At 43.2% G+C, this 72,089-nt stretch overlaps 2 protein-coding genes across 3 annotated transcripts; both read right to left on the bottom strand.

Annotated features, from left to right (window-relative positions):
- Positions 1-37,123: 37,123 nt before the first annotated feature.
- Positions 37,124-48,588, bottom strand: LOC142657760 (uncharacterized). The gene is made up of 9 exons (XM_075833163.1): positions 48,495-48,588; positions 48,230-48,329; positions 47,971-48,068; positions 47,705-47,804; positions 47,446-47,543; positions 47,180-47,279; positions 46,921-47,018; positions 46,641-46,755; positions 37,124-39,019 (listed from the first exon to the last, which is right to left on the bottom strand). Exons 2-9 carry the CDS (start codon positions 48,243-48,245, stop codon positions 37,203-37,205), a joined length of 2,442 nt encoding a protein of 813 aa, XP_075689278.1. The 5' UTR covers positions 48,246-48,329; positions 48,495-48,588; the 3' UTR covers positions 37,124-37,202.
- Positions 48,589-48,873: 285 nt separating this feature from the next.
- On the bottom strand, positions 48,874-59,472 carry LOC142674310 (gastrula zinc finger protein XlCGF66.1-like). 2 transcript variants are annotated; one of them, XM_075847194.1, is made up of 5 exons: positions 59,362-59,472; positions 52,442-52,605; positions 51,227-51,400; positions 51,028-51,151; positions 48,874-49,304 (listed from the first exon to the last, which is right to left on the bottom strand). In XM_075847194.1, exons 2-5 carry the CDS (start codon positions 52,517-52,519, stop codon positions 49,189-49,191), a joined length of 492 nt encoding a protein of 163 aa, XP_075703309.1. In that variant the 5' UTR covers positions 52,520-52,605; positions 59,362-59,472; the 3' UTR covers positions 48,874-49,188. The 2 variants fall into 2 exon arrangements, with proteins under 2 accessions (XP_075703309.1, XP_075703308.1); XM_075847193.1 differs by lacking the exon at positions 59,362-59,472 and adding an exon at positions 58,886-58,997.
- Positions 59,473-72,089: the final 12,617 nt, after the last annotated feature.

Raw genomic sequence — 72,089 nt, 5'->3', positions numbered from 1 at the left:
CCCAAGGAGTGAAAGGTTATAAAGGAGAACATGTGTTACAATAGAATGAATATTTTAGAAAGGTTAAGAGAGGAAATAGTTTGCAGCTGCTTTGCCGTCCCTTGAAATTGCAAACAGATGGTGGTCAATCACTTGACCAACCCCCCCCCCCCCCCCCCCCTAAGCATAAAGGAAACCTAAGGGAATACCTGGTGCTCCACCAATGAGTTTTATGGGAAAGAAGGATGTAAGGATTGAATATACAGATGACTCATATGTTATGGAATGTTCTTTGTTCTGATGCTATAAATACGAGCACTGTGGTTAAATAAAGTCAGAAGGATTTTTACTTTGAGAAACGTCTCAGTGTATCTGTTGCTTCTCCGAGCTCGCACCCCCCCACCTGATTTGAACCTGCATGGAGATCAAGGCGTAAAGTGACCTAATTGCGATCACACTTATAACTCCTCCCTGTAATGATATCCCATAATAACAGCCTGGACATGCTGGGAGTTTTAGTTCTCTCCTCATACTCCTCCCTGTAATGTCCTCGGATATCCCATAATAAGTGCCTGGACATGCTGGGAGTTGTAGTTCTCTCCTCATATACCTCCTCCTGTAATGTCCTCTGATATCCTATAATAACGGTCTGGACATGCTGGGAGTTGTAGTCCTCTCCTCTTATTCCTCCTTCCTGTAATGTCCTATGATATCCCATAATAACAGTCTGGACATGCTGGGAGTTGTAGTTCTCTCCTCTTATATCTCCTCCTGTAATGTCCTTTGAGATCCCATAATAGCCTGGACATGCTGGGAGTTGTAGTCCTCTCTTATATCTCCTCCCTGTAATGTCCTCTGATATCCCATAATAACAGTCTGGACATGCTGGGAGTTGTAGTTCTCTCCTCTTATATCTCTCCCTGTAATGTCCTCTGATATCCCATTATAACAGTCTGGACATGCTTGGAGTTGTAGTTCTCTCCTTTTATATCTCCTCCCTGTAATGTCCTCTGATATACCATAATAACAGTTTGGACAAGCTGGGAGTTGTAGTTCTCTCCTCGTATATCTCTACCTGTAATGTCCTCTGATATCCCATAATAACCGTCTGGACATGCTGGGAGTTGTAGTTCTCTCCTCTTATACCTCCTCCCTGTTATTTCCTCTGATATCACATAATAACAGACTGGACATGCTGGGAGTTGTAGTCCTCTCCTTTTATAACTCCTCCTGTAATGCCCTCTGATATCACATAATAACAGTCTGGACATGCTGGGAGTTGTAGTTCTCTCTTATACCTCCTTCCTGTAATGTCCTCTGATATAACATAATAACAGTCTGGACATGCTGGGAGTTGTAGTTCTCTCTTATGCCTCCTTCCTGTAATGTCCTCTGATATTGCATAATACCAGTCTGGACATGCTGGGAGTTGAAGTTCTCTCTTATTTCTCCTCCTGTAATGTCCTCTGATATCACATAATAACAGACTGGAAATGCTGGGAGTTGTTGTTCTGTCCTCTTATACCTCCTTCCTGTAATGTCCTCGGATATCCCATAATAACAGTCTGGACATGCTGGGAGTTTTAGTTCTCTCCTCATACTCCTCCCTGTAATGTCCTCGGATATCCCATAATAAGTGCCTGGACATGCTGGGAGTTGTAGTTCTCTCCTCATATACCTCCTCCTGTAATGTCCTCTGATATACTATAATAACGGTCTGGACATGCTGGGAGTTGTAGTCCTCTCCTCTTATACCTCCTTCCTGTAATGTCCTCTGATATCCCATAATAACAGCCTGGACATGCTGGGAGTTGTAGTCCTCTGCTCTTATACCTCCTCCCTGTAATATCCTCTGATATCTCATAATAACAGCCTGGAGATTCTTGGAGTTGTAGTCCTCTCTTATACTCCTCCCTGTAATGTCCTCTGATATCACATAATAACAGCCTGGACATGCTGGGAGTTGTAGTTCTCTCCTCTTATACTCCTCCCTGTAATGTCCTTTGATATCCCATAATAAGTGCCTGGACATCCTGGGAGTTGTAGTCCTCTTCTCTTATACCGCCTTCCTGTAATGTCCTCTGATATCCCATAATAACAGTCTGGACATGCTGGGAGTTGTAGTTCTCTCTTATATATCTCCCTGTAATGTTCTCTGATATCCCATAATAACAGTCTGGGCATGCTGGGAGTTGTAGTTCTCTATTATGATATCTACTCCTGTAATGTCCTTTGATATCCCATAATAACAGTCTGGACATGCTGGGAGTTGTAGTTCTTTCCTCTTATACCCCTCCCTGTAATGTCCTCTGATATCCCATAATAACAGCCTGGACATGCTGGGAGTTGTAGTTCTCGCTTCTTATATCTCCTCCCTGTAATGTCCTCTGATATCCAATAATAACCGTCTGGACATTCTGGGAGTTGTAGTTCTCTCCTCTTATACTCCTCCTGTAATGTCCTCTGATATCCCATAATAACAGCCTGGACATGCTGGGAGTTGTAGTTCTCTCCTCTTATACCTCCTCCCTGAAATGTCCTCTGATATCACATCATAACAGACTGGAAATGCTGGGAGTTGTTGTTCTGTCCTCTTATACCTCCTTCCTGTAATGTCCTCTGATATCCCATAATAACAGTTTGGACATGCTGGGAATTGTAGTTATCTCCGCTTATAACTCCTCCCTGTAATTATATCCCATAATAACAGTGTGGACATGCTGGGAGTTGTAGTTCTCTCCTCTTATACTCCTCCCTGTAATGTCCTCGGATATCCCATAATAAGTGCCTGGACATGCTGGGAGTTGTAGTTCTTTCCTCATATACCTCCTCCTGTAATGTCCTCTGATATCCTATAATAACGGTCTGGACATGCTGGGAGTTGTAGTCCTCTCCTCTTATACCTCCATGCTGTAATGTCCTCTAATATCCCATAATAACAGTCTGGACATGCTGGGAGTTGTCGTTCTCTCCTCTTATATCTCCTCCCTGTAATGTTCTCTGATAACCCATAATAACAGTCTGGACGTGCTGGGAGTTGTAGTTCTCTCCTCTTATATCTCCTCCTGTGATGTCCTTTGAGATCCCATAATAACAGCCTGGACATGCTGGGAGTTGTAGTCCTCTCTTATATCTCCTCCCTGTAACGTCCTCTGATATCACATAATAACAGTCTGGACATGCTGGGAGTTGTAGTCCTCTCCTCTTATACCTCCTCCCTGTAATGTCCTCTGATATCGCATAATAACAGTCTGGACATGCTGGGAGTTGTAGTTCTCTCCGCTTATACCTCCTCCCTTTAATGATATCCCATAATAACAGTCTGGACATGCTGGGAGTTGTAGTTCTCTCCTCTTATACCTCCTCCCTGTAATGATATCACATAATAACAACCTAAACATGCTGGGAGTTGTAGTTCTCTCCTATTATACCACCTCCCTGTAATGTCCTCTGATATCCCATAACAACTGCCAGGACATGCTGGGAGTTGTAGTCCTCTCCTCTTATACGTCCTCCCTGTAATGTCCTCTGATATCACATGATAACAGACTGAAAATGATGGGAGTTGTTGTTCTGTCCTCTTATACCTCCTCCCTGTATTGTTCTCTGATATCACACAATAACAGCCTGGACATGCTGGGCGTCGTTGTTCTCTCCTCTTATACTCCTCCTGTAATGTCCTCTGATATCCCATAATAACAGCTTGGAAATGCTGGGAGTTGTAGTTCTCTCCTCTTATACCTCCTCCCTGTAATGTCCTCTGATATCACATAATAACAGACTGGAAATGCTGGGAGTTGTTGTTCTGTCCTCTTATACCTCCTTCCTGTAATGTCCTCGGATATCCCATAATAACAGTCTGGACATGCTTGGAGTTGTAGTTCTCTCCTCTTATACTCCTCCCTGTAATGTCCTCGGATATCCCATAATAAGTGCCTGGACATGCTGGGAGTTGTAGTTCTCTCCTCATATACCTCCTCCTGTAATGTCCTCTGATATCCTATAATAACGGTCTGGACTTGCTGGGAGTTGTAGTCCTCTCCTCTTATACCTCCTTCCTGTAATGTCCTATGATATCCCATAATAACAGTCTGGACATGCTGGGAGTTGTAGTTCTCTCCTCTTATATCTCCTCCTGTAATGTCCTTTGAGATCCCATAATAGCCTGGACATGCTGGGAGTTGTAGTCCTCTCTTATATCTCCTCCCTGTAATGTCCTCTGATATCCCATAATAACAGTCTGGACATGCTGGGAGTTGTAGTTCTCTCCTCTTATACCCCTCCCTATAATGTCCTCTGATATCTAATAACAACAGTCTGGACATGCTGGGAGTTGTCGTTCTCTCCTCTTATATCTCTCCCTGTAATGTCCTCTGATATCCCATTATAACAGTTTGGACAAGCTGGGAGTTGTAGTTCTCTCCTCGTATATCTCTACCTGTAATGTCCTCTGATATCCCATAATAACCGTCTGGACATGCTGGGAGTTGTAGTTCTCTCCTCTTATACCTCCTCCCTGTTATTTCCTCTGATATCACATAATTACAGACTGGACATGCTGGGAGTTGTAGTCCTCTCCTTTTATAACTCCTCCTGTAATGCCCTCTGATATCACATAATAACAGTCTGGACATGCTGGGAGTTGTAGTTCTCTCTTATACCTCCTTCCTGTAATGTCCTCTGATATAACATAATAACAGTCTGGACATGCTGGGAGTTGTAGTTCTCTCTTATGCCTCATTCCTGTAATGTCCTCTGATATTGCATAATACCAGTCTGGACATGCTGGGAGTTGTAGTTCTCTCCTCTTATATCTCCTCCTGTAATATCCTCTGATATCACATAATAACATGACTGGACATGCTGGGAGTTGTAGTTCTCTCCTCTTATACATGCTCCCTGTAATATCCTCTGATATTCCATAATAACTGCCTGGACATGCTGGGAGTTGTAGTCCTCTCCTATTATACCTCCTCCCTGTAATGTCCTCTGATATCACATAATAACAGTCTCGACATGCTGGGAGTTTTAGTTCTCTCCGCTTATACCTCCTCCATTCAATGATATCCAATAATAACAGTGTGGACATGCTGGCACTTGTAGTTCTCTCCTCGTATACTCCTTCCTTTAATGTCCTCTGATGTCCCATAATAACAGTCTGGACATGTTGGGAGTTGTAGTCCTCTCCTCTTATACGTCCTCCCTGTAATGTCCGCTGATATCCCATAATAACAGCCTGGACATGCTGGGACTCGTATTCCTCTCCTCTTATACCTCCTTCCTGTAATGTCCTCTGATATCCCATAATAACAGTCTGGAAATGCTGGGAGTTGTTGTTCTGTCCTCTTATACCTCCTCCCTGTAATTTCCTCTGATATCACATAATAACAGACTGGACAGGCTGGGAGTTGTAGTCCTTTCCTCTTATACCTCCTGCCTGTAATGTCCTTTGATATCACCTAATAACAGACTGGACATGCTGGGTGTTGTAGTCCTCTCCTCTTATACCTCCTCCCTGCAATGATATCCCATAATAACAGTCCGGACATGCTGGAAGTTGTAGTTCTGTCCTCCTATACCTTCTCCCTGTAATGATATCACATAATAACAGCATGGACATGCTGGGAGTTGTTGTTCTCTCTTATACGCCTCCCTGTAATGATATCACATAATAACGGTGTGGACATGCTGGGAGTTGTAGTTCGACTTCCTCTGGAGCCACCGTGGGGGAGACGAGACCACAAACCTCATCCAGTTATAGCAAAATACCTCAACTGGACGATTAAAGAAGGCGATGTACGGGGGCGTATAGGCGACCGATACTCTGCAGTCAGAGGACAGAGGATCCTTATCTTTCAGGACGAAGGGCGTTTACGCCAATATGCCGCTATCTACATGATCAGTGGCGTAGCTATAGGGGTCGCAGCGGTCGTAATTGCGACCGGGCCCGCGGCCCCGCGCACCACATCAATGAAAAGTACTATAGTAACTGGGGCCTATGTAATAAACTACACGGGCCCCCGTTACTATAGTAACTGACCGTACTTACCCCCTACTTTCTGGAGCACGGGGGAGGTTTTGATGTCACAGCGCTGTGCGAAGCGCATGATGTCCCAACGCTATGCGCTGCGCACAACATCCCGACCCTGGATGAGTCAGGACCTCCACTGCGGCCGAAGAGGAGGGTAAGTTTAATAATACTGTCTGGATTTCCGGTTCTGGCGCTGACATGTGAGGAGGGTGCAGAGAGCTCTCTGCATCTACCTAACCAACGAACCGACTCACATATCACCCACGACCGATACGACACCTCATCTTTATCGGGGGTATTGGACAGAACACCGGGCTTACAACAAGCGTTTTATTAGAAGGCAGACTTTCAGTACGAGACCCGTTCTCCTTCGTGACCGCCATCGGCATCGTTGTTTGGCAGAGCCAGGGGTGACGGTGGACTAAGAACAGGCTGCGTCTCCAGGACGACATTCTATGGCAAGGGAAGTACATTTTCTCCTCAATATATAACTGCACGGCTCTGATCTTCTAGACGACGCAGTCAGGTGTCTTCTTGGCGGGGACAAACGCCATTTTGTATTTTTGGCCCGCCCTTCCTCGCAGTGGCCGTTGTTTGCGGTGGGCATCTGACACAGATTTGTTCACATTTGGGGGCTATTAATCGTCTTCCCACACCAGGTGAATTATGCCGCCCGTGACTCGTAAGGAGAAACACACAGCTAGTCGCTCATCCTCGAGCCACGAAGACCAGCTCTCTGACGATGACAGGAGGGAATCGACCTCGGGCACGGAAATTGCAAAGGTGATTGACTACAAAAAATTGGCTACGGAGGTGGCTAAACGTATAACGCCAGATATACAGGACACTCTGGCGACCACTATATCTGCTTCATTACAACTGCTTCAAAACGACATTGTACAGCATGGAATACGTCTAGATGAGGTGGAACAGCGCATATCTATGCTGGAAGATGATGCTGCTGATACACATGGGAGACTTCAGGAACTTTTAAATGAGAAGCAAAGGATGGCTCTTAAAATTGATGACTTGGAAAACAGGTCAAGAAGAAACAATCTGCGAATAGTGGGCCTTCCAGAAAACATACCGGCTTTGCATTTGAAACGCATATGTGAATATGATTTGCCAAAAGTATTAAATATGAGCGGCCCATGTAAAGTGCAAAGAGCGCACAGAGTGGGTCCTGATCGCCAGCACTTGCAGTCTGAATCAGGTTCCAGTAAATGAGCCAGACAAGTTATAGTTCGTTATTTGGACTACTCTGATAAAGAAGCCTTATTACGGTCCTACAAAACGCGACAGGGACCGACGAAGCTAAATGGAGTACCAGTCATGATGTTTGGAGATTACTCGGCTGAGGTTTCCAAAAAACGCAAGATGTTCAGCAGGATTTGCACTGCATTTCATAAGAGGGGACTGAAGTTCCAGTTGCAATATCCGGCGATACTAAAGGTCTCTACTCCGAGTGGAACTATTCAGATCTATACTGATCATCGGGAGGCAGAAGAGGTGTTTAAGGATCTGCTCCAAGAAAGTGCCCCACAGGTTGTCCCCTGCGAAACTTCAGACAAGGCAACACACATACAGCCCCATACCCCTTCGGTGAGGGGCCAGCTACCAAAGGAGAAGAGAATATCGCAAACACCGCGGGCTGTGAAGTAATGCATTTGGACAATACAATGGACTTGTTACTAGTGGACTTCTTGTTTCTGCGCTATGTGTGGGCAGTGGGTAAGCAAGGCTTGTCACTCATTTGATTATGTCCGCTTGATATGAACATAGTACTGTTATGCAGGAGTCTTATAAATATGGTGGTCAGCATAAATGGGCATCCATGGTAACTAGGGTATGCTTAATAGCTGCCGTGATGGCATTTGTTTTGATGCTTGGTCAGAGGTTTGAGACTTATCTCTTTAGGTAGTCTAGGGACAGTAACATGTCAGAAAAAAGTGAAGTGCTGAAGGTTACGGATAATGCGTTATTGAGGGCCCTTGAGGATAACAGGGCAAGTTGCACATTTACTAAAAGTTTTGGTTTTTTGTTAAAAGACAGACGTTCCTTGATATGTGGAATTGATTCGCTGGAGCAAAAGAGTCTTCTCATGGTCTCACTGGTTTTCATGACACATTTTTTTTAGGGTTTTTTATAAGATACACAACTTATCATCATAGCTTGATATCCTTTGACATTTTATGAGAGTAGTAACATGGAATGTTAAGGGTCTCTTGTCCCCCACAAGAGATCCATGGTACAGCGGCATTTAAATAAACTAAAGGCTGATATAGCCTTACTTCAGGAGACGCATTTGGAAGACAAAGATTTTTTTCGCATGTGGAAATTTTGGGTAAGGGAGGTATATGGGTCTTCGGCTGTTCATAAGAAAAATGGAGTAATGATTCTAATACATAAAAATTTAGCATCCACTGTGCCCTCGCAACATGCAGACTCTGAGGGACGACTCATACAAATATTATTAGATAATCAATTAGGGGAAGTGAGTATTTATAATGTATATGCACCCAACTCAAGTAATCGCACTTTCTTTCAGGTTCTTCAATCTACTCTTTTGTCTGACACAAATGTGATGAAAATAGTAGGGGGAGATTTTAATTCGGTCATGAACACTGCTGAGGACAGACAACGTAGTACCCACACACAACCCCTTGCCACAGATGGCATCTTGCCTGATTTTTCACATGTCACGCAGTTGGGGGATAGTTGGAGACACGTGCATCCAGATGGTAGGGAATACACTTACTTTTCGTCATGTCACAAATCTTGGTCCAGATTGGACTATATTTTTCTGAGATCACATTTAGGCTTTATTCAGACGAACAGGAATTACGTCCGTGCAAAACGCCACGCTTGTGTGAATCCAGCCTTATTGCAAAGGCTGGAGCAGGTTGATATCACCAACATGATCATATCTGATCATGCTCCTGTGAGCTTATTGCTGGCAGATGCTCACCCAAAAGGGGGAGATTTCATTTGGAGATTTCCGACTTTTCTAGCAAATGATGAGGGTTTTCAGGATATATTGAAAGGTTGGTGGCTAGAGTATGACTGTGATAACGCGGTGCACAAAACAGATCATGTGTTATACTGGGAAACGGCTAAGGCTGTTTTGCGAGGGAAGCTCATAGCTTATGTTTCCTTTAAAAAAAAGCAGATGTTTCAGAAGTATAGGGAATATAGAGATGGGCTTAGAGGGGCGTACTCTTCTTTTCAGGCTGATCCGTCTCTTGACAAACAAAACAAATGGGTAGCAGCCAAAAGACTGTTTGAGGAGTGGTTGGACAGGAAGGAGAAATTTGGTAGATCAATTTATGAAGCTGAACTTTTTCGTTTTGGGAACAAGGCGGGGAGGCTGTTGGCGGGGTTATCCAGGGGCTTTCGGCCACGCACACATATAACAAAATTGCAGGATCACACTGGCCAACTGCACTCTGATTCTAGGAAGATCAATGACATACTGAAACATTTTTACCAGAAACTGTATGAGAAAAGTCCGACTACAGACGACATACAGGGAAGCCAGTTTCTCTCTGGTCTGTCTATGCCCACCCTGAATTCAGATCAACTGGACAGTCTCAATGCACCAATAACCTTGGATGAGTTACAGTCGGCTAATGGGGGGTTGTCAAACGGTAAGACCTGACGGATACCCGGCTGATTTTTACAAAATACTAACGGAACAGATAACTCCGACATTATTAGCTTACTTTAACTCCATGCTGCAGGGTGCTAACATACCAATGACAGCAAATATGGCATATATAAAAGTCTTACCCAAGGCTGGGAAAGATCTCTCACAGCCAGGCTCCTATAGGCCTATCTCACTCATAAATCAAGATCTTAAATTGATCTTGAAGATAATGGCAGCTAGACTTGCCGTTTTGATGCCCCAGTTAGTGGGACCATCGCAGGTGGGTTTTATCAAAGGCAGAGCCGCAGTAACAAACATTAGGAAAGTTCTGGGGGTAATGGATGAGATTAAAGCTTGGCCATCGCCTTTCAACCAACCAGCTCTGGTGTTACTGGATGCTGAAAAAGCTTTTGATAATGTTGAGTGGCGATGGCTGAACATGTTTCTAGATAAGTTTAATGTACAGGGAAACTTTAGACAGTATTTACGAGTGTCGTATACTGATCCCACTGCAGCAGTGTGCACGCCGGGATTTAGATCCCAGACATTCACTTTACATAAGGGAACGTGGCAGGGATGTCCCTTATCGCCACTACTATTCGATTTAGCGTTGGAACCGTTGATCCATACATTGGAACGAGATGGTTTGTTCACTGGTATAAGCATAGGCAACAAAGAAGTGAAATCAGCAGTATTTGCAGACAACATTTTATTGTTTCTATCACACCCATCACAACATTTACGTAAGGTCTTTGACTTGTTCCAACATTATGGATCCTTTGCAGGATTTAGGATTAACCCAACTAAATGTGAGTTACTGAGTTTATCTTCACATAATCATCTGGGTGACATAGGAATCCAGCAGACGGGAATTAAAATTGCGACAAATCACATAACGTATCTAGGGATCCAGATAGGGAAAACGCCGGGATCATTGTATAAATTAAATTTTTACCCTCTTTTTCAGAAAATAAAAACTGAACTTGCTAGATGGGCGAACCTGCCGCTTTCGCTGTTTGGCAGATGTCATTTAGTTAAAATGATATTGTTCGCTAGGTTGCTATATCCACTCTAGACTCTGCCCATTCTCTTAAAACATAAAGATGTCCAAGATTTTAATACTAGTATCTCAAAGTTTATATGGTCAAATAAGCGTCCTCGTATTTCATTGGCCAAGCTGCAGGGCTATGATTGGCAGGGTGGAGTAAACATTCCACACTTGCGGGGGTATAATATTGCCAGCTTTTTTCGGCATGTCTTGGACTGGTTGCATCGCTCCAGTCATTACTCCAACTATGACTTGGATGACGCGCTTGCAGGAAAATATGATCTCATTGCTCTACTGCATACCAAGCTGGCATCACTTCCAAGACAGGTAAGGGGTTCTGTGTTATTGAGGGACACTATCATGTGTTGGAAGGTGAGGAAAAAGATGGGGTTATCATTTCAGTTGTCCAAGCACTTACCCTTATGGTCTCATATAGATTTTACAGCCGGGACTTCTAGTTCCCTTTTTTACTTTGTGGAAGCAACGGAAAATAATGACAGTGGGCCACATAATGCATGCCTCAGAGCCGAGACTGAAACCTTTACATGAATTGGTGGAGGAGTTTGGGATCTCTCCGAACCACTTCCTTCAATATCTACAAGTTAAATCTTTTTGCACAAAATTGGTAAGAAACGTGGAACCAGAAATTGTTGACAATGCCTTTGATGGTTTTGTTGGGGATGAGTCACATCGAAAGTCATTGTCTATGCTATATCAAACAACCCGGGATTTGTATATTAAGGTAGTTCCAAGATCTCATTTTGCGTACTGGAGGTGCACTTTGAATATACAAGACATTAACGCCTCCATCCTGGAGGGTTGGACGACAGTGCGGAAACATGTTGTAAATGAGGTGTGGAGGGAATTTCACTTTAAACTTATACATGCGGCTATTTATGCCTTTAACATACCTCCTACGGCTGATAACCCACATAGATTGCATGCATGTCCGAAATGTGCTCAACCGGGCACTGATTTGTATCATGGCATATGGCTGTGCCCTGAGACACAAAAATACTGGAAGGTGGTTTTGGATTACATACAGTTGCTCTGGGGTGGAACACTACCGGCGGTTCCTATGCTTCTTCTTTTTCATTCAATGACCGCACTTGATGTGGGGACAGTGGGGTCCTTGACATATGTCCCCTCCCTAGTGAATATAATATTTATCATAGCCAAAAGATGCCAGTTGAAATGTTGGCTAGAGCCAAACCCACCTTCCTTAGATCAATTAATACAACAACTGAAGGTCTGTATGTTTTCAGACAAAATAGAGGCGGCAAAACATAGGGGAAAAAACTGCTGGGTTTTTTAAAAGCTGGAAGCCATTTATTGTACTACTGTCTGACTCAGACATTGGGGAGGTGGTGAAGGGCTTCAAACACACACCTTGGTATCTCACTGAAGACATTAAGGGGACTTTGGGAAAATTAAAAGTCATTTAATTAGGATGTTGGTCTCAGGTGTAACTCTGCTAACTGAACAGTCTGATATGATAAGGTAAAGGGGATTAGAACAAGAGCATAGAGGTTTTATGAAGTCAATAGATGAGCTTGTTTACATCTACAGTGGTAATGTAGTTTTGACTTATTCACAATGCAATGAGTCATTTTTCATATGTGAAGGGGATTGTATTGCAATAAATGTCTAATTTGTGTTGCTGAATGTAATTACACTACTGCCCTGGAAAGATGGTGGATTAAATGTAATACTGTTCTGAAGATATATGATAACATTTTAAAAGTTACATTCTGCATGCTCCTGTGTGCTTTCAGAGATGCAACTGTCTTATTGTTTTTGCATTTTAATATGAGTATATAATAATAACCAATAAAAATAATTTTTCAAAAAATATAAAATAATACTGTCTGCTGGTGCAGATGGGTCGGAGTCCGACTCCCGGAACCCCCACCAATCAGCTGTTTTGAAGGGGGTGCTCCGCTCGTACGAGCGCTACTTCCCCTTCATTCCGGTCATTTTCTCACACTGAATCGCCGACAAGGACTGTCAGCGATTCACAGTGTGAGAAATTAAGGGAAATGAAAGGGACAACCCCTTTAAGACTATCATGGGGGGCGTGGCCGGATGTAGAAGGGAGCAGCAGCAAGTGTGAAGGATGATTTATTTGCTTATATTCTCTGTATGAAATTACATTGTGAATTATCAAGCAGGAGGCCGAATTACTAAGATATGTATTATGTGAAAGTGATGATAATGTTTAAATGATTTAGTTTCGTGCAGCAGCCATCTTGTCTGGAGTTCCCATCTTGGTTCTTTTGTAGTGAATAGAAAAGTCATTGTTCCTTTAATACAAGTAATGTTGATTTCGTATGTTTTATCTTTGACCTTGGTTCCCATGCGAAGATGGACAGGGAGTGAGATGGGAGTGAGATGGGGGGATGGCAAGTATGCGTGAGGGAAGGTCTCCCCCCATCTCCACGAGGACATTCTGTCCAAAAGAGAGATAAGAAACCTGTAAACATAATGTGTGAAGAATTATAATGATGTATTTTATTGTATGCTTTTTACTGAATAACAAATATTGTTACATTGTCTCTGATTGGTTTACCTCAAGCCGACACCCCTTCTGAATTTCAGTTTAACAGTTTGAGTTTGGTAATAAATCCTTCAGAGGAGCATTTTGAACATATAAGCGAGTCTGTGTGTTTTCTTCTCCTCTCTCGATATATATCGGTGAAATATCCTAATTAGGATACTGACTAATGGAGTCTGGCCTTGAGAGTCTGTTGGGACTCGTATAAATTTCAGTCTAATATATTTTGAGCGATGGATTTCCACGACACAAGGAAACCCAGCTCCGTACATGAGGTGATTAAAACGGCTAAAAGCAGGCACGTAACTGACGAAAAAATCCTCCTGTAGCACACCGCTACCTAGCTGACAACCGGGTACCTGCTGTCATGACTAGAATGAGAAGGAAGCCAGGAAGGCCTGCAAAACTCACCTCTTTCTTTGCCAGCACAGCACAGAGCCAAGATGGCGCCAGACCGCATGGTGTCTCAGCATCCTCGCGGCGGGTGCGCAGCCCACAGTTATCTCCTCGTTCTGACATGGTCGGAAAATCGAGGATCTCCAACCCGGCCCTACAGCAGACCAGCCAAGGTGAGACCCATAACCAGTCTCCCCTGCACAACAAGCCATGCTGCAGTGCCTCCATGGGGGAATATGCAGCAACATCTTCTCCATACAGGGACTCTCCCTCACATTCAATGCCCTCAGCAGAACACCCTATTACTATCTCTGACATGAAATGTCTGCTAAAAGAGCTGAAAGATACCATACATGCTGATATTCATAGTGCAATATCATCTCTCCACACTGAGTTGATCGCTATAGGAGAAAGAACAGCACATTTAGAGGACAAAATGGAGGATTTCACCACAGCCCATAACAGCTTAGTGGACGCTCATAATGCTACAGAGGATGATCTAACACTTATTAAGCTGAAACTAGCTGACCTAGAAGACCGCTCTAGGAGAAATAATATTAGATTCGGAAACATCCCTGAAAATATTTCAGACGACAAGCTAAAAGAATATTTAACCGACTTATTCACAGCACTGCTTCCAGACGCAGCAGAAAGAGATCTACTCATTAATAGGGCTCATAGAGTCCCCAAACCAAAGCACCTGGCTCCTACTATCCCCAGAGATGTTCTGGCTAGATTGCATTTTTTCCACTGTAAAGATAATCTGCTCAGGGCTGCAGCAAATACAAATACAAAAAATCTGCCTGAACGGTTCCAGGACATTTCACTGTACGCTGACTTATCCATAGCCGCACTGGCTAGAAGGAGAGAGTTTGCTTCAACAACTCAGGTTCTGAGACGACACAACATTCTCTACAAGTCGGGCTTCCCAGTCAAACTGATAATAAGGATCAACGGAACAACTCACTCTATTTCCTCTCCCAAAGAAGCAGCTAACTTACTAAAGAAATGGTCCCTGGACCCGTCACTAGAGGGCGACAACACAGCAGTAAAAATGAGGAAACCCAATACTATTCCACAGGAATGGTCCAAGACAGAACGCCAGGAATCTCCTCCTTGTCCAGATGTTTGATAAGTATCTTTCTGATCCGAACTTTTCAATTGATGCTATGCTTATCTTCTGAAAAGTTACGTGCTTTATTCACCTCACCACCTTAATGTATCCTGCTGATACATAGTTTATCTCCGGTCCTTTTTACCTTTCTAGTTTTATTGGTTCTACAATTTCCAGTCCACCCGAAGTCGAGAGACTATCCTAGGATGTCCAGACGGGTTCACTTAGAACCAAGACTTTCTTACCCAAAATTTTTGAATATTTGTGACGTTTTTAAAATGTTCAGTTTTTTGTCTTTGTTCTTTTTTGTATTAAACACATGGTATTTTTTAAGAAATGTATTATTATACTTGAACCTGATCTTCTTTTATGCTAGATGTATTGTCATTAAGCAATGCGATGCCATATGTCATTCCCACAGATGTGTCTTTATAACGTAGTACACTCTCCCCAATGGTTATTACGATATGCACCTTGAATGTTAAGGGTCTTAACAGCCCTTTTAAGAGGTCCTTGTTTTGGAGAGAATGTGTTAAGCAAAAATGTGATGTCATTTGTGCCCAAGAAACCCATCTAAATGAAAAAGATGCTCCCAGAATGTACAATAGGCATTTCCCACATACCTTTTATTCTCATGCAATAGACAAAAAGAAGGGAGTATTGATAGCTATCAGGGACACTGTTGCATTTCAGTTGACATCTATTATCTCTGATCCAGAGGGTAGATATCTAGTAATTATATGTCTCATTAACAATATGCCATTTACCATAGTCAATCTTTATGCGCCCAACACTCACCAACACAAATTTACAAAAAAACTGTTTGATTTAGTTCAATCAAAAAAAACTGGCAACTTAATTATTTGTGGAGATTTTAATAGAACTATAGATCCTGTTTTAGACAGGAACCCGCCTCAATCTAAAGATAGAAATTGTATTACATTCAGAGGAACTATACGACGCATGGAGAGTTAATCACGCGTCTGAAAAAGATTATAAATTTTTCTCTAATCCACACAATACATACTCTCGCATAGATCTAATACTAGTGGACAAATGGTTATTGCAAAGAGTATCTAACACAAAAATTGATATAATCACGTGGTCAGATCATGCACCTGTATCCATAAGGTTTCAGGAATCCTTTAATTCTCCCCCAACATCTCCTTGGAGGTTAAATAATTACCTTCTTAATAATGATGTATACATATCTGCCATTGAAAAAGTGCTCTCTGAATATTTTTCACTAAACAATGTTGACAACATCTCTACAACCACTCTGTGGTGTGCCCACAAGGCTGTTATAAGAGGCCACTTCCTTAAAATAGCAGCGCTAGAAAAACGTAACAGATTGGTTAACGTCAAGGAAATTTCAGATAAATTGGCAATCTTAGAAATCAAAAATAAATCCACCATTTCCTCTACTCAAACTGAAGAAATCAAATCCCTTCGGCATCAATTACACCTTATACTTCAGAACAATTACGAACTACATCTTAGAAAATCTAAACTGATAAATTACTGGCAAAACAATAAAGCTTCTAAACTCTTGTCAAATAAGTTAAAGAAAAAGGCCGCCAAGTCTAGAATCCCTTACCTATATGACAAAAACAAAAACAAACTCCTCAACCCCCTCGATATAGCCAACGAATTTGCCAATTACTATTTTTCTTTGTACAATTTACAGGACGACCTTAACACTCCCCAACCCTCCATAGAGGGTATAAAAGACTTCTTGAAAGGTATGAAATTGCCTTCACTTTCCAGCGACCAACTAAAAATCCTGAACAGAGACCTATCGTATAGGGAAATCACAGAGGTGATAAAATCCTTAAAACTCAACAAATCTCCTGGACCAGACGGTCTCCCAAATGAATATTACATAAAATTCTCACACATACTATCTCCTTATCTACTACAATGTTTAAAGGGAATGTTTTGCCAGCAAAACATGATTTATATTTTTTAGTTAAACAATTAGTGTATAGGTGATTAAACATTGTTCTAATTTTTTTTTTTTTTTTCACGAGTCAGGAAATATTCTAAATTGGATTCAATTGGATTCTAATTTATAATATTTCCCATTGCAAGTCACTAGATGGAGCAATTCCCAAAATTGCAGCATTGCATGTGGTAAAGCAACCACATTGCTTTATGCTGCAAAATTGGGTAAAAAGCCCTCGCTCTAGTGAACTCTCAGCATCCCCCCTCCTTTATCCTGGCTAGTGCCGGGAGAAACGCGGGGTTTGAACGGTCTAACCTCCTACACTGTGTGTCGCCATTTTTTGAGCTAACACACAGTGTAGAAGGTTTACATACAGTAGTAAACACACACTGAATACAAACATACATAGAAATCCCTTACCTGCTCCAGTCGCCGCCGCTCCCTCCGGTCCATCCGCTCCGTCTGCTGCCGCTGCTCCATGTGCACAAGTCCGGAAGCCGCGACCGGAAGTAGTAATCTTACTGTCCGGCCGCGACTTCCGGTCCACAGGAAAATGGCGCCGGACGGCGCGCATTTCAAATTGAACTGTGTGGGAGCTGGCGCATGCGCCGTTCCCACACAGCGGCGTACATGTTAGTGGATGGAACGGGCCCCGTTCGCAGTCCCCATGGGACTGGAGCTGCCGTATTCCATGTCTGTATGTGTCGTTAATCGACAAATACAGAAATGGAAAAAAAAATGGCAGCCCCCATAGGGAAGAAAAAGTGTAAAAATAAGAAAAAGTAACACACAAACACACAAATTAATACAAACGTTTTTAATAAAGCACTAACATCTTTAACATACTAAAAAAAAATTTGTGGTAACACTGTTCCTTTAAGGACTATAGTATCTACCGGCTCCACTCCTACTGAGATGCTACATGCAATAATTGTCACTCTCCCCAAGCCAGGGAAATCTCCAGATACACCGGCAAATTTCAGACCAATTTCTCTACTAAACTCTGATCTTAAAATAATGGCTAAACTGATGTCGAACATACTCATAACCATTCTCCCCTCCATTGTGCACCCCGAACAAGTAGGTTTTATAAAAGGTCGCCAAACCGTTGATGGAACGAGGAGATTTGTTGACTTAATTGACATTGTGCATTCTCGTGGGACGCCTTCTCTGCTCCTATCTCTGGATGCGGAGAAGGCCTTCGACAGAGTCCACTGGGGATATTTGAAAATGGTCCTTCAGAAATTTGGCTTCAAGGGCTCCTTCTAATCAGCAATACACTCCCTATACTCATCACCGACTGCAACTGTATACTCTTCTGGGTTTATGTCCGCTCCTTTCAAAATCACAATTGGCACCAGACAGGGATGTCCCATGTCCCCTCTTCTTTTTGCGCTATTAATGGAACCATTTGCTCAAGCCATTAGATCCTCACCTCATCTCTCTGGGATTTCAGTAGGCCAAGAAGACCACAGAATAGGGTTATTCGCAGACGATGTGATACTTGCTCTCTCAAATCCTGATTCCTCACTGCAGACAGTTACCTCAATGATAAAACAATTTAGTAGTGTATCATACTACAAGATAAACACATTCAAAAGCCAAATTCTTAATCTAGGGATACCCCAAAGAACAAAAAAGCTTCTAGAAGAAAGAGTCCAATTCAAATGGGTTAAATCAGAAATGACTTACTTAGGAATTAAACTCGCATTCCCTCCATCAAAATTGTTTAACTCTAACTTTTCTCCTTTACTGAACACAATCAAGCTAGACATAGCCAACCTCCGAACACAAGGTATATCGTGGCTGGGCAAAATTGCGGCAGTAAAAATGATAATCCTTCCAAAAATCTTATATATATTTCGTAATATGCCAATCTTTATTCCCATATCGTACCTAAAACAACTCCAAAATTTGATACTCAGATTTCTTTGGAACAATAAGAAAGCTAGAATCAAAGCAGACATATTGTATTTACACCCGAAAATGGGAGGTTCAGGATGTCCCTCCATACTGCAATACTACAGAGCAGCTATCTTGGACCAATTACGTTCACTGTGGTCTAATGACAAGTCCAAACGATGGGTTCAAATAGAAATGCATTCTTTGAAAACTCCCCACCTTAAAAACTTTCTACTCGCTGTCTCGCATTTACAATATGTACCTAGATCTCTGTTGTCCACTATAAAAGCCATATTATCCTTATGGCCTATTATAACCCACCAGAAGAACCTAATTCAAATGAATATTTATAAAAGCTCTTTGGAAGTGTTGGAAATCGCAATTCCTAATCCCGATCTTACTAGCTGGAAGGAAAAACAGTTGGATAAACTACACAAATTGTGGCATAATGGTGAATTCATTCTATTATCAGAATTGCAAAATACATACAATATTCCCATCGAGGACTTTTACAAATACCTTCAGGTCAGACATGCATTACAAAAAATCCCCCCTCCTCTGGGAGACCTTCATTCCCCATCCCCACTAGAGAGATGGATCACTTATTCAAATAGATCTGATAAAGGTCTCTCTAAGTGTTATAACATTTTGAATACTCCTATTTCGGATCAATTATGTCATATTAAAACGCTGTGGGAAGCGGATTTAGCTCTATCTTTTACTAATGACCAGTGGACCTCCGCCCTCATGGCTACTACGACACATTCTAGATGTGCCAAACATATAGAAAATGCAAGAAAAATATTTTATAGATGGCACTTTACTCCAAATAGATTGTCACAAATTTTCCCGACTATGTCCTCCAATTGTTGGATATGTGATAGTCATAGAGGTACTTTTATTCATATGTGGTGGGAGTGCAAAAAAGCCAACACAGCGTGGCTCAAAGTATTCCAATTGCTCTCTGAGCTTTATGGCTCAAATATCACACCGAAGCCGGAATTAGCACTTCTATTCATAGGTTTGAATCTATTTCCAGCCTGTTTTCACACCATTCTTCAACACTTACTGATTTCCACCAGGCGTTCAATAGACTCCACTTGGAAGGAAAAGTCCTGCTTCAAGATAGGAGATATTGTTCGGAGTATGAATGATAGTTGCTGGTTAGAATGTATGTCTGCATCCGCAGTCCAAAAATCTGCCGTGTTTCAGAAAAGATGGGATGTGTGGCTTAAGAGTAAATATAACCAATCTACCATTTCTCACAAGATCTGATAGCATAAAACTCACACTAACACCTCCTATAGATGTTAAAAATTCTATAAGTCAGTGGAACTGACATCTCAGGTTTATTTCACATTACCAGGGTTTATAGATTTCAGTTTTCTTGTTCTCTTTTGTTTTTGTTCCAGTCCAACTAAATGTACGATACTGCTTGCACCACATGCAATGTTTCTTCTTTTTGATGTCAATAAAGCTGATACTGTATAGGCTTGCCTAACCTTTGCTTGTGAATCAATCGTTACTCAATTGTATCAATTGTATCTGTACATTTTCATGGAAAATGTATTTTCAATAAAAATTTAATGTTTAAAAAAAAAAAAAAGACTATCATATGGTAGACTTAGATGCAGGGTCCAACAATCAGTATCACATATGCACATGGGCCCTGTATCTAAGGCTCTGTTCACGTCAATATTGCCCTACCATTGAGGCGTTCCGTCTGAGGATTCTGTCGGATTAATCCCTCAACGGAAAGGCAAATGGAAACCTTAGCTTCCGTTTGCATCACCATTGATCTCCATGGTGACGGAATTGTTGGCTAAAGGTGTTCGCTTGTCACCGTTGGGAACAGGTTCCGTTGCTTTGGCGGAATCAATAGTTCAGTCGATAATGCAAAATAACGGAACCTTGTCACAACGGTGAGAAACGGAAACCATTAGCAACGTTTCCGTAACCATTGAGATCAATGGTGAGAGAAACGGAAGCTGAGGTTTCAGTTTGCCTTTCTGTTGAGGGGTTACCTGACGGAAACCACCGACAGAACCCCTCAACGGAAGGGCAGTGGTGATGTGAACAGGCCCTTACTAATGTTTTTCTTTTTTGTGTTTGTGTTTTTTTACAGGTTCGGTTGTTAAACTTCGTCTGATTCGAGGACTACTTGATGACGGCTTTTTTTTTATTATCAATAAAATGTTTAATGAGGGTTGTGTGGTGGCTTTTTATTGCAATAAACCAATTTTTTCTATGGCTTTGTATTTTTTTTAAACTTTATTGCTACCGCCTTAGTAATATCTGCTGGCAGATTGACAGCATCCATTTCTAAGGCGGGGCTTAGTGTTAGCTGGTGAAAAGGCTAACACTAACCCCCATTATTACCCTGGTACCCACCACCATTAGGGGTGCAGGGAAGAGTCGGGTATGATCCAGTATCCGACCATCTGTACTGATGGTCAGGTACTGGGGCAGCCGCAGGCTGGTATTATTAGGCTGGGAAAGGCCTAAAACACTGGCCCTTCCCACCCTTATAATGCTAACCAGCTGCTGCTTTATTGTATCTGGCTGGTTATGAAAGATTGGGGGAATCCCACATTATGTTTTGTTAAGAGTAAATAAATAATTGGAAAGAACGATGTGGGGTTCCCCCATTTTTATAATTAGCCAGATACAACACAGCAGCAGCAGGCTAGCATTACCAGGGTGGGAAGGGCCACTGTTTTGGGGCTTTCCCGGCCTAATAATAATAAGCCTGCGGCCGCGCCAGTACCTCACCATCACTACAGATCATGTCAGCGAGCTGGGCCCTATATCTAATCCTATCATGTGTGATACTGTCTGCTGAGCCACTGTATCTAATCCTATCCTGTGTGATACTGTCTGCTGAGCCACTGTATCTAATCCTATCATGTGTGATACCGTCTGCTGAGCCACTGTATCTAATCCTATCATGTGTGATACTGTCTGCAGAGCCAATGTATCTAATCCTATCCATACCTATAGGGTCGTAGTGCTATAGATATGCTGTCTCATATATACACTACCGTTCAAAAGTTTAGGGTCACTTAGAAATTTCCTTATTTTTGAAAGAAAAGCAGTTTTTTTCAATGAAGATAACATTAAATTAATCAGAAATACACTCTATACATTGTTAATGTGCTAAATGACTATTCTAGCTGCAAACGTCTGGTTTTTAATGCAATAACTACATAGGTGTATAGAGGCCCATTTCCAGCAACCATCACTGCAGTGTTCTAATGGTACATTGTGTTTGCTAACTGTGTTAGAAGGCTAATGGATGATTAGAAGACACTTGAAAACCCTTGTGCAATTATGTTAGCTCTGCTGTAAACAGTTTTGCTGTTTAGAGGAGCTATAAAACTGACCTTCCTTTGAGCTAGTTGAGAATCTGGAGCATTACATTTGTTGGTTCGATTAAACTCTCAAAATGGCTAGAAAAAGAGAGCTTTCATGTGAAACTCGACAGTCTATTCTTGTTCTTAGAAATTAAGGCTATTCCATGCGAGAAATTGGCAAGAAACTGAAGATTTCCTACAACGGTTTGTACTACTCCCTTCAGAGGACAGAACAAATAGGCTCTAACCAGAGTAGAAAGATAAGTGGGAGGCCCCGCTGCACAACTGAGCAAGAAGACAAGTACATTAGAGTCTCTAGTTTGAGAAATAAACGCCTCACAGGTCCTCAACTGGCAGCTTCATTAAATAGTACCCGCAAAACGCCAGTGTCAACGTCTACAGTGAAGAGACGACTCCGGGATGCTGGCCTTCAGGGCAGAGTGGCAAAGAAAAAGCCATATCTGAGACTGGCTGATAAAAGGAAAAGATTAATATGGGCAAAAGAACACAGACATTGGACAGAGGAAGATTGGAAAAAAGTGTTATGGACAGACGAATCGAAGTTTGAGGTGTTTGGATCACACAGAAGAACATTTGTGAGACGCAGAACAACTGAAAAGATGCTGGAAGAGTGCCTGACGTCATCTGTCAAGCATGGTGGAGGTAATGTGATGGTCTGGGGTTGCTTTGGAGATGGTAAAGTGGGAGATTTGTACAAGGTAAAAGGGATTTTGAATAAGGAAGGCTATAACTCCATTTTGCAACGCCATGCCATACCCTGTGGACAGCGCTTGATTGGAGCCAATTTCATCCTACAACAGGACAATGACCCAAAGCACACCTCCAAATTATGCAAGAACTATTTAGGGAAGAAGCAGGCAGCGGGTATTCTATCTGTAATGGAGTGGCCAGCGCAGTCACCAGATCTCAACCCCATAGAGCTGTTGTGGGAGCAGCTTGACCGTATGGTACGCAAGAAGTGCCCATCAAGCCAATCCAACTTGTGGGAGGGGCTTCTGGAAGCATGGGGTGAAATTTCTCCCGATTACCTCAGCAAATTAACAGCTAGAATGCCAAATGTCTGCAATGCTGTAATTTCTGCAAATGGAGCATTGTTTGACGAAGGCAAAGTTTGAAGGAGAAAATTATTATTTAAAATAAAAATCATTATTTCTAACCATTGTCAATGTCTTGACTATATTTTCTAGTCATTTTGCAACTCATTTGATAAATATAAGTGTGAGTTTTCATGGAAAACACAAAATTGTCCGGGTGACCCCAAACTTTAGAACGGTAGTGTGTGTATATATATATATATATATATACATACACACACACACACACACACACACACACACACACACACACACACACACACACACACACATATACATACACATATACACGCACATATTCACACATGTACACATTTTCTTGGGGGGACATATGTATTGAGGCTATTTCCCCTGACGTTTTAAGACTTTAGTTACGCCCCTGGCTGCTAGTGCTGCATTGTTCGATCACTTAGGAGACCCAGCGATGCAGCTGAATGCTGCGGGCCATCGGCCATGAGAAGTTTTGGGGGGCCCAAGAAGGACCTTTGCATTTGGGCCCATGAGCCTTTAGCTACGCCCCTGTAAATGATCATGGCATACGATTGCATCCTCTCTATCCTGCCCGGCTTACAGTGTCGGAGAATGGAAGGATCACCATTTTAAAAGATCCGGGAGTGGCCAGACGACAACTTCTCAGAGACAATCCTGATGATATATTCTTACTGTGTGAGATGTTTGGGACGGGTCTCTCATCTCTTCTGATTCTTACAGTTTGAGATGCTGGGGGCCAGTCTCTCGTCTCTTCTGATTTTTACTGTGTGAGATGCTGGGGACGGGTCTCTGGTCTCTTCTGATTCTTACTGTGTGAGATGCTGGGGACGGGTCTCTGGTCTCTTCTGATTTTTACTGTGTGAGATGCTTGGGACAGGTCTCGCGTCTCTTCTGATTCTTACTCTGTGACATGCTGGGGACGGGTTTCTGGTCTCTTCTGATTTTTACTGTGTGAGATGCTGGGGACAGGTCTCTCGTCTCTTCTGATTCTTACTGTGTGAGATGCTCGGGATGGGTCTCTCATCTCTTCTGATTATTACTGTGTGAGATGCTGGGGACGGGTTTCTCGTCTCTTCTGATTCTTACTGTGTGAGATGCTCGGGACGGGTCTCGCGTCTCTTCTGATTCTTACTGTGTAGTATGCTGGGGACGGGTCTTTCGTCTCTTCTGATTCTTACTGTGTGAGATGCTGGGGACGGGTCTCTTGTCTCTTCTGATTCTTACTGTGTGAGATGCTGGAGACGTGTCTCTCGTCTCTTATGATTTTTACTGTGTGAGATGCTGGGGACGTGTCTCTCGTCTCTTCTGATTCTTACTGTGTAATGCTGAACATGGGTCTCTTGTCTCTATTGATTCTTACTGTGTGAGATGCTGGGGACGGGTCTCTCGTCTCTTCTGATTCTTACTGTGTGAGATGCTGGGGACGGGTCTCTCGTCTCTTCGGATTCTTACTGTGTGTGATGCTGGGGACGGGTCTCTCGTCTCTTCTGATTCTTACTGTGTGAGATGCTGGGGACGTGTCTCTCGTCTCTTCTGATTCTTACTGTGTGAGATGCTGGGGACGGGTCTCTCGTCTCTTCTGATTCTTACTGTGTGAGATGTTTGGGACGTGTCTCTCGTCTCTTCTGATTCTTACTGTGTGTGATGCTGGGGACGGGACTCTCGTCTCTTCTGATTCTTACTGTGTGAGATGCTGGGGACGTGTCTCTTCTGATTCTTACTGTGTGAGATGCTGGGGACGTGTCTCTCGTCTCTTCTGATTCTTACTGTGTGAGATGCTGGGGACGTGTCTCTCGTCTCTTCTGATTTTTACTGTGTGAGATGCTGGGGACCAGTCTCTCGTCTCTTCTGATTCTTACTGTGTAATGCTGAACATGGGTCTCTTGTCTCTATTGATTCTTACTGTGGGAGATGCTGGGGACGGGTCTCTCGTCTCTTCGGATTCTTACTGTGTGTGATGCTGGGGACGGGTCTCTCGTCTCTTCTGATTCTTACTGTGTGAGATGCTGGGGACGGTCTCTCGTCTCTTCTGATTCTTACTGTGTGTGATGCTGGGGACGGGACTCTCGTCTCTTCTGATTCTTACTGTGTGAGATGCTGGGGATGTGTCTCTTCTGATTCTTACTGTGTGAGATGCTGGGGACTTGTCTCTCGTCTCTTCTGATTCTTACTGTGTGAGATGCTGGGGATGCGTCTCTCGTCTCTTCTGATTCTTACTGTGTGAGATGCTGGGGACGTGTCTCTCATCTCTTCTGTTTCTTACTGTGTGAGATGCTGGGGACGTGTCTCTCATCTCTTCTGATTCTTACTGTGTGTGATGCTGGGGACAGGTCTCTCGTCTCTTCTGATTCTTACTGTGTGAGATGCTGGGGATGCGTCTCTCGTCTCTTCTGATTCTTACTGTGTGAGATGCTGGGGACGTGTCTCTCATCTCTTCTGTTTCTTACTGTGTGAGATGCTGGGGACGTGTCTCTCATCTCTTCTGATTCTTACTGTGTGTGATGCTGGGGACAGGTCTTTCGTCTCTTCTGATTCTTACTGTGTGAGATGCTGGGGATGGGTCTCTCTCGTCTCTTCTGATTCTTAGGGTATGTGCACACGACCTATTTTCAGATCTAATGGAGGCGTTTTAGTCCTCGAATTACGCCTGAAAAGACGGCTCCAATACGTCTGCAAACATCTGCCCATTGCCTGCAATGGGTTTTACGATGTTCTGTGCAGACAGGATGTAATTTTACGCGTCGCTGTCAAAAGACGGCAAGTAAAATTACGCTCGCGTCAAAGATATGCAGGACACTTCTTGGGACGTATTTGGAGCAGTTTTTCATTGACTCCAATGAAGAACAGCTCCAATTACGTCCGTAAAAGACGCCGCGAAAAACACGAGTCCATGCAAAAATGTCTGAAATTCAGGAGCTCTTTTCTCCTGAAAATAGCTCCGTCATTTCAGACGTATTTTGCGCTGTCGTGTGAACATACCCTTACTGTGTGAGATGCTGGCGACGGGTCTCTCACTTCTTCTGATTCTTACTTTGTGAGATGCTGGGGTCGGGTCTCTCGTCTCTTCTGATTCTTACTGAGTGAGATGCTGGGGATGTGTCTCTCTCGTCTCTTCTGATGGTTTTTTCCCATAGGGCTGACTGCAGAGGGTTCCCAAGTCTCTGGGTTTCCGGTCTGCTAGGTCAATAGTGATTATCCAATCTAAGCCGTTAGCGGCTTAGTTGGATAAAGCGCCTGTCTAGTAAATAGGAGATCCTGAGTTGAAATCTCAGCAGCGCCTGGTCCTTTTCATTGGTATACTATAAATGTTGTGGGTATGGGAAGAGAGGGAAATAGAGCAGGACTGATCAAAGTCGCCTGCAATTATTTTATTATTGATACCGACTGTTGTAGGGAAAGGATTTAATTGTTCAAAGTCCCCTCTTCCTTGATTGCACAATAGCTATTTTAATTTATTTAATTTTGTTGTTTATGGTATTTTTAAATTGTATTATTTTTTGTGCTTTTATTGCTTTATGTATAGCAAGTATTATTTATATTGTTCAGATCCCTTTGACAATTTTCGTCAATGGGAAAAAGGAAGGAGTGCTGGGCTTAGTATTATAACTGTGACTTAGTTCAAGATTCACACAACATAAAGCAATCAGCTGGTATACCAGGAGAGAGTGAGTCTCCTGGTTTATGACCGTGTAAAGCACGATCTTTTGTAGCTTTTAACACTGCAGGCAGTATTAAAGAGGCTCTGTCACCAGATTTTGCAACCCCTATCTGCTATTGCAGCAGATCGGCGCTGCAATGTAGATTACAGTAACGTTTTTATTTTTAAAAAACGAGCATTTTTGGCCAAGTTATGACCATTTTTGTATTTATGCAAATGAGGCTTGCAAAAGTACAACTGGGCGTGTTGAAAAGTAAAAGTACAATTGGGCGTGTATTATGTGCGTACATCGGGGCGTGTTTACTACTTTTACTAGCTGGGCGTTGTGTATAGAAGTATCATCCATTTCTCTTCAGAACGCCCAGCTTCTGGCAGTGCAGACACAGCCGTGTTCTCGAGAGATCACGCTGTGACGTCACTTCCCCAGGTCCTGCATCGTGTCAGACGAGCGAGGACACATCGGCACCAGAGGCTACAGATGATTCTGCAGCAGCATCGGCGTTTGCAGGTAAATCGATGTAGCTACTTACCTGCAAACGCTGATGCTGCTGCAGAATCAACTGTAGCCTCTGGTGCCGATGTGGCCGACACGATGCAGGACCTGTGAGTGACGTCACAGATCTGCACTGCCAGAAGCTGGGCGTTCTGAAGAGAAGTGGATGATACTTCTCATCAGAACGCCCAGCTAGTAAAAGTAGTAAACACGCCCCGATGTACGCACATAATACACGCCCCGTTGTACTTTTACTTTTCAACACGCCCAGTTGTACTTCTGCAAGCCTCATTTGCATAAATACAAAAATGGCCATAACTTGGCCAAAAATGCTCGTTTTTTAAAAATAAAAACGTTACTGTAATCTACATTGCAGCGCCTATCTGCTGCAATAGCAGATAGGGGTTGCAAAATCTGGTGACAGAGCCTCTTTAAGCAATCAGCTGGTATACCAGGAGAGAGTGAGTCTCCTAGTTTATGACCGTGTAAGGCTGGATTCACACGACCATGTTACGTCCGTAATGGACGGACGTATTTCGGCCGCAAGTCCCGGACGGAACACACTGCAGGGAGCCGGGCTCCTAGCATCGTAGTTATGTACGATACTAGGAGTCCCTGCCTCGCTGCAGGACAACTGTCCCGTACTTTAATCATGTTTTCAGTACGGGACAGTAGTTCCACGGAGAGGCAGGGACTCCTAGCATCGTACATAAGTATGATGCTAGGAGCCCGGCTCTCTGCAGTGTGTTCGGTCTGGGACTTGCGGCCGAAATACGTCCGTCTATTACGGATGTAATGTGCTCGTGTGAATCCAGCCTAAAATTGCCCTTTCTACAACTAAGACATCACCACTTCAAGATTCTTTCTGACAATACTATTTATGTCATCTGGGCCAAGGAAAATCAATCCCTCTAATTAGTCCATCTAAAAAGGATCAGAAAACACTGTTGTGGACTTCCTCAGCCGGAAACATCTAGATCTGTGCTCTTAAACCAAGAGGTTTTTTTTATGGATCTAGTATATGCCTATGTGCGGCCACCTCTGCACTCATTCTCTGCCATGATGCAGCAGCCGACTCATTAGGCAGGTCAGTAACCCCTATTTTCCAGATAGGTGCGGGTACCAGCAGCAGGACCTGCATCTACCAGAAATTTATGGCATATCATGTTTTGGGAATACTCCTTTATTCTGCTCTGTTTCCACATCGCAGCTTCCTGCTTCTCTATGATTACGAGGTGTTATGTCACCATGCCTTGTGTCCAAGGCAGCCAATCCTCACCATGTGATGTAACATCATTGCCTTGTAAACAGAGACAGACAGATAACCCCTTTTAGGTACATTGATAAAACCCAATTCAACGAACACAAACATTGTGAGAGAAGAGCACTTTATTAAAAAAAAAAATGTAACAACACAACGTTACACATAAGGTTTAGTGTAAGATGATGGGAGATCATTGCGTGGCTGTGTCAGGATAGGAGCGGTAATTTATGTAAAACCTGCTCTGTGGATGGTAACACAACTATAAAAAAAATTCTTGTGTAAGGTAAAAAACGAATGTTTTAGTCTTACGCACATTCATAAAAAGCCAAAACTGGGATCGAAAGATTTGTATGTTTTGGGGCCGTTCCTAGTTTTGTCTTACAACTATTGATGAAAAATATGTCGAAAATATGCAAATCTGAATGAGTCTTTACAGTCTACTAGTCTCTTTTATGGGAGATTTGGTTTCCTACTCTTTCATGGGGAGCATGCAGAACCAGTTTTACACCCCCCCCCTCGCAACTTAAGAGATTTAGAGCTAGGCTTTGACTTGGCCATTTAAGAACCCTCCATTTCTTTACTATACCTAAATGGAGAACACCAAGAGAATCCCTAGAATACTCATTGTAAATGTGCTTTTCAATTGATGTATGATGTCTGTAGGGAACCGGGCACAGAAGCCCATAGTAAACATGGTGGTAACGGTGAGACCCGCTGATTTGAAACAAAACCTAAAGATTGGAGTCTGACACACCAAAAATGAATTAAAACAATATAAATTTATTAGATCAATTAAAAAATAACAAACACATTAAAAGCAGAGATGATTGCCGCAGTGCGGATAGACGGATAGACAACCAGATACTACAGTACAATAAATGGCGCTGTGTAAACAAGAAAGGATAGAACTATAGCACATTACACCTGTATAATATATTTGTATCACAGCATAAAAGAGTAAGAAAACTTACTCAGCCTTTTGTATATGGACTATATTTGAAAGATAATTCCAGCAGCCATATGTAAATGAACATATGGTGGTTCGATGATAGATGCAATAATGATATATACACCATGTGTGTCCTCTACATGATGCATATGAGAACTTGCTCATAACAGTAGTAAATAAATTTGGTAAAGGTGTGTACACACCATATATAAAGGTCTGTTACAATGCAAGATCTCTTACCCATCACAAGAGTCACCGTATCTGGCGTCAGCCCTGACGCGCGTTTCGACACGGAAGCCTTCGTCTACAAACAGGTATAATACAGAATACATAAGTATTCCGGGGTATTATAACAACGATCCAACCGTTGGGATCTTCAAGTCCCTAGTGGGACTAATAAAAAATAAAAAAGAGAAAAGTAGAAAACATTTTTATAAAAAGTAAAAGTTACAAGTAATACAATTAAAAATCACCCTTTTTCCCTTATAAAGTCCTTTACTATTAGAAAAAAATAATCTATGCATTATTGGTATCTGTAACGGCCTGAACTCTAAAAATATGTTATTTATACCGCACGGTGAACGCTGTAAAAAAAACCAGTAAAAAACAATACCAGAATCGCTATTTTTAGTCACTTCAGCTCCCAAAATATTTAATAAATAAGGATCAAAATATCGCATGTACCCAAAAATGGTCTACATTACTGTAGTTTATATTGGTACCACTACATGGCTCTTATAATATGGCGACATAAAAACTTTTTTTTTTAAACTTGATTTTATCGTGCAAACACCGTAAAACATTAAAAAAAAACTATATACATATGGTATCGCCGTAATCGCATCAACCCCGAGAATAAAATATATATGTCATTTATTGTGCACTGTGAACACCGTAAAAAAATAAAATAAACCAATAGAAGTTTTCATGGCCTAATTCCATTAAGTTCAGCAAAAAACCTGTGGGATCAAAATGCTCACTATACCCCTAGATAAATTCTTTTAGGGCGTCACTTTTGGGGGGTTTCCACTGTTTTGGTCCCTCAGGGGCTTTGCAAATGCGACATGGCACCGAAAACCAATCCAGAAAACCTGAGCTCCAAAAGCCAAATGACGTTCCTTCCCTTCAGAGCCCTGCCGTGTGTCGAAACAGCAGTTTATTACCACATATGGTTTATTGCCGTATTTAAAAGAAATTGCATTTCAAAACGCATGTAAAAATTTATAATTTCTATGTTTTATTGGAAAAAAATTTAGATTTTCATGTTCACGGTCTAATTCCACTAAGTTCAGCAAAACACCTGTGGGGTGAAAAGTACCCCTCTATAGATTCCTTAAGGAGTGTAGTTTGCCAAATGGTGTCTTTGTGGTGATGTTTCCATTGTTTTGGCCCCACAAGACTTCTTCAAAACTAACATGGTGCCTAAAATATATTCTAATATAAAGAAGGCCCCAAAATCCTATAGGTGCTCCTTTGCTACTGATACGGTGTTTCAATCCATTAGCACACTAGGGCCACATGTGGGATATTTCTAAAAACTGCAGAATTAGGGCAATAAATATTCAGTTGCTTTACTTTAATTCTTGCGAAACACCTAAAGGGTTAAGAAACTTTCTAAATGCTGTTTTGAAAACTTTAAGGGGTGCAGTTTTTAAAATTGGATGACTTATGGTTTCTAATATAGAAGGCCATTAAAGCCACTTCACAATTGAACTGGTCCACAAAAAAATAGGTTTTTGAAATTTTCTTGAAAAAGTGAGAAATTGCTGCTTAAAGGGAACCTGTCACCAGCATTTTAGCTATAAAGCCAGCAATACCTGGTGAAAGTGGGTGAAAAATCATTGTCATCTGAGCTATAAATATGTTCTAAGTAAGCTCTGTACCTTTAGTATTCCGTTTTTCAGTGGACCCACGCCGTATGCAAATGAGCAGAAAAGAGTCAAATCTTCATCTGAAAAGAGTCAGATTTTCATTCCTCCAGCGTCTGAATGGACTCCACCTCCTTCTTTTTGATTGACAGCTCCTTTAGCCAGTCAGGGCCGGACAGGTGCCGGCGGTGGGCGGGGTTAAGAAGCTGAGTCCCAGAGGGAAAACTAATTACCATAAAAGGCGGGAAGAGTTTAAACGACTACATTTACTGACAGAGGAGGACTTCAGGAAAGAACAGAACAGGAACGCACTCTGGACAGCTACGGCCATTGAGGGGTCAGGCGAGTTTGACAGGTAAGATGTTGATGACAGGATCCCTTTAACCCCTTAAGGACGCAGCCTAGTTTTTCAAATCTGACATATTTCCCTTTATGTGGTAATAACGTCGGAATGCTTAAACCTATCCAAGCGATTCTGAGATTGTTTTCTCGTGACACATTGGGCTTCATGTTTGTGGTAAAATTTGGTCGATATATTCAGTGTTTATTGGTGAAAAATTGCAAAATTTAGAGAAAATTTGGAAAAAATAGAATTTTTCAGAATTTAAATGCATCTGCTTGTAAAACAGACGGTTATACCACCCAATATAGTTACTAGTTCACATTTCCCATATGTCTACTTTGGATTGGCATTGTTTTTTGAACATTCTTTTATTTTTCTTGGACGTTGCAAGGCTTAGAACCTAAACAGCAATTTCTCATATTTTTAAGAACATTTCAAAAGCCTTTTTTTTAAGGTACTTCTTCAGTTCTGAAGAGGCTTTGAGGGGCCTATGTATTAGAAACCCTGATAAAACACCCCATTTTAAAAACTAGACCCCTCAAAGTATTCAAAACAGCATTTAGAAAGTTTTTTAACCCTTCAGGCATTTCACAAGAATTAAAGCAAAGTGGAGGTGAAATTTTCAAAATTTCATTTTTCTTGCTGAATTTCAATTTTATTCAATTTTTTTTCTGTAACACAGAAGGTTTTACCAGAGAAACACTACTAAATATGTACTGTCCAAATTCTGCAGTTTTTAGAAATGTCCCACATGTAGCTCTAGTGCGCTCATGGACTAAAACACAAGCCCTAGAAGCAAGGAAGCACCTAGTGCATTCTGAGGCCACTTTTTTATTAGAATATATTTTAGGCAGCATGCCAGGTTTGAAGAGGTGTTGAGGTGCCAAAACAGTAGGAATCCCCGAATAGTGACCCCATTTTGGAAACTACACCCCTCAAGGAATTCATTTATGGTTGTTGTTACCATTTTGACCGCACAGTTTTTTCACAGCACGTATTTGAATTGGGCTGTGAAATGAAAAAAATGTAATTTTTTCCAATAAGATGTCATTTGTGATCAAAATTTCTTATTTTCACAGGGAACAAAATACCCCATTTTGTTGCCCAATTTGTCCTTAGTGCGGCAATACCCCATTTGTGGTGATAAACTGCCGCTTGGGCCCATGTGAGGGCTCAGAATGAAAGGAGCGCTATTTGTTCTTTGGAGTCCAGATTTTGCTGGATTGGTTTTCGGGTGCCATGTCGCATTTGCAGAGCCCCAGAGGTATCAAAGCAAAGGAAACCCACCAGAAGTTACCCCATTTTGGAAACTACACCCCTCAAGGAATTCATTTATGGGTGTTGTGACCATTTTGACCCGATCGTTTTTTCACAGAACTTATTTGAATTGGGCTGGGAATTAAAACAAAATTAATTTTTTCAAATAATATGTAGTTTTGGCTGAAAATGTCTTATTTTCACAAGAAATAAAATACCCCATTATGTTGCGCAATTTGTCCTGAGTGCAGCAATACCCCGTTTTAGTGGTGATAAACTGCTGTTTGGGCCCATGGGAGGGCTCAGAACGAAAGGACCACCATTTGGCCTACTGGGGATTTTCTGGTGTGAAGTCATGTGTGCAGAAGCCCCAGTACAGTTGAAACCCGCAAGAAGTGACCCCGTTTTAAAAACTACACCCTTAAGGCATTCATCTAGAGGTGTAGTGAGCATTTTGACCGAAGAGATACACCCCATAAACTGTAATGTGGGTTCTCCCGGGTATGGCAATACCCTCAATGTGGCTGTTATCAGCTGCTTGGGCACACAGCAGGGCTCAGAAGGGAAAGATAAGGGGGGATAAGCTGTGCGGAGTGCATCAGGGTAAGTAGAATTGGGGTAAATTATAAATCAGGGGATGTATGATAAATTTTAAAACACTCTTTTATACAGGGCTCTGGTTATTCGGGACACGTGTCTCATTGATATATTGTGTCCTCCCTTATACCCCTCTTATAGCAGACTTTGCACCTCTTTTGACTTTTTCCCTTCTTGCCAGTTTGGGGAACTTCTCCTGGAAAGTGTTGCCCTGGTACGATGTGTGTGGCTCCGCTTCTCTTGTCTTGTACTTGACACACAATATGTTGCTGCTAGAATGTGCCCTGCGCTCACCCCTTCTTGTTTGCCCTGCAGAGTCTTAGGGAGGCCTCTCAGATTTCTTCTAGCAGTGCCGCATGCCACAGGACTGGAAGCGAGGCAGTTGAAGAGTGGGACGCTGGTATAAAAATTATCCAGGTAGAGGCAGTTGAAGAGTGGGACGCCGGTATAAAAATTATCCAGGTAGAGGTGGTAACCCTGGTCCAGCAGTGGGTGCACCAAACCCCACACAATTTTTGCATTAACTCCCAGTAAAGGGGGGCATTCTGGGGGCTGAATACTGGTGTCCTTCCCTTCATATATCCTAAACCTGTAGGTATACCCTGATGCACTCTCACACAGCTCATACATCTTCACGCCATACCTTGCCCTCTTACCCGGCAGGTACTGGCGGAATTGAGCCTCCCTTTAAAATGTACCAAGGACTCATCAATAGAAATACACTTCTTGGGGTGTATGCTTGGGAAAACCGGGCACTGAAACGGTCTAATAGGGTTCTCCGTTTATACAAACGGTCAAAACTGGGGTCATCTCGGGGTGGGCACTGCTCATTATCAGTATAATGTAAGAAGCAAAGTATTGCCTCATTTATTTATTTTTTTAGGTTCTAGTTCAGTTCTGAAGTTGCTTTGAGGGGCCCATATATTAGAAACCCCTATGAAACACCCCATTTTAGAAACTAGACCCCTCAAAGTATTCACAACAGCATTTAGAAAGTTTATGAACCCTTTAGGTGTTTCACAGGAATTTAGAGCAAAGTAGAGGTGAAATTGAAAATTTTATTTTTGTCAGAAAATCCTTTTTATACCATTTTTTTCTATAACACAAAAAGTTTTACCAGAGAAACGCAACTCAATATTTATTGCCCAGATTCTGCAGTTTTGAGAAATATCCCACATGTGGCCCTAGTGTGATAATGGACTGAAGCACCGGCCTCAGAAGCAAAGGAGCGCCTAGTGGATTTTGAGGCCTCCTTTTTATTAGGCACCATCTCCGGTTTGAAGAGGTCTTGTGGTGCCAAAACAGTGGAAACCCCCCAAAAGTGACCCCATTTTGGAAACTAGACCCCTTGAGGAATCCATTGTAGTTTTCATGGGGTGCATGCGACTTTTTGATCAGTTTTAATTCTATTTTTAGGTGGCGTGGTGATTAAAAAACAGCAATTGTTGTTTTTTTATTCTATTTTTTTACAGCATGCACCGTGCGCTATAAATGACACATTCACTTTATTCTGCGGGGCGATACGATTACGGCGATACCAGAGGTTTATAGGTTTTTTTTTGCGTCTAAAAATTTTTGTAAAAAATCATTTACTTTTTGTCTTACCTTATTCTAAGAGCCATAACGTTTTTTATTTTTCCATCAAGAAAGCCGTGCGAGGACTTATTTTTTGCGTAACGAACTGTAGTTTCCATCAATACCATTTTTCGGTACATGCGACTTTTTGATCTCTTTTTATTCCATTTTTTTGGGAGGTGAAGTGACCAAACAATTGTGATTGTGGTATGGTTTATTATTATTTTCTTTTACGGCGTTCACCACGCGGGATAAATAACGAAACAATTTTGTAGTTCAGGCCGTTACGGACGCGGCGATACCAATTATGTATAGTTTATTTGTTTGTTTATATATTTTTATTAATAATAAAGGACTGATAAGGGAAAAGGGGGATTTTTACTTTTATTACTTTTAAATCTTTTATTTTCTTATTTTTACACATCTTTTTTTAACTTTATTACTTTGTCCCACTAGGGGACATGAGGGCAGGAGGCCCTGATCGCTATTCTAATACACTGCACTACATGCGTAGTGCAGTGTATTAGAACTGTCAGCTACTCACTGACAGCAAGCATAGTGGGTCCTGACTTCGTCAGGACCCACTAGGCTTCCGTCGATGGCAGAGCCGGACGCCATTGTTTGGTGTCCGGTTGCCATAGTCACCATCGCCGGCCGCTATCGTGTAGCAGGCCGGCGATGGTAGCTTAACCCCTAAAAAGCCGTGATCACTATTGAACACAGCTTTTAAGGGGTTAATCAGCGGGGACACAGCGATTGGTCCCCGCTGTAGGAGCTGTGACAGCTGCTGTACGAGACAGCAGCTGTCACAGCTCCTGAATGTGTCGGGAGGACGGCCGAAATGGCCGTTACTCCCGCGACGTAATAGTCCGTAGCTGAGCGCTAACGATACAGTTAGTGCGACGGATTATTACGTCGCTGAGCGGGAAGGGGTTAAGTTCTAAGCCTTGTAATATCCTGGAAAAATAAAAGGATGTTCAAAAAACGATGCAAACACAAAGTAGACATATGGGAAATGTTAATTAGTAACTATTTTGAGTGGTATTACTATCTGTTTTGCAAGCAGATAAATTTAGAAAAATATAATTTTTTGCAAATTTTTGGTGTTTTTCACAAATAAATACTGAATTTATTGACCCAATTTTTACACTAACAAAGTACAACATGTCACGAGAAAACAATCTCAGAATTGCTTGGATAGGTAAAAGTATTCCCAAGCTATTACCACATAAAGTGAGACATCTCAGATTTGAAAAAAATCGGCTGCCAAAACAGGCTCAGTCCTGAAGGAGTTAATGGTGCATTCAGAATCCATGTGCATGCTGCAGAAACAACCCCACTTCGATGTATGGAACGATTTTGAGTTTCAGAAATTTGCTGAAGAGAATCTACCCTGAGGGTAAGAACACAGAGAGGCAGCCACAACCACCCACATAGGTGACGAGTGGACACAAGATTTAGCAGGTAAATACTGTGGTATCAGAAAAATCGTTTGGCCATTCACCACCACATATAGGCGTGATTTTGGGCGCCACACCTCATTCTAATTCTAGGTCTTTAAGGTAGTGATAAAAACACTTATGACATTTACTTTTATGAAAAAAAAACAACAAAAGATCTGTGAATTTTTATTTTATCTAATTGCAAAGTTAATTTGTTAGTTGTGTTTTTTTGTTCAATTTCATCACCTTCATCTTTTTATACTGTTTTAATGAAAGTCAAATATAAAAATGTCCATTTATGTTAAAAACAAAATGTTTACATTGTCCTAACTGTCACTCTGGCTTCTTATTACAGTATTCATAAATTCCCCCACATTGCAGGAGAAGCGAGTTCATGGTGACAATTCAGCTACTGCTTTGTAAGTAAACAAGGCTCTTATTTTCTTTCTTATAACTACAGTACTTTTCCTTCATAGATTTCGAGCATAGTTGACCTCTGGTAAATAGAATTTGGGTGTTTGGCAGATCCAGGCTAATTCCAACCACAAAAATGAACATACACTCTTACTGGTTGTTTAAGGTCTGTGAATAACCGGATGTGTTTGAAATAATGTTTTGCTCTGTGAATTCTCTGAGTTCCAAAATTGTATTTCTTTCTAAAACATCTTCCACATATAGAACATCAAAATGGCTTTTCCACTGTGTGAATTCTCTGATGATCCCTAAGTTTGTCTTTAGCAGTAAAACATTTCCCACATTCTGAACATGAATACGCCTTCTCCCCTGTGTGACTTCTCTGATGTCTAACAAGATGTGATTTTTGTGTAAAGCATTTCCCACATTCTGAACATGAATACGGCTTCTCCCCTGTGTGAATTCTCTGATGTTTAACAAGACGTGATTTATCTATAAAACATTTCCCACATTCTGTACATACATATGGCTTCTCTCCTGTGTGACATCTCTCATGTACAACAAGATATGATTTGTGTGTAAAGCATTTCCCACATTCTGAACATGAATACGGCTTCTCCCCTATGTGACTTCTCTCATGTACAACAAGCCGTGATTTATCGGTATAACATTTCCCACATTCTGAACATGAATACGGCTTCTCTGTGTGATTTCTCTTATGTTTAACCAGATTTGAATTATCTGCAAAACAATTCCCACATTCTGAACATGAATACGGCTTCTCTCCGGTGTGAATTCTCTCATGTATAACAAGTCTTGATTTATCGGTAAAACATTTCCCACATTCTAAACATGAATACGGCTTCTCTCCGATGTGACTTCTCTCATGTAAAACAAGATGTGATTTTTGTGTAAAACATTTCCCACATTCTGAACATGAATACGGCTTCTCCCCTGTGTGAATTCTCTGATGTCTAACAAGACGTGATTTATCTATAAAACATTTCCCACATTCTGTACACACATATGGCTTCTCTCCTGTGTGACTTCTCTCATGTATAACAAGATGTAATTTGTGTGTAAAGCATTTCCCACATTCTGAACATGAATACGGCTTCTCCCCTATGTGAATTCTCTCATGATCCCTAAGTCTGTCTTTAGCAGTAAAACATTTCCCACATTCTGAACATGAATACGCCTTCTCCCCTGTGTGACTTCTCTGATGTCTAACAAGATGTGATTTTTGTGTAAAACATTTCCCACATTCTGAACATGAATATGGCTTCTCCCCTGTGTGAATTCTCTCATGTATAACAAGTCTTGATTTATCGGTAAAACATTTCCCACATTCTAAACATGAATACGGCTTCTCTCCGATGTGACTTCTCTCATGTATAACAAGATGTGATTTGTGTGTAAAGCATTTCCCACATTCTGAACATGAATACGGCTTCTCCCCTATGTGAATTCTCTCATGATCCCTAAGTCTGTCTTTAGCAGTAAAACATTTCACACATTCTGAACATGAATACGCCTTCTCCCCTGTGTGACTTCTCTGATGTCTAACAAGATGTGATTTTTGTGTAAAACATTTCCCACATTCTGAACATGAATATGGCTTCTCCCCTGTGTGAATTCTCTCATGTATAACAAGTCTTGATTTATCGGTAAAACATTTCCCACATTCTAAACATGAATACGGCTTCTCTCCGATGTGACTTCTCTCATGTATAACAAGATCTGATTTATATGTAAAACTTTTCCCACATTCTGAACATGAATACGGCTTCACTGCTGTGTGAATTCTTCTATTTGTAAAATGCCCTGAGCAGTTTGTGAACTGTTCACCAGGTTGAAACATTTTACCCCCATTCTGAGGTGTACTTGTGGTAACAATCTGAGATTGGTCAGGAGAAGGTTCCCCATGATTAGTGGAATTATATAACAGATCTGTACAGTGAAGTCCTGGATGTACATTAATGGTAATCAGGTTTTCTCCTGAAGAGTGCTGGATGATATCTTCATCTTCTACTTTATAATTGATCGATAACATTAAGTTTCCCTCAGAATTCGTACTGGGATTTTCTGTTAGGATTAAAAATGTATTGTGTGATTTTGTTACAAAACACAAAAGTTGACAAATGTATAACATTCATATTAGGCTGGAAACACACGTGCAGTGTTTTGAGAGAAGGGAGATGTGTAAGCCATGCCTTTTGAATCCACTCCTGGATTCAGCTAAAAAACGGTGTGCGATTCCACCGTTCTTATAAGGCTATGTGGAACACTTTAAAATATATCGATGACAAAATCCAGGATTCTTGTCTACACCCAGTCCTCCACTTTTATTACAAAAAACTTTTTTCACAAGCAGAACCTTGTCTGGAAATAAAGTCTGCCCTCTGCCAACACATTTGGCCTTTTAACCCCTTAGTGACCATCAATACGCCTTTTCACAGCGGTCCCTAAGGTTTTTTAGGCTAGAGAGACGATTTTCACGGCAGCACTTTAACGTAAAGTAGCGCCAAAGTATTTCATTTAAGCTGCGCTCCCTCAACTACAGGAGACCATAACGTTTGGTCTCTGGTCAGGAGATCGCCGTGATTCATTAAATTGCGGCGGTCACCGCAAGTTGCCAGTTCCTCACACTTTCTCCTCTCATGGAATAACTTCTGAGAGAGGAGAAAGGGTAATAAATGCTAAACGAAGCCCCCCTGACAGGAAATCCCCCCTCCCACCAAATTATTAAATAAAAGATGCTAAGATATAAAGCGGTGCCCAAGCTGCCTGTGGCAGCAGCTGGCACAGCAACCTCTAGGGACCATTCTGACTGGTCCCTGATCACAAAAAGTTATTTTTATAACACAGCTAGGACTTGGGCTGTGTTTCTCTCCCCTCTCATTGCAGTTGTTTTCTGAGAAGAGAAATCAGTCTGAGTCCTGTGTTGTGAAAAAAAGATTTTAAAAAACACCCCCGATTAGGGTCAGTGCTAGATTAGGGTTAGGATTTAGGCCTGTAATAGCAGTAATAGCTGAAGGGCTAAATTAGGGCTTTATTTTTTTCATTTTATTTAAGAAAATACAAAAAAAATTACAAACAATGTTCTGGTGTTACTCTTAGGGTATGTGCACACACACTAATTACGTCCGTAATTGACGGACGTATTTCGGCCGCAAGTCCCGGACCGAACACCGTGCAGGGAGCCGGGCTCCTAGCATCATACTTATGTACGATGCTAGGAGTCCCTGCCTCGCTGCAGGACAACTGTCCCGTACTGTAATCATGTTTTCAGTACGAGACAGTAGTTCCACGGAGAGGCAGGGACTCCTAGCATCGTACATAACTATGATGCTAGGAGCCCGGCTCCCTGCACTGTGTTCAGTCCGGGACTTGCGGACGAAATACGTCCGTCAATTACGGACGTAATTAGTGTGTGTGCACATACCCTTAGGTTTACTTTAGGTTCTTGAAACTGATAAAAGTAATAATACATTTTAATTTACTGAAAATCAACTAATGTAAATCAGACTTTTTGCTTTTGAATTGTGGTTCAACAGAATTAAAAAAAAAACAAAAAAACTAATGAAACTGGCATGGACGAAAATGATGGTCCCCTTAACTTAATATTTTGTTGCACAACCTTTTGGGGCAATTACTGCAAACAAACGATTTGTGTAACTTTAAATGAGACTTCTGCACCTGTCCACAGGTATTTTGGCCACCCCTCGTGAGGACACTGCTCCAGCTGCCTCAGGTTTGAGGGTTGCCTTCTCCAGACTACAGGTTTCAGCTCCTTCCACAGATGTTCAATAGGATTTAGATCAGGGCTCATAGAAGCCACTTCACAATAGTCCAATGCATTGCTCTTAGCCATTCTTGGATGTTTTTAGCTTTGTGTTTTGGGTCATTATCCTGTTGGAGGACCCATGACCTGCGACTAAGACCAAGCTTTCTGACACTGGGCAACACATTTCGCTCCAGAATGCCTTGATAGTCTTGAGATTTCATTTTACCCTGAACAAATTCAAGACACCCTGTGCCAGATGCAGAAAAGCAGCCCCAAAACATAACCCAGCCTCCTCCATGTTTCACAGAAGGTACAATGTTCTTTTCTTTGTTTGCTTTATTTTTGTGTCTGTGAACATAGAGCTGATGATAAAAAAGCGAGACTGGAATTTTCCAAAATGCATATTGACAAGTCACAAAGCTTCTGGTAGAATGCCCTTTAGACAGATGAGGCAAAACAGGAGCTTTTTGGCAAGTCACATCAGCTCTATGTTCACAGACGCAAAAATGAAGCATACAGTGAAGGAAATAAGTATTTGATCCCTTGCTGATTTTGTACGTTTTCCTACTGTCAAAGACATGAACAGTCTAGAATTTTTAGGCTAGGTTAATTTTACCAGTGAGAGATAGATTATATTAAAAGAAAAAAACAGAAAATCACATTGTCAAAATTATATATAGATGACAGTGGGCATACTTACAAAATCAGCAAGGGATCAAATACTTATTTCCTTCACTGTACAAAGAATGCTTTTGGGAATGCACTGGACTTCTAGTGCTGTCCACGCTATCCCTGTATTTGTAGCAGTGATGTCCAGAAACCGCTATGAAGCCCTAATGTGATTCATGTATTTTACTGATAATTCCCAAGTCCTCCCAAGAAGTAACCCAGGCTATGATTGGCTTAATAAATTAAGGCCATTAATCGCCCTTTTATAGGGATTTATTTCTAAATTTGTATACCCCTGACCAAAATTTATCTGTAGATGAATGCTTTATGAGCTTTAAAGGCTGTCTTTCTTTTCAACATTTCATCCCTTCCAAACGAGCCAGATATGGGGTAAAACTAAACAAAGTGTGCGAGAGCACAACGGGGACCGCCAAATTCATCCCCCAGGCTGCCAAGAAACTATTGGCATCTCTGTCAAAATAGTGTGGAACCTAATGGAGCCATTCCTGCACAAAAGGTTCCACGTCTATACAGACAACTTTTATACAAGTGTTGCCCTTTATAAAGCCCTCCTTGCTGCAAATACAGGGGCCTGAAGGACAGTACGGAAAAACAGAGAGGTATTCCCACAACAGTGAGTGTCCAGGTGTTTGGAAAAAGGAATTACTTGCAGTGAAGTGGACAGACAGAAAGCATGTCTACATGCTGTCCACTCTGCATGCGGACAACACAGTGACAATTAGAGAGAGAGGGGCTACCACTGGAAAGCAGAAACCTGTCTGTGTAACAGACTACAACTAATTTATGGGTTGTGTAGATATTTCCGACCAGCTGCTTCAACCTTACCTAGTGAAGCGAAAAAATAAAGGCCTGCTACAAAAAGGTACCAACCTACCTAATTCAGATTGCTACTAGAACAGTTTTGTTCTTTTCAAAAAGGTCCAAGGAATGGTCAATTTTTTTCAGGAGCAGGTCATTGAGCTTCTCCTTTTTGATTCCACTATACCTGCAAGTCTGAATATGTGTGCAGAGTTTCAGAGTGCCACATTTTACACCCCATCCCTTCCACCGAGACACAAAGGTATCCCCAAAAAAGGTGCTTGTTATGTTGTAATTATGGAAGGAGGAGGTATACCTGGTTTTACTGCCCCATGTGTCCATCAAAACCAGGACTTTGCAACTACCCCTATCACACAGTTTCCAATGACTAATATTAACACCAAAAATAGGGGATGGGAGGCTTTTTAGGGAGTCAATTTCTTTATATTTTATTTTTAATTTCTGGGCTTTCCAAATAGGGATGATTTCTTTTGGGACAGGTTGTAAAGCATATTTTTTTCAGACCAGGAAACAAATTTACCCTTTATGATTTTCTTTATTTATTGTGGGTGATCAGGTCCTGGAATTAATTGTCCAGTACAAAAGCCCACTGCAATTAATTACAGATAATGGACCCCCAATGTCCCTGAACTAAAAAACATTGCGGAATTACATTACTAATGAGGTTTGTTAAAAAAAACAAAAAAATATGTCCGCTCCTACTGGACTACTATACTAGTGCGGTCTACGCTGCCTCTGGATTTCCAACAGTCATGTTGAAGTGCCACCGAGAAAAGCCAGATGACTGCCAGAATAAATTGAGGCCATTGTTCACAATCCTGAATTGATAATTTCTCATTTCCTAGACACCGGATATGAATTTTAGGACACGAATCAAAAAGTGTTATTGAATGAAGCTGCACATTTTTTAGTTTTGTAACTATAGACATGATATAAAATACATGTATTGGATATACCACAATTTCTTTCATTTGACTGTTCTTATGACTGTGAGGCCATACAACTGCTATTTCCATTCATATTACTGTACGGTGATGCGGGCGTGATCTTGTTTTATTTGGAAGATCTCTAATAATAGAGCTGTTCCTTATCAATACACTGTGGGCTTTATTACAGTTTTGTTCGGGTTTTTGATGGATCTCTTACACCCGACATTGCTTCCAGAAATACTGACATTATTTTGGTATTACCGGAATCACATTCACTCGCAGAATAAAGATAAAATATCATGGTTACCTCATGGTGGTTACTGTAAAAACATAACCCTGAAATGTATGGTTTTTTTTTCCCCATTTCAAGCCACAAAGAAATGTATTTCAGTTTCCCAGTACATTATTTGGTACAATAAATGAGGCCGTGGAAACTACAACTCTTTCCGCAAAAATCAAGCCCTCATACAGCTAAATCGGTGGAAAAATAAAAAAGTTATGGCCGGGTGGGAAGGAAAAAAACGTAAATCTTAAAAATGCCTGCGGCAGGAAGGGGTTAACACATATCGAAGGTAGAACAGGCATTACTACATGGGGCCTTTGACCCCTTAATGACCAGCTCAAGTTTTTCAGTTTTGCCTCTGCCTTTCAGCAGCTATAACTTTTTTTTTTTCATTGACGCAGCTGTATGAGGCCTTGTTTTATGGGGGAGAAATTATTTATTTTTTTCCTGCACGGTTTTGAGGGTAGAAAACATTTACTGTGTCTGTTATACAATGTATTTTTGCAGCATTGTTTGTTTTGTTTATTTATTATTGCGTTCACGTTTTACGCTAAATGACCTGTTAAATTAATTCTTCAGGTTCTTACGGTCATGTAGATACCTAATATGTGTAGGATTTGTATGTAAGGTACGCATGGGCAATAAAATGTACTTTATGCCAAAGACTTTTTTTTTTTTAGCTTTTTAATTTCATATTTTATTTCTAATCCCATGAAGGGATAACTTTATTTACAACATTTTATTTAACTTACAATGTATTAGCATTCTCCTGTATACTAATACATTATTCTGTGTCACTAGGACATCGCATAGTGTACCCTAAAAGCAGGCATACTGAACAGACAGCACTGGGGTCTTTTCTATGTCCCCAGTGCTGACGAACGAAGAGTGGAGTCCGCTTTGATCATGTTGTGGTCACGAACTGCGGAAATCAAAGGGTTAAACAGTGGGTTGGAGTTTTTCCGATCCCAGCTTTATTCAGGAGGCTGCTCTTAGTTCAGGAGCTGTTAGTTACAGCTCATGCTTAGAGGATGAGCGCTTACAGAAACGCTCATCAACCTCTTTTACAGCGATGCTAAAAGACGTCGCTGTAGACTGGGGACGTGCCCGCCACAAAAAGACAGTGGGCAGTCGTTAAGGGGCTAATAGGCCATGAGCTGTCAGTGTAAATGCATCAGCCTTATGCCTTATTCAAACGAGCGTATGTCAAATTGGCCGTGAAAAACTGCCATTTTGTACGGAAGATATGCCCCGCTGCGGGACACAGTTTCACGGATCCCTCATAGACATGTCCTATTTTTTTCTTGGGCCCTTCACACCGTCCGTTAAAACGACCGCTATGTGAACAGCCCCATAGAAATACATGCAGCCGTGTGACGGCCATTAAAAAAACGCTCGACTGAATAAGGCATTACAGTGTCAGGGCTGGAGAACAAATGTCAAATGGCGCCCCTATCAGAATTAATTGCGATGCTTAACCTCTTCCCGCATTATCATGTACATCTTGGAAAGGGTCCCCTTCCCGTATTGTGATGTGCACGTACGTGATCGCAACGGCACAGAAGGCTGTGCTCTTGTGTTCACCACGAGTGCTCGGCTGGCAATGGCGACCGCTGCGTTTAAGTCGTTTGACAAAGGGTGGGGCTCCCACGATGACCCATCAACGGCATGAGAACACGAACACCAGCCGCCTAACAAAGTCCCCCAGGCCTGCCATGACTATATTCCTATTAGGCCGTGCCAGAAACATTATAGTGGGACTTAAAAAATAAAAAAAAAAAGGTTTATAAAAATTATTATGTTTTCCATAAAAAGTTTTTTTATTTCGTAGAAGTGTAAACAAAATAAATAAATAATACACATGTATGGTATCACCACGATCATAACGTTTGAACAATAAAGTTTACATGTTATTTAAACCGCATGGTGAATGCAAAAGCCACATTGAAATAGTGGGTTTTTTCCCACATACCACCCAAAAAAAGTTAATCAAGTCCCATGTACCCCAAATTACGCCAATGTAAACTACACCTCGCCCTGCAAACAACAAGCCCCCATATGGCCACAGATGGAAAAATACAAAAAAGTTATGGATCGTGGAAAGCGGAGATGCAAAAACAAAGAATTTTGTTTGAAATGGTTTGAATTGTGCAAACAATTTATTGTAGATTTTTTATTCTATTTTCTGTTCATGATTATGGGGGCAGCCATCTTGCCTGAACTGCTGCTTTACAGCAGCCACATGGGTCGTAGGTAACGATAGTCTGGAGCTGAGCCATTGACTCATACGGAACAGATTTCCAGGCGTGGTCGGTGACCTGTGCAGAGAGGGGGAGGAGGGGAGCGATGTCCATCACCTATTGTCAATGGTGGATCCTGTGTTATTTATATATAGTTGTTAGGCTTCGTCAGGGCTCCGTTCAAAGGGTACTGACAGAGCTTTCCATCAGGGGAACCCATGAACGGAACCATGACTGAAACAAACGGAAACCATGTTTCCATTTGCATCATTATTGATTTCAATGGTGACTGATCCGGTGGAAATGGTTTCCGTTTGTCACCATTGTTTAAGGGTTCCGTAGTTTTGACGGAATAAATAGCGTAGTCGACTACGGTATTGATAGTTTCCGTTTGTTTCAGTCAGGCTTCCGTTCGTGGGTTCCCCTGATGGAAAACTCTGACGGAACTTATAAACGGAGTCCCAGCACAGACGTGAACAAAGCCTTATCTGTCATGTGTAATCCAACCTGTGATGATACTGAGATGTATGATGAGAAGTGATCTCTACAGAACAGGAAGGATCACTATTATGAGACTCTGTGGCCAGAGGGAAATTTTGAATCTAGATAATGACATACAAAATAATAAAAAAAAAACACCACCAAAAACGTTTAACAAAAACTTAATTTAAACAACAGGTCATTTTCTGATGACACATGCCCTGTAAGAGGATAAACTTATGTTTTCTCAGATCCCAGCTGTTAATGGCAGCTGGTGCCCCCCAAAATCTGATACTAAGCCTACTACATGACCGGATTCATAGATCACCTTGTAGAGAACTTCTATGTGCAGTCACAGCTCCCTCAGGTCCTCCACTATGTATAACACATTGTCTGACGTGTTACTGTAAGTAGAACTAAGGAGGAACCTCACCTTAACAAACCTCCCAATTCACTTTCTAAATTCATTATTACTGACCTGTGGTAACCCCTCCTGGAATTTCCTCCTCCACTTCACTCTTACACGGTTGATCGTCCCTCACCCGCTCTTCTTCTGCTTCATCCTCCCCTTTAATATTAGTCAGATCTTCCCCCTGATTTCACATATGTAACAATTCAGTACAATACAGCAGAGAGTGCGAAGAATCTAACAGATCAACATAAGAAACCACCAAAATCTATGACCACATCTATAACCGCAGGAACAAAAAGCTCCACACCCCCTATATAGATCTGGTATAGGTCTCAGCTTCATCTACCTGATGATTCTCTGGGACATTGTGATTTTCCTCTGGACATTCCTGGGAATACAGAGGACTGGGACATCTCCCTGGTGTATTTCTCCTACTGGATCCATCTGTAGGAAACACACAGTGACTGAATACATGACTACTGTATATCAGTCTATATATCACACACAGGGGAGGAATAGATTGCTTACATGTGATGGGGAGATGATGGGAGTAGTATTTAAAACAGGTTTTTCTTTACAACTAATGAACGTCCCCCCCTCCTTACACTGCTGATCAGCCATTAAATCCGTCTCCTCTTCTGCTTCATCTTTAATCTCAAACTGCTCTTCTTCATCCTCCGCTTTACGATTAGTCAGATCTTCCCCCTGATTTCACATATGTAACAATTTAGTACAATACAGTAGAGAGTGCGAAGAATCTAACAGATCAACATAAGAAACCACCAAAATCTATAACCACATCTATGACTGCAGGACCAAAAAGCTCCACACCCCCCTATATAGATCTGGTATAGGGCTCAGCTTCATCTACCTGATGATTCTCTGGGACATTGTGATTTTCCTCTGGACATTCCTGGGAATACAGAGGACTGGGACATCTCCCTGGTGTATTTCTCCTACTGGATCCATCTGTAGGAAACACACAGTGACTGAATACATGACTACTGTATATCAGTCTATATATCACACACAGGGGAGGAATAGATTGCTTACATGTGATGGGGAGATGATGGGAGTAGTATTTAAAACAGGTTTTTCTTTACAACTAATGAACGTCCCCCCCTCCTTACACTGCTGATCAGCCATTAAATCCGTCTCCTCTTCTGCTTCATCTTTAATCTCAAACTGCTCTTCTTCATCCTCCGCTGTAATATTAGTCAGATCTTCCTCCTGATTTCACATATGTAACAATTTAGTACAATACAGTAGAGAGTGCGAAGAATCTAACAGATCAACATAAGAAACCACCAAAATCTATAACCACATCTATGACTGCAGGACCAAAAAGCTCCACACCCCCCTATATAGATCTGGTATAGGGCTCAGCTTCATCTACCTGATGATTCTCTGGGACATTGTGATTTTCCTCTGGACATTCCTGGGAATACAGAGGACTGGGACATCTCCCTGGTGTATTTCTCCTACTGGATCCATCTGTAGGAAACACACAGTGACTGAATACATGACTACTGTATATCAGTCTATATATCACACACAGGGGAGGAATAGATTGCTTACATGTGATGGGGAGATGATGGGAGTAGTATTTAAAACAGGTTTTTCTTTACAACTAATGAACGTCCCCCCCTCCTTACACTGCTGATCAGCCATTAAATCCGTCTCCTCTTCTGCTTCATCTTTAATCTCAAACTGCTCTTCTTCATCCTCCGCTTTACGATTAGTCAGATCTTCCCCCTGATTTCACATATGTAACAATTTAGTACAATACAGTAGAGAGTGCGAAGAATCTAACAGATCAACATAAGAAACCACCAAAATCTATGACCCCATCTATTACTGCAGGACCAAAAAGCTCCACACCCCCTATATAGATCTGGTATAGGGCTCAGCTTCATCTACCTGATGATTCTCTGGGACATTGTGATTTTCCTCTGGACAGTCCTGGGAATACAGAGGACTGGGACATCTCTCTGGTGGATTTCTCCTACTGGATCCATCTGTAGGAAACACACAGTGACTGAATACATGACTACTGTATATCTGTCTATATATCAGACACTTCTCTCTACACTTCTATGTTTACTGATCAGAGCCGAAATTACAATGTTGAGGTCCTCAATACCGGTGTCGATGTTCCTGCATCTAAAGTAGACTGTCGCCTACCAAAGCGAACGGCGGGACGCCAACGGCTCCCTGCTCCGCCATAGTATTTAACTGTATCTGCGTTCTGTGGACATGGAAACACATGAAAATAGCTGGACACAGTGCGCCCCAATTTTGAGAGTTCCCTGCCAACCAAAAAATTGTCAAGACGTCACCTGCTTTTTAATGAATGCCCATAACTGTACGTGTGGACATGTCACACATCCAAAAAGGAGAAAATACAACAAGTACACATTTGTACCTTGTAATAATAACAATACTTTATTGAAATGCACATAAAAACATGTTGGCCATTGGCCAACTTTGAGATGTTAATTTTCGTTTTTTCCTCTCCACCTTCCAAAATCCATAACTTTTTTATTTTTCCGTCGATATAGTCCTATGAGGGCTTGATTTTTGCAGGACGAGTTGTAGTTTTTCGTAGCACCATTTATTGTGCCATATAATGTACCAGGAAATGGGGAAAAAAAATATTTGTGGGGTAGGACAATGAAAAAAACCAGTGATTCCTCCATTGTGTTCTGCGCTTCATTTTTACGGAATTCACTGTGCAATTAAAACAACATATTAACTTTATTCCGTGGGTCAATACGATTACGGCGATACCAAATATATATAGTTTTTCTATATTTTACTACTTTTACAAGTAAAAACCTAAGTGTAAAGAATTGAATTTATTTTGTGTCGCCAAATTCTGAGAGCCATAACTTTTTTATTTTTCCGTCGATTAAGTGGTATGAGGGAATATTTTTTGCGGGATAAGCTGTAGTTTTTAATGATACCATTTTGGGGTACATGTGAGGTCTCGATCACTTTCATTCCATTTTTTGTGGGAGATGAGGTGTCCAAAAAATAGCGATTCTGGCGTTTACGAATTATTTTTTTTACAGCGTTCACCGTGCGGGTTAAATTATGGTATTTTGTAATAGTTCAGACTTTTACGGATTTGGCGATACCAATTAGGTCTATTTTTTTTTTTACTATGCTCTAGGGGGAAAATGGGAAAAGGGGCTTTTTTTTTTTAAACTTTTTAAATAAAAACAACAATTTTATTTTACTCATTTTTACTTTTTTTATTAGTCCCCCTAGGGGACTTCAACCAGCGATCATTGGATCGCTTGCAGGATATACTGCAATATTAATGTGTTGCAGTATATCGTCTTTCTGACAGGCTTATATTAAGCCTTGCCCCAGGCTGCCATAGCAACAATCGCCACCCTGCGATTGCATTGCGGGGGGCGTGAGGAGTTGCTAGAGGGGGTCACCCCCCTCTTTCGAACGATTTAAATGCCACGGTCGCTATTGACCGCGGCATTTAACGGGCTAAACCAACAGAATCACGCTCAAGCGTGATCCCGTTCGATAGTGTGAAGTGATGGATGTAACATACAGCCGACACCTGCATCGCATGGAGTGGTTTCACTCCGTGAGCCCGTTCCATACTTCCCCCTACCCGGCTATAATATATATATATATATATATATATATATTGGTTTTAGGTGATTAAACATTGTTATTATATTGACATATTAAAAGTTTTTATGATGCAGCTGTTACGTATCTTCTATACACAGAAGCTATACTCTATATTCTATACTCATTCACTATCCGCCGAATCCATAAGTGAAATGAACGGACGACTCGGTAGAGAGCGGGTCCTGTGTATCCATGTTCATCACCTTAGATGTGATCGATATTATTGTGATCCTGTGTGTTGGATATACAGGACTCGCTCTCAGCCGAGTTGTCAGTTCACTTGACTTACAGATTTGGCTGATGGCGAATGATCCAGCTTCTGTGTATAGAGGAGACATAACACTTGTATCGTAAAAAGAAAAATTTTCTTTTTAATTACAGTCAAGTGAAAAAAACTAAATCAAATATGTGATGAGAAAAATAAAGAAATGCCTACAGAAGGTGTACATAGCCCACTGGGAACAGAACGCCGTTTTTTCCCATTGAAATCAATGGGCAGATGTGTGGAGGCGTTCTGCTACCGATTTTTTTTCGGCCGCTTACGGCCCAAAAAACGGCCAGAAACAAGCCGTGTGAACATACCCTAATGCAGAGTTATGGGTAGCCAGCAGCACGAAACGTAGGGATCTAACGTGATGTAAAAGGAGCCGAAATTGTGGAGCTCCTACATTACACGTCATTGTACACACATGTATATGTACTGCACATGACGGTATTAAGACTTCAACATGACCGCCAGTGCCAGCCTGTGTCCACAGTAATGCAAAACATATATATATCGGTCTCTTCTCACCTTGTGATGTGCGCGGCCGGTAGTTCTCCATCATGACCTCCTCGTACAGATCTTTGTGTCCTTCTAGATACTCCCACTCCTCCATGGAGAAATAGACAGTGACATCCTGACACCTTATAGGAACCTGACACACACAATGATACAGTCATCACCCAGACACCTCCAGTGCTGTTACTGTAGAATTTACCAGCAGTGTCACCTCTCCAGTCAGCAGCTCAGTCATCTTGTAGATCAGTTCTAAGATCTTCTTCTCATGTATCCGGGAGTGGGGGGGAGGCTCTGTGATGGGGCTCTGACTACGGCTCCATCCTCCTGACTCATGGATGATGGGAGTCCTACAGTCACCCGATGTCTTCTTCACTATTGTGTACTCCTGTGTATGGAGAGAGACACTTAGAGAACTGAACACAGTATTCCCCCCTCAGTAGAAAGAGGGAGATTGTGACCCCGCTGTATAGAGCTCTAGTGACCCCACATTTGTAATACTGGAGACCTCACCTACAAAAAGACATTGGGAAAATAGAACGAGGCCAAAACTAAAAAGGAAATAATATTCGGGGATTAGATGGACCATGTGCTCTCCTCCTGCCGTCATCTTCTATGTTTCTATATAGAGGTCATCCTGATCCTCCTGGTTCCTTGTCATTCTCATTGCTCTACAACATTACTATTGCTGCATTTGTGACATGACACATAACTGACCATATTGGTGGCTGATCTTCAGCTTTTCTGCTGTTGGCTTCTTGACGTCACTTGGAAGGTCTGGACGCTGTTATACAGGACACTGGATTCTTCATATTATGTTGTAAAGGATCTGCCAGACACAGCTTCTGTGTCGACGCCCGTGGTTAGTCAGTCTGCACCTGCTCCTAAGTCTGATAGAGTGACTCCTTCCTCGACCAGTCAGGCTGGGAGGCTGAGGAGTGGGAGAGCCTATCACAGCCTGGCCAGACAGAGCTAGCTCCCGCCCTCTGTCTATTTGTACCTTCATTTCCTGCTCCTCCTTTACTTGTGATTCTGTCTGTTTCCTGGCTCTGCTGCTGCTGCTTGTATTACTTGTCCTCTGCTTCATATTGACCCTGGCTTGACTGACTGCTCTCCTGCTCTGCGTTTTGTACCTCGTACACTCCTGGTTTGACTCGGCTCGTTCACCACTCTGTTGCTCGCGGGGTTGCCGTGGGCAACCGCCCCTTTTCCCTTAGCTTCTGTGTACCCTTGTCTGTTTGTCGTGCACATAGTGAGCGTAGGGACCGTCGCCCAGTTGTACGCCGTCGCCTAGGATGGGCCATTGCAAGTAGGCAGGGACTGAGTGGCGGGTAGATTAGGGCTCACTTGTCTGTCTCCCTACCCCGGCATTACATATGTATTGTCCCTTCCCTATGTGTGACTTGTTCTATAATGTAGAAAAGTTTACCTCTCCGCTCAACAGGTAGATGATCTCCAAAGTGAAGTCTAATATTCTTCTGCTCATCTCATTCCTGTCCTTGTCCATCCTTGGTGGGTCATTCAGGAGAAGGAACGTTGTAGAGGAGAAGATGAGAAAACTGGAGGAACTGGAGGATCTAGTACTGCAGACGTCTTTATGAAGAAAGGAGAAGATGGAAATCATACAGGGGACAACATCATGTGTGACATACAGAACCTCACTTATTCATCATTGAGAGAAACATCTTCTCAGAGCCGTCACCACATGGAATAAAGGGGTATTCCCAACACGGACATTTCTCCCCAGGATATGCCAGAAATGTCTGATAGATGCGGCTCCCACCTCTGGGTGGCCTTGTTAGGTGGTTTCTGTAACTCCTATACAAGTGAATGGAGAGACACAATCTGCTCAGGTCCTCCTGCTATATAATATGCTGCCAACAGATCAGACGGGTGGTCAATGTGACAGATGCCCTTTATGAATTACAAGACCACTAATATAAGTTTTTACAGATATTAGAAGTTACCCCAGAGATCCTGGATCTTCAGAGGCATCTACAATTCTTATTTATTACAGTATTCCCCTATTCCTTGTAGATTGTTTTACCGGAGAGTAACTTTGGTCACATCTGAATGACATAGAAAAACAACCCCAGTACTAAAGATGAACGTAGAGATAAAAGTGGAGTTATCAAAATGCTTTTGTTTCCAAAGTATAAATGGATTGTTCTGAAACGATTCTTTTAGGAGGTTTCGGCCTATCCCAGGCCTCTGTCACAATGACTTTAATGATATAAAGAAAAGATATATATCAGTATTACATACATATAATGAATAGTGGCTCATGTTGGCATAGGTATGATACAGCGGTATGACACAGAAACTGACGTCAATGTAAAATAGAGTAAGACGCGTAAGAAGAAAGCATCGATGACCATTAAATGCCACGTGGAAAACGGGGATCTATCTGCTCTCAGTATTAGGGAGAATGTTCTAAATTAATAACTATATTTTTGCAGGATTATATCTTATTTTTGTTACTTTGATCTTGTAGCTTGACACATTCTTGACATATTATTAATCTGACTTATTCATCTAATATGCTTCTATATACAAAGTGTGAACCTTCAGTATAAATACTATGTTGACTTTAATCATAATCTCATTCTTCTGTATAACAAACAATTTTCTTCTGGCCTCCATTTAAATTCCCATAAATTGTGACGACACCCGCTCACTAATACGGAGAGCAGATAGATCCCCGCTTTCCACGTGTCATTTAATGGTCAACGATTACGCTTTTTTGTTACGCGTCATAAGGGCCGTTCACATATGCCCGGCGTCCGCTTCAGTTTACCTCCGACGTGTTGAACAAATGCAGGAAGCACACTGATGCTAGAACGGATCCCATAGTTTCTATGGGATCTGTTCTGGCACGGAGTACATCAGTTGTGGCGCCGGACCTCTCTGGGAGCCGGATCTAAAAACGTTACCTGCAGCGTTTTTGGTTCTGGCGCCGTATCCTATTTATTTTAATGGTGGCCGGATGAACACTGAGTGCTGCCACATCTACCTTCCGGCAGCTCCCGGCGAGAAGGTGGACGAGAGCTAGGAGCTGAATCCCCGGTCATAGCATTGCCGGGGATTCCGCTCCAGGCGGAGACCCTGACGACTACCCTCCCACCCAGGGCCGGCCTTAGGGGTGTGCAACCTGTGCCATTGCACATGGCGCATCACCCCAGCAGATGGAAGGGGGCACTGCGCTGGCTCCCTTCCCCTGCTTGTTTCAGAAGCGCCTGGGCCCGGCGACTCAGCAGTCGCCTTTCCGCCTGGCCGCTTCTTCACTCAGTGGTGTCGATGTCGCTGTAGAAGCCATAACGGCTGCTAGCGGCGAAACCGGGCATGAGGGCACCCGTTGGGACGGGGGAACCCCCATGGCCAGCGGCACCACTGCGCTATTGATTCCGTCATTAAAACGGAAACCTTCCGGAATGGTGGTGACGAAAGGAGACCATTAGCAATGTTTCCGTCACTATTGATATCAATGGTGACGGAAACGGAAGCTGTGGTTTCAGTTTGACTTTCCTTTGCGGGGTTCACCCGACGGAAACCTTCAAAGGAACCCCGGAACGGATAGCCAACGCTGATGAGAACAGGCCCTTACTCTGTTACATTACAGTCAGTTTCTGTGTAATACCGCTGTATCATACCCATGCCAACATGAGCCACTATTCATTATATGTATGTATTACTGATATATATCTTTTCTTAATATCACTAAAGCCATTGTGACAAAAGGCCTGGGATAGGCTAAAACATCCTAAAAGAATCGCCTGTTTCAGAATAAACCATTTATACTCTAGAAATAAAAGCATTTTGAAAAATCCACGTTTATCTCTATGTTCATATTTACCACTGAATGCTGGGGATGTTTTTCCAAACAATTTGTGGGATATCCAACCCGAATCCTCACCGCACCTAAACATTGCATCCAGGAGAGCAGCCCCTCGTTTTTATCTACATCTGAATGACAGACACCAACCACGGTTCCTGGAGACCGGCCGTCCAGCGCGTATGTACGCAAGGTCCCGGCCGTCCAGCGCGTATGTATCTGTAAAGTGTGACCTGTCCTCCACCTTCTACATTACTCTGTGCTCCTCCTTCTAGACCTGTCCACCACCTTGTAGACCTGTCCCCTGCCTTCAACATTACTCTGTGCTCCTCCTTCTAGACCTGTTCTCCCACTTCTACACTACTCTGTGCTCCTCCTTCTAGACCAGTCATCTTCTTCTACATTACTCTGTGCTCCTCCTCTCCTTCTAGACCTGTCCTCTGCTTCTACATTACTCTGTGCTCCTCCTTCCAGACCTGTCCTCTGCTTCTACATTACTCTGTACTCCTCCTTCTAGACCTGTCCTCTGCTTCTACATTACTCTAAGCTTCTCCTTCTAGACCTGTCCACCACCTTCTAGACCTGTTCTCTGCTTCTACATTACTCTGTGCCCCTCCTTCTAGGCCTGCCCTCTGCTTCTACATTACTCTGTGCTCCTCCTTATAGACCTGTTGTAAAGGATCTGCCAGACACAGCTTCTGACGCCCGTGGTTAATCAGTCTGCACCTGCTCCTAGGTCTGATAGAGTGAATCGATCTGCTACCACTCAGGCTGGTAGGCTGAGGAGTGGGAGAACCTATCACAGCCTGGCCAGACGGTTCCAGCTCCCGCCCTCGGTTTATTTATACCTTCATTTCCTGCTTGTCTTTGCCTGTGATTCTCTCGTTTCCTGGCTCTGCTGTTCCTGATATAACTATTGACCTCTGCTTCATATCGACCCTGGCTTTACTGACTACGCTCCCGCTCTGCGTTTGGTACCTCGTACACTCCTGGTTTGACTTGGCTCGTTCACTACTCTTGTTGCTCACGGTGTTGCCGTGGGCAACTGCCCCATTTCCCTTAGCTTCTGTGTACCCTTGTCTGTTTGTCTGCCGTGCACATACTGAGCGTAGGGACCGTCGCCCAGTTGTAAGCCGTCGCCTAGGACGGGCCGTGCAAGAAGGCAGGGACTGAGTGGCGGGTAGATTAGGGCTCACCTGTCTGTCTCCCTAACCTGACATTACACCTGTCCTCTGCTACATTACTCTGTTCTCCTCCTTCTAGACCTGTCCACCACCTTATACATTACTCTGTGCTCCTCCTTCTAGACATGTCCTCTGCTTCTACATTACTTTGTGATCCTCCTTCTAGACCTGTCCTCAACCTTCTACGTAACTCTGCGTTCCTCCTTCTAGACTGGTCCTCTGCTTCTACATTACTCTATGCCCATCCTTCTAGACCTGTCCTCTGCTTCTACATTACTCTATGCTCCTCCTTCTAGACCTCTCCTCTGCTTTTAATTTTTTCTGTGCTCCTCCTTCTAGACCTGCCCTCTGCTTCTACATTACTCTGTGATCCTCCTACTAGACCTGTCCTCCACCTTCTACATTACTCTGTGCTTCTCCTTCTAGACCTGTTTTCTGCATCTACATTACTCTGTGCTCCTCCTTCTAGACCTGTCCTCCGCCTTCTACATTACTCTGTGCTCCTCCTTCTAGACCTGTCTACCACCTTCTAGACCTGTTCTCTGCTTCTACATTACTTTGTGATCCTCCTTCTAGACCTGTCCTCTGCTTCTACATTACTCTGTGCTCCTCCTTCTAGACCTCTCCTCTGCTTCTACATTACTTTGTGATCTTCCTTCTAGACCTGTCCTCAACCTTCTACATTACTCTGCGCTCCTCCTTCTAGACCTCTCCTCTGCTTCTACATTACTTTGTGATCCTCCTTCTAGACCTGTCCTCAACCTTCTACATTACTCTGTGCTCCTCCTTCTAGACCTGTCCTCAACCTTCTACATTACTCTGTGCTCCTCCTTCTAGACCTGTCCTCCGCCTTCTACATTACTCTGTGTTCCTCCTTCTAGACCTGTCCTCCGCCTTCTACATTACTCTGTGCTCCTCCTTCTAGACCTCTTCCTCTGCTTCTACATTACTTTGTACACCTCCTTCTACATTACTCTGTGCTCCTCCTTCTAGACCTGTCCATCACCTTCTACATTGCTCTATGCTCCTCCTTCTAGACCTATCCACCACCTTCTACATTATTCTGTGCTCCGCCTAGACCTGTCCTCTGCTTCTACATTACCCTGTGCTCCTCCTTCTAGACCTGTCGTCCACCTTCTAGACCTGTCCTCTGCTTCTACATTATTCTGAGCTCCGCCTAGACCTGTCCTCTGCATCTACATTACCCTGTGCTCCTCCTTCTAGACCTGTCCTCTGCTTCTACATTACTCTGTGATCCTCCTTCTAGTTCTGTCCTCTGCTTCTACATTACTTTGTGATCCTCCTTCTAGACCGGTCCTCTCCTTCTAGATTACTCTGTGCTCCCCCTTCTAGACCTGTCCTCTGCTTCTACATTACTCTGTGCTCCTCCTAGACCTGTCCACCACCTTCTACATTACTCTGTGCTCCACCTAGACCTGTCCTCTGCTTTCAAATTTTTCTGTGCTCCTCCTTCTAGACCTGTCTACCACCTTCTAGACCAGTCCTCTGCTTCTACATTAGTCTGTGTTCCTCCTTCTAGACCTGTACACCACCTTCTAGACCTGTCCTCTGCTTCTACATTACTCTGTGCTCCTCCTTCTATACCTGTCCTCTGCTTCTACATTACTCTGTGCTCCTCCTTCTAGACCTGTCCACCACCTTCTAGTCCTGTCCTCTGCTTCTACATTACTCTGTGCTCCTCCTACTAGACCTTTCCTCTGCGCTTCTCTCCTTCTAGACCTGTCCTCTGCTTCTACATTACTCTGATCCTCCTTCTAGTCCTGTCCTCTGCTTCTACATTACTCTGTGAGCCTCCTTCTAGAACTGTCCTCTGCTTCTAGATTACTCTGTGCTCCTCCTTCTAGACCTGTCCTCGGTTTCTACATTTCTCTGTGCTCCTCCTTCTAGACCTGTCTTCTTCTACATTACTCTGTGCTACTACTTCTAGACCTGTCCTCTGCTTCTAAATTACTCTGTTCTCCTCCTTCTAGACCTGTCCTCTGCTTCTACATTACTCTTTGTTCCTCCTTCTAGACCTGTCCTCTGCTTCTACATTACTCTGTGTTCCTCCTTCTAGACCGGTCTTCTTCTACATTACTCTGTGCTTCTCCTTCTAGACCTGTCCACCACCTTCGACATAGCCGACCACACCCTCCTGATTGAAATTCTCTAGTCCCTTGACATCTCCTCATACCAAATAATATTTAGTATCTCCCACTCACACACCACCTCTTCATTGTTCCACCCTCTCTCTGTTAGTGTATATTAAGGGTCCCAGTGTTCTGGGACCCTTGCTCTTCTATACCTTTGGTCATATCTACCTCCCTGGTCTTGATGTTCCCTCCCTGCTATCTGCAGTGTATAACAGTTATCGCCTCCTTCACCTCCCGCTTCCTAAAGATCAACATGGAGAAAACTGAATCATCTTTACCCCTATTTCACTCACTCACCCCCCCCCCACTTACCAGAACTATCAATCACAGGTAATGGCTCCACACTTTTCCCGTCTTACAGGTCACTGTATTGGGATAACCCTTAATGTCAGACAGCACAGCCAAGCGCTTCCCACTTCTTGCTGCCTCCACCTCATAAACCCTCTAGAAGTCTTTCCTCACCCTCAAACACACATAAATGCCAGTACATATGCCCTCATCATCTAGACTACTCCACCATCCTCCTCTGTGGCTTCCCATCTAACACTATTGCACCCCTCCTACGCATTCACAACTCTGCTGCACGGGGAAAATCTACCTCTTCCCTCATTCCACCTCTGCGGTCACTGGCTGTCCATTAGCTACTAAATTATGTACAAAACTGTGCCAAAAAAACGCACAGAAATTACCGCATGTAACCTTACCCTACTACTGCATCATGGGAAATCTCTGGACGGATAACAGAGAGAACACGATACAACAGAGGTGACCTGAAGTCATGTACACCCGACCAGCGCTGCTCCACCTCATACACAACAGCTGAAGGACCTGTGATGACGTCACTATCATGTGACCGGGGCGAGAGGGAGGGGTTTATCATTGGAGAGGAGACATAGTCCCACCCCCTCACAGAGACCACTCATGTCACGTGATCATCATCACCTTACACAGAACAGGAGCTACGTCCCCACACAGAGCCCCGCCCCTTCATCCATTGCTTACTTTTCCCAATTCTGAGCTCCGCTCCTGATACATCGGTCACGTGATGTTGATATTATCCTAGGTCCTTCATCCACCACATCGCTCCACTGATAAGCTCCGCCCCGCCCGTCCTGGCCACAAGGTGATTACGTAATCACAGGTCCTTTAGCCACAAGCTGTTATATTTTGCACTGCTTACCTCCGATCACCGCTACACTGGTCACATGATCTTCATGGCCCCACACGTGATCGTTATCACTGTTCCTTCATTCATCGCTCCTTCACCCCACTCCACTGATAAGCTCCGCCCCTCCTGCCCGGGCACGTGGTGGTGACGTCATCACAGGTCCTTCAGCTATCTGTCATCCCTGTATGAGTGTGTATACAGAGAGCTGTCAATCATTGAGTGACCCCGCCCACTGGACTCCTAGCCGGGATTTAACCCCTCTAGTGCCGGTCTTTTTGGGGTAAGTTGTTATTTCTGGTCTTTGTAGTGGTCGGATATTTTGTGGGACGAGTCGTATTTTGTAATGACATAATATTCGGGACATACAACTTATTCACTGACTTTTATACATTTCTTGTTAATGTCGTTCACCGTGCGGTTTAAGGGAATGTTCACACGTAGCGAATACGACCCACAACACGCAAGGAAATCACCCCGAATATTCACCCCCAAATGGTGGACGTATAATCCTCCTGAATATCTACTACAGAAATACAACAAGGCCGATCCTCACCTCTCCCATCGTTACCATAGCAACACGACCCTGCTCTTCCGGCTGTGTCCAGGTGACCCCTATAATGACATGTGACCTCTCCGGCCTGTGATTGGCTGCAGGGGGTCACATGACGCCTTCTGTTTTATAAATGTGTAACCTGCAGCGTTGCTGTGAACACGCAGTGGAGCCGCAGAGGATTCTGGGAACAATGGCGTTTGTTGCGCAACTTGACTTTTACATTGAACTTAAGGGGGAAATTCTGCAACAAATGCGCAGCGAATCCGCGGTATAAATCCTGTCGTGTAAATCAATGGCTCAAAATATATTAGACTGAAATTCAGAAGAGTCCAACAGACTCTCAGGCCAGGCACTTTATTCAGCATCCAAATCAGGATATTTCATACCGATATATATCGAGAGAGGAGAAGAAAACACGCAGACGCTGCTGATATGCTCAAAATGCTCCTCTGAAGGTTTATTACCAAACTCAAACTATAATACTATCATTTAGAAGGGGTGTAGGCTTGTCGTTAACCAATCAGAGACAATGTGACAATATTTGTTATTCAGCCAATAGCAGACCATAACGTACATCCCAGATACATCATTATAATTCTTCACACATTAGGTTTGCAGGTGTCTTATCTCTTGGGCAGAATGTTCCCGTAAGATGGCTCTCACACACATATTTGCCACCCTCCCTTCTCACTCCCTGTGCCTTTACTGCAAGCTTCGTATGGGAGCCAAGGTCAAAGATAAAACATACGAAATCAACATAACTTGTGTTAAAGGAACAATGACTTTCCTATTCACTACAAAAGAACCAAGATGGGAACTCCAGACAAGATGGGAACTCCAGACAAGATGGGAACTCCAGACAAGATGGGAACTCCAGACAAGATGGGAACTCCAGACAAGATGGGAACTCCAGACAAGATGGGAACTCCAGACAAGATGGCTGCTGCACGAAACTAAATCATTTAAAGGGAATGTGTTGCCAGCAAAACATGTTTTTTTTTTTTAAGTTAAACAATTAGTGTGTGGGTGATTAAACATTGTTCTAATTTTTTTTATTTTTTTCACCAGTCAGGAAATATTATAAATTGGATTCAATTTATAATATTTCCCATCGCTGGTCACTAGATGGAGCTATTCCCAAAATTGCAGCATTGCATGTGGTAAAGCAACCACATTGCTTTATGCTGCAAAATTGGGAAAAAAGCCCTCGCTCTAGTGAGCTCTGAGAATCCCCCCCTCCTTTATCCTGGCTAGTGCCTGGATAAACGAGGGGTTTGAACGGTCTAACCTCCTACACTGTGTGTCGCCATTTTTTGAGCTAACACACAGTGTAGAATGTTTACATACAGTAGTAAACACACAGTATAACACTTACATACACAGAAATCTCTTACCTGCTCCTGCCGCCGCGGCTCCCTCCGGCCCGTCCGCTCCGTCTGCTGCCGCTGGTCCAAGTGCACAAGTCCGGAAGCCGCGACCGGAAGTAGTAATATTACTGTCCGGCCGCGACTTCCAGTTCACAAGAAAATGGCGCCGGACGGCGCGCATTTCAAATTGGACTGTGTGGGAGCGGCGCATGCGCAGTTCCCACACAGACGGCGTACACAGAAGTGGATGGGACGGGACCCGTTCGCAGTCCCTATGGGACTGTGGCTGCCGTATTCCATGTCTGTATGTGTCGTTAATCGACACATACAGAAATGGAAAAAAAATGGCAGCCCCCATAGAGAAGAAAAAGTGTAAAGATAAAAAAAAGTAACACACAAATTAATCCAAACATTTTTAATAAAGCACTAACATCTTTAACATATGAAAAAATAATTTGTGATGACACTGTTCCTTTAAACATTATCATCACTTTCACATAATACATATCTTAGTAATTCGGCATCCTGCTTGATAATTCACAATGTAATTTCATACAGAAAATATAAGCAAATAAACCATCCTTCACAATCCGATATCCTGCGTGTTTATAATCCGCACCGCAGGTTAACTCCTTAACCACCAGGCCATGTTTAGTTTTTGTTTTTCCCTCTCCGTCTTCTCAGATCTATTACTTTCTTGTTTTTCTGTTCCGCGGTGTGAGGATTAGATTCTGCGGGACGAGTTGTAGATTTTGATAATTTTTTTAATTAATTTTTTACGGTGTTCACCGTACGGTAAATAACGTTATGTTGTAATCGTTCTGAGTTTTGCGGATTCGGGGATACCAGTTTATTATTTTATTTTTAACGTTACATTAGAGAGAAAATGAAAAAAAGTTTTTTAGGATTTTTACATTTTTTGTACCTAACTAAAAACGTTAAAGATTTTTAAAAAATATTATTACCCCCAGGCTGCCATGACAACCATCCATACCCCGTGATCGTGCCGTGAGGGGCTGATGAGCTGTCCGAGAGGACCACCGCTCCTCTTTCTTAGGGTATGTTCACACGATTAACAAAATACGCCTGAAAATACGGAGCTGTTTTCACGGGAAAACAGCTCCTGATTTTCAGACGTTTTTTGAGCAACTCGCGTTTTTCGCTGCGTTTTCATGGTTGTTTTTGGAGCTGTTTTCAATAGAGTCTATGAGAAAACGGCTCCAAAAACGTCCCAAGAAGTGTCCTGCACTTCTTTTGACGAGCCGTCATTTTACGCGCCGTATTTTGACAGCGACGCGTAAAATGACAGCTCGTCTGCATAGAACATCGTAAGGCTGGGTTCACACGACCTCTTTTCAGACGTAATGGAGGTGTTTTACGCCTCGAATTACGCCTGAAAAGACGGCTCCAATACGTTGGCAAACATCTGCCCATTACTTTCAATGGGTTTACGATGTTCTGTGCAGACGACCTGTAATTTTACGTGTCGCTGTCAAAAGACGGCGCGTAAAAAATACGGCTCGTCAAAAGATGTGCAGGACACTTCTTGGGACGTAATTGGAGCCGTTTTTCATTGACTCCATTGAAAAACAGCTCCAATTACGTCCGGAATGGACGCCGCAAAAAACCGCGAGTGCGAGCAATTACGTCTGAAATTCAGGAGCTGTTTTCTCCTGAAAACAGCTCCGTAATTTCAGACGTATTTGCTGTTATCGTGTGAACATGCCCTAAGACCCATTGCAAGCAATGGGCAGATGTTTGCCGACGTATTGGAGCCGTCTATTCAGGCGTAATTCGAGGCCTAAAACGCCTCCATTACGTCTGAAAAGAGGTCGTGTGCACATACCCTTACAGCTTAGATTCTGCAGTCGCTATTGATCACGGCATCTAAGTAGTTAAACGGCCATAATCGCAGTGCTCTCAGGTCTCCGGCATTTACAGCAGGTGTCAGGTCTTCCCTATGTTATATTTAGAACTGCCTGTGTAAACGTTTTAAAACAAATTTTATTAAAGATAATTCATTATTAAAAAATGTAGGGCAAAAGTTGCCAAAGAAATCGGCTACAGGCGTTGGCAAGCAAATCCGGATTGCACACAATAGTTTGCCGGGTGTGAACATGTAGTCAGCACCAAAATAGAAGTGCCTAGCATGTAATAAACACCCCACACATTCACAGCTGCTAGGTGTGCTGGCAAAATATTTGAATGGGTTTGCCTGCCACAGATATAAAAAGACCACTTCCCAACGCGTTTCTGCACCAAGTAGGGGAGCGTCCTCAGGGGTATATCTTGTCTTATTAATCTTTATTGGTAAAGGGCCGGTCAGCATGTATTATGCTGTTTAAATTTCAGTTACGGCACGTATGAGACATCTGATGTCAGTCCCAACACGCGCCGGCAGAACACTGGGATCTTATGCACATCAAGCCCCACCTCCCTGGCCGGAGGCGTGATCGAGCCGCACCAATCAAAACACAAGACGTCAGAACAGACGCCCATTCGATCAGCCGGCCCCCTGGTAACCACTCAGCCAAACGGATCGATGCAAACAGCATCGTTAGTAACATGGGGGGAGCCAAAGGCGGCCGAACCCAGCAAGACAACATAGCACCAAACTGAATGCTGTGATACAGCAAGGGAAACAGAATCGGAAAATGACAGCCCGAAGGCCGTAAATGGATGCGCGTACAGCACAGAGTAGAGAGCCAGGACGACATAGACGCCGGCATCAGTCACCGACGCCGAAGCCAAGGCACAAACATACCATAAAGTACGCACATCAGGATCCAATTAAAAATGCAGCAAATACACCGCATAGTAACATAGGCGAGTCACAGAGAGAAAGCACGAATCAGGCCGATAAAGCGAGCAAACCCCCCCCCCCCCCAATAAAAAAAAAATAATTAAATAAATAAATAAATAATTAAAAAAATAAAAAAAAATTTATAAAAAAAAATTACAAAAAAAATAATTAAAATGTAAAGAAAAAAAAAAGGGGTGGGGGCCATCAGCAAGGGATCAGCAACAGCAGTGTACCCATACAGCACCACACCGAGCATAGCCATAGATACACGAGAATGGATACACCTAAACCGCACAGACAAACCGCAGACCAAATTCAAGGTGGAGAACGGGGACAATAAAAAGAGTCGCATCCACACAAAGATGTAGCAGGGAAAAGCATATACCCCCTTATGGTTAGAGGAACGGGACATAGGAGATGGATTCATTCAGACCAAGTGGCTTAACAGTCTGCATCTTGAAAATCCACCGTGCCTCCTTCTGCAAAATACGCCTGTCCCAATCCTCTCCTCTGGTGGGTGCCTTGACTAATTCCATACCTTGAAACATAATGACAGAGGAGTCTCCAGAGTGACACTCCCAAACATGCCTTGAGACCGTGGTATCAACTTTGCCATTAATGTCGCATATGTGGTTACGGATTCTACGTCTGAACTCTCTTTTAGTTTTGCCCACATATTGCACAGCTACAGGTAATAAGGTACACCACGCCTTTTGTAAGTCAGTTGATAAAAGCCCTATTGTCAAACACCTCCCCCGTTACATTGCTCTTAAAGGTCTTGCTCTTGAGGACAGATGTGCAAGCCTTACAGCGACCACAACGATATGAACCAACAGTATTGGTAGACAGCCAGGTAGTGGCACCCGTTCCCTCAAGATGGCTGTGCACCAGTCGATCCCTATGTTGTGTGAACAAGTCCTGAATGGTAAATGTCCTGTGCAGGAAGGGGTTAAATGAGTAAAATACAAGTTTATAAATAATCTTATCCCATTAAACAATGTATCACTCTACTCTGCTCCACCTGCGCTGTCACATGATGATAAGAGATCACACTGCATGTTCCCTTTATATATAATGTCACCTCAGCTGCTGCAGAACCTCACAGTTCATATCCAACACTGACTGCATAGTGTGCACCACGTCTTGTGAGATGTCAGCAATGTCTCCCCAGTATCCGCCATGTGTCAGGTTGTCAGGCCTTCATTGTCTGGGGGAAATGTCTTCATTTTACTCTTCTCACCTGAGACATATGCCATAAATGTCTGATATATGGGGGTCCCACCTCTATGTAGAGAACAGGGGTCCCCCGACCCGCCTGGTGAGGTGATGACTACATCCAGGTGGAGAATGAATGGAGAGGTGACCACACATGTGCACGACTCTCTCCATTCACTTGTATAGGAGTTCCAGAAACAGCCGGACACGGCCAGAGGTGGAGCGGCATCTATCAGACATTTCTGGCATATCCTGGGGAGAAATGTCCGTGTTGGGAATACCCCTTTATTCCATGTGGTGACGGCTCTGAGAAGATGATTCCCTCAATGATCAATAAGTGAGGTTCTGTATGTCACACATGATGTTGTCCCCTGTATGATTTCCATCTTCTCCTTTCTTCATAAAGACGTCTGCAGTACTAGATCCTCCAGTTTTCTCATCTTCTCCTCCACAATGTTCCTTCTCCCGAATGACCCACCAAGGATGGACAAGGACAGGAATGAGATGAGCAGAAGAATATTAGACTTCACCTTGGAGATCATCTACCTGTTGAGCGGAGAGGTAAACTTTTCTACATTATAGAACAAGTCACACATAGGGAAGGGACAATACATAATAGGAAATAATAGGAAGAATCCAGTGTCCTGTATAACAGCGTCCAGACCTTCCAAGTGACGTCAAGAAGCCAACAGCAGAAAAGCTGAAGATCAGCCACCAATATGGGCAGTTATGTGTCATGTCACCAATGCAGCAATAGTAATGTTGTAGAGCAATGAGAATGACAAGGAAACAGGAGGATCAGGATGACCTCTATATAGAAACATAGAAGATGACGGCAGGAGGAGAGCACATGGTCCATCTAGTCCCCCCAATATTATTTCCTTTTTAGTTTTGGCCTCGTTCTATTTTCTCAATGTCTTTTTGTAGGTGAGGTCTCCAGTATTACAGATGTGGGGTCACTAGAGCTCTGTACAGCGGGGTCACAATCTCCCTCTTTCTACTGAGGGAATACTGTGTTCAGTTCTCTAAGTGTCTCTCTCCATACACAGAAGTACACAATAGTGAAGAAGAAATCGGGTGACTGTATGACTCCCATCATCCATGAGTCAGGAGGATGGAGCAGTAGTCAGAGCCCCATCACAGTGCCTCCCCCTCACTCCCGGATACATGACAAGAAGATCTTAGAACTGATCTACAAGATGACTCAGCTGCTGACTGGAGAGGTGACACTGCTGGGAATTCTGGGAAATTCTACAGTAACAGCACTGGAGGTGTCTGGGTGATGACTGTATCATTGTGTGTGTCAGGTTCCTATAAGGTGTCAGGATGTCACTGTCTATTTCTCCATGGAGGAGTGGGAGTATCTAGAAGGACACAGGGATCTGTATGAGGAGGTCATGATGGAGAACTACCGGCTGCGCAAATCACAAGGTGATAAGAGACAGATATATTTCCATTACTGTGGGCACAGGCTGGCATTGGCGGCCATGTTGAGAACACCTGCTGTAAATCTATGATGTAGGGGCCGTTACTTTACACATCTGTGCACATTTGTGGGGAGGGTAATTCACGTGTGGAAAAGAAAATCATGGGAATCTCCTGGTAATATTTGTCTCACCACAGACCACGTGGCTTGTAGTATACAACATTTGCCTTCTGCTATTTTCCACATTTGACCAACATACACAGTCACGTGAGTCTTCTCCTTCCAGGGTGAGACCGGCCCACACGTCATGATGTCGTCTCTTTTAGACCATGCCCATATCTTAATCCCTTCCCGCTGCAGCCATTTTTCAGATTTTCATTTTTTTCTCCCCACCTTCGAAAAGCCTAAACTTTTTTATTTTTCCGTCCATTTAGTTCTATGGGATTTATTTTTGCGAGATGAGTTGTAGTTTTTCATGGCACCATTTATATTACCATGTAATGTATTAGGCCCCAACGCTGTCATAAGAACAATTAGCACACCACGATGGCGTCACGGCCGATAAGCTGTTAGAGCGGGTCATTCCACCTCTTTCTAAGTATTTCAATGCCGCAGTCCCTATTGATCGTGGTATTTAACAAGTAAAACAAACGGGATCGCGCTCAAGTGCGGTCCTTCTTGTTATTGTAAAGTGTCGGCTGTATCATACAGCCGACACCAGCTTTGTATGTTTTGCCCGCACAGGCTGGACCCGCTCCATACTTCCCATACCCAGCTATGAATTAACTGTATGTCATGAAGGGGTTAAGAAACCGGGCAAGTCCGGGCAACTTCAGTCAGAGTTCAGGAGAACAGTAGCTTCCGATATGTCGCTCCGCTGACCCTGACTGTGAGAATCTGAGGATCCCAATGTAAATACATGAAGAACGTCACCTTCTGCACGTAGAAATGTCAGAACTCTTTGACTTGCTGCAATAAATAAAAACTTTTACATTTACTTTTCCCAACACCAGTTCTTAAAAGGTTAAAAACCACTAGAGAGGGAAGAGAATGATGAGTGGATGTGCAGGTATTATCTCCAAACTGACGATTTCTTCCACATTCACTTTTTACCTTAGTGATGGTTTACATACACTGCACAATCCACACACATACATAAATATACACATACATTCACTGTACAATCCACTTTTACTGTTCTATACACACACAGCCATACCATAAAACCAGTGACAGGTGAAGTAAATAACATTGATGATCTGGTTAAAATGGCGCCTGACAAGGGGGGAGATAGATTAGGCAGCAAATGATCAGACAGTTCTTGAAGTTGATGTTAGAAACAGAAAAATGGGCAATTGTAATTATTTGATCGACTCTAACAAGGGCCATATTGTGATGGCTAGACGACTAGGTCAGAGCATCTCCAAAATGGCCGGTCTTGTGTGGTGTTCCCGATATGCAGTTGTTAGTACCTACAAAAAGTGGTCCTGTTAGGGATCTGCCAGGTACTTCATCTAGCTACACTCCTGGGATTAATCAATCCACACCTGAGGCCAGACCTGTTCGACTGACACCTTCTCCCACCAACCAGGGTGGCAGGCTCAGGAGTGGGAGAGCCTATCGCGGCCTGGTCTCTCGGAGTTAGCTCCGCCCCCTGCCCTTTATTACCTGCCCTGTGCTCTCCCTCAGTGCTTGTAATTCTTTTGGATTCCTGGCCCCACTGCTGCTTGCTCCAGCCTGCTTCTGCCGTGCTTCTGCCTTGCTGCAGTTCTGCTTGACCTGCTTTGCTTGCCCTGGCTTGCTTCTGTCTCCGTGCCCGCTCGGGTGTACTCACTTCGTCCTGGTCCTGACTGTTCGTTCGCCGTCCCGTTTCCTCGTGGCGTTCCGTGGCTACTGCCCCTTCCCTTGCGTGTTCCCTGTTTGTCTTCCTGTGCACTTAGCCAGCGTAGGGACCGCCGCCCAGTTGTACCTCGTCGCCTAGGGCGGGTCGTTGCAAGTAGGCAGGGACAGGGCGGTGGGTAGATTAGGGCTCACTTTCCCTTCACCTCCTTCCTGCCATTACATAATTACAAGCCCTTACCTAGTCTACCATTTCTCCTACGCTGACGCTATCATGGACCCCCTTGAGACCCTGACCCAGCAGATGCAGGGCCTCTCCCTACAGGTCCAGGCCCTGGCCCAAAGGGTCAATCAGGGTGACGCTGCTTTAGTAGTACCCCTCACCTCACCTCTAGAACCCGACCTCAAGTTACCTGACCGGTTTTCAGGGGACCGTAAGACGTTTCTCTCCTTCCGGGAGAGTTGCAGACTGTATTTCCGCCTAAAGCCCCACTCCTCAGGTTCCGAGAACCAGCGGGTGGGTATCATCATATCCCGACTCCAGGAAGGGCCCCAAGAGTGGGCCTTCTCCTTGGCTCCTGACGCCCCTGAACTTTCCTCTGTTGATCGTTTTTTCTCTGCCCTCGGACTCATTTACGACGAGACTGACAGGACTGCTTTAGCCGAGAGTCAGCTGGTGACCTTACGTCAGGGTAGAAGACCGGTTGAGGAATACTGTTCTGATTTTAGAAAGTGGTGCGTAGCTTCTCAGTGGAACGATTCGGCCCTAAGGTGCCAGTTTAGGTTAGGATTATCTGACGCCCTGAAGGATCTGCTGGTTAGCTACCCCTCGCCTGACTCCCTTGACCAGGTTATGGCCCTAGCAGTACGACTTGACCGACGTCTCAGGGAACGTCAGCTAGAACGCTTCAGTGTGCCCCCCTCTGACTTTTCTGCGATTCCCCCCGAGGTCCCGTCTCCTCGCCCCTCCACGGAGGACTCGGAGGTACCTATGCAACTCGGGGCCTCCATGTCCCCTCGACAACGTAGGGAGTTTCGCAGAATGAATGGTCTCTGCTTCTACTGTGGGGACGACAAGCATCTACTGAACACCTGTCCCAGGCGCAAGAATAAGAAGCCGGAAAACTTCCGCGCCTAAGTGATCATCGGGGAGGTCACTTGGGCGCACAGGTATTTCCCGTTAATGTGAAACGCAATAAAATTTTGCTTCCCTTTCAGGTCTCGTTTGCTGGCCGGTCTGCCACGGGCAGTGCTTTCGTGGATTCTGGCTCATCTGCTAATATCATGTCTGTGGAATTTGCTATTTCTCTAAAGATGCCTTGTATTGATTTACCTTATCCTATCCCTGTAGTAGGAATCGACTCAACACCCCTTGCTAATGGTTATTTTACTCAGCATACTCCTGTTTTTGAACTCCTGGTTGGCTCCATGCATTTGGAGCAGTGCTCTGTACTGGTGATGCAGGGATTATCGTCTGATCTGGTTTTAGGCCTTTCCTGGTTGCAGTTACATAATCCCACATTTGATTGGAATACTGGGGATCTCACCAAATGGGGTAATGAATGTCTTATGTCATGTCTTTCTGTTAACTCTATTTCTCCCCGGGAGGAGGTAAACACACTTCCTGAGTTTGTTCAGGACTTCGCCGATGTGTTTTCTAAGGAGGCCTCCGAGGTGTTGCCCCCCCATAGAGATTACGATTGCGCTATCGATTTGGTGCCTGGTGCCAAGCTTCCTAAGGGTAGGATATTTAATCTTTCATGTCCTGAACGTGAAGCGATGAGGGTGTATATCCAAGAATGCCTGGCCAAGGGTTTCATTCGCCCCTCGACTTCTCCTGTAGGTGCTGGCTTCTTCTTCGTGGGGAAGAAGGATGGTGGTCTTAGGCCGTGCATTGATTATCGTAACCTGAATAAGGTCACCGTAAGGAACCAGTACCCACTTCCTTTGATTCCGGATCTTTTTAATCAGGTTCAGGGAGCCCAATGGTTTTCTAAGTTCGATCTACGGGGGGCATATAACCTTATCCGCATCAAAGAGGGGGATGAGTGGAAAACTGCGTTCAACACACCCGAGGGTCATTTCGAATACCTGGTCATGCCCTTTGGGTTGTGTAATGCCCCTGCTGTCTTCCAGAATTTTATTAATGAAATCCTGAGAGAGTACCTGGGTAATTTTCTTGTTGTGTACCTTGATGACATACTGGTGTTTTCCAAGGACTGGTCCTCCCACGTGGAGCATGTCAGGAAGGTGCTCCAGGTCCTTCGGGAGAATAATCTGTTTGCTAAGACTGAAAAATGTGTCTTTGGGGTACAGGAGATACCATTTTTAGGGCAAATCATCACTCCTCATGAATTCCGCATGGACCCTGCCAAGGTTCAAGCTGTGGCGGAATGGGTCCAACCTGCCTCCCTTAAGGCGTTACAGTGTTTTTTAGGGTTCGCCAACTATTACAGGAGATTTATTGCCAACTTCTCGGTCGTCGCTAAGCCTCTTACGGACCTTACCCGCAAGGGTGCCGATGTCCTCCATTGGCCCCCTGAGGCCGTCCAGGCCTTTGAGACTCTCAAGAAGTGCTTTATCTCGGCCCCCGTGCTGATTCAGCCCAACCAAGAGGAGCCATTTATTGTGGAGGTTGACGCTTCCGAGGTAGGAGTGGGGGCCGTCCTGTCCCAGGGTACCAGCTCCCTCACCCATCTCCGCCCCTGTGCTTACTTCTCTAGGAAGTTTTCGCCCACGGAGAGTAACTATGATATTGGCAACCGCGAACTTCTAGCCATTAAATGGGCTTTTGAGGAGTGGCGGCACTTCCTGGAGGGGGCCAGACACCAGGTAACGGTCCTTACTGATCACAAGAATCTGGTTTTCCTAGAATCGGCCCGGAGGCTTAATCCTAGACAAGCTCGGTGGGCACTATTCTTTACCAGATTTAATTTCTTGGTTACCTATAGGGCTGGGTCCAAGAATATTAAGGCTGACGCTCTGTCACGTAGTTTCATGGCCAATCCTCCTTCCGAGAAGGATCCCGCTTGTATTTTACCCCCTGGTATAATCGTCTCTGCCACGGATTCTGATTTAGCTTCTGATATCGCGGCTGATCAGGGTGCAGCTCCCGGGAACGTCCCTGGGGACAAACTGTTTGTTCCCCTGCAATACCAGCTGAGGGTACTCAGGGAAAACCATGACTCCGCTCTATCCGGTCATCCTGGCATCTTGGGCACCAAACACCTCATTACCAGAAACTATTGGTGGCCTGGGTTGCCTAAAGATGTTAGGGCTTACGTCGCCGCTTGTGAGGTTTGCGCTAGGTCCAAAACCCCTAGGTCCCGACCTGCGGGCCTACTACATTCCTTGCCCATTCCCCAGAGACCTTGGACCCATATCTCCATGGATTTTATCACCGATTTGCCTCCATCTCAGGGCAAGTCGGTGGTGTGGGTGGTAGTCGACCGCTTCAGCAAGATGTGCCACTTTGTGCCCCTTAAGAAGCTACCTAACGCCAAGACGTTAGCTTCTTTGTTTGTGAAACACATCCTG

The sequence above is a fragment of the Rhinoderma darwinii genome, chromosome 1, assembly GCF_050947455.1.
Source record: "Rhinoderma darwinii isolate aRhiDar2 chromosome 1, aRhiDar2.hap1, whole genome shotgun sequence".
NCBI lineage: Eukaryota > Metazoa > Chordata > Amphibia > Anura > Rhinodermatidae > Rhinoderma > Rhinoderma darwinii.
Note: the sequence above shows the minus strand (reverse complement) of the source record. Positions and strands in the feature narration are given on the sequence as shown.

Bases quoted from the DNA above. Each gene is read 5' to 3' on its own strand.
- LOC142674310 (XM_075847194.1), bottom strand. From the start codon at position 52,519: ATGGACAAGGACAGGAATGAGATGAGCAGAAGAATATTAGACTTCACT. The intron at 51,401-52,441 runs GTAAACTTTTCT...CTCCATACACAG, and splicing joins TCTACCTGTTGAGCGGAGAG to GAGTACACAATAGTGAAGAA. The intron at 49,305-51,027 runs GTGAGAAGAGAC...TTAATTGCACAG, and splicing joins CCGGCCGCGCACATCACAAG to TGAATTCCGTAAAAATGAAG.
- LOC142657760 (XM_075833163.1), bottom strand. The intron at 47,019-47,179 runs GTAAGGAGGGGG...TGTTTCCTACAG, and splicing joins TTTAATGGCTGATCAGCAGT to ATGGATCCAGTAGGAGAAAT. The intron at 39,020-46,640 runs GTCAGTAATAAT...TAATCCTAACAG, and splicing joins TCCAGGAGGGGTTACCACAG to AAAATCCCAGTACGAATTCT.